Source organism: Phragmites australis, chromosome 5 (genome assembly GCF_958298935.1).
Source record: "Phragmites australis chromosome 5, lpPhrAust1.1, whole genome shotgun sequence".
Taxonomy (NCBI): domain Eukaryota; kingdom Viridiplantae; phylum Streptophyta; class Magnoliopsida; order Poales; family Poaceae; genus Phragmites; species Phragmites australis.
The window spans coordinates 40299268-40370661 of record NC_084925.1 but is presented as its reverse complement, the minus strand read 5'-3'; the positions used below and the strand labels follow the sequence as shown (position 1 = coordinate 40370661).

Here is a 71394-nt window from a genome sequence, read left to right as displayed (position 1 = left end):
TAGCATTGTTAACGTTTAGGTTGACTCGGTAAGGTCTATCAAATAGATATTTCTCCTGTTTAGGGACACTTTTTAACTGGTGTTTAGATGTGATGAATTCAGAATAGTTTTTCGAAACGATTTTTTGTGTGCGCTCTATTCATAATTAGCTCAATTCATACACTGATGCATGAATTTATTCACTGTATGTAAATTAGGGCACTACCGTGAGGGTGGAGTATGGTGATGCTGCAATTGCTGCTGATCCAGCAGGTGCTCACGTGATCAGTCACGCGTTCCCCCACACCTATGGGCAGCCCCTTGCGCATTTCCTCAGGAAGACGGCTGTTGTCCCTGATGCTACCGTAATATCAGAGCACCCTACAGTCAGGTATTACTATATCGTCTTTCATTTTATATTTCTCTGCAATGCAATTTTTTTGCCCTTGCAAAATTATCTTTCTCTCTGTTCTCTCTCCATACGCGCACAAAAATCTAATCCGTTTGTTCCGAATGCAGGGTTGGCATTGTCTTCTGTGGAAGGCAGTCCCCAGGAGGCCACAATGTTGTTTGGGGACTCTATGAGGCTATCAAGGCTCACAACCAAAACAGCAAACTCATTGGTTTTCTTGGTGAGTGATTTGATGTTTTTCAGGAACCACCTGGGAAAATCCAGTCATCTGCCGTTTGTGCTTTAACATACGAGTCCTGCGAGCAACGTAGCGTATTAGGATGTAGCTGAATTTTCCTGGCGACTGTTGATGTTGTGGCTCATATCAATAAACTTGTACTTCCATTACGTTTTCGTTGTTTGCACTAGATTTGCAGATGATCAACTGCACAGCATTATTGCATCATATGCGATTTAGTCATATGTAATGACGAATTGACTATTGAAGGTCTTCAACCAAACTTTAGTGGGTTCATTTCATCTAAATTAGCAACATGCAGGTATTTCTTAGAACAGTACTCTGTAATCCAAAATCAAAGAAATTACTGATATACAACAGATATACAGCAAAAATTTGGGGGACACCCTGTGCCCTGCCCCCTGAGTTCCTCAGGCTCAGTGTCTCTGGTCCATGCCCCCTCTTGGCTGCCGGGGCTGATATTTAGATGTATGCTTAAAACATACTGGAATTCTTCTTTAACATATTTCTTTTTTATGTTGAAACAGGTGGATCTGATGGTCTGCTTGCACAGAAAACCTTGGAGATCACCGATGAAGTTCTTTCTTCATATAAAAACCAAGGTGGCTACGACATGCTTGGTCGGACAAAGGATCAGATTAGAACAACAGAACAGGTCAATGGTGCAATGGCTAGTTGCCAGGCTTTGAAGTTGGATGCTCTGGTAATCATTGGAGGTATGCTATGTTACATAAATCTACTAAGATAACATTACACTGTATATTTGTCTCAATATCATCGAGTTTCAACTTATGAAGGTGTCACATCCAATACTGATGCTGCTCAACTTGCCGAGACTTTTGCTGAGGCGAAGTGTGCAACAAAGGTACATTGACGGTCTTTTAATATATCGGCACCTTTTCTGGATCCCTTCTGCCCATTGCAAGTGATTAAGTTTCCTTGTATGTAGATGATCTGACTCATCTGTTGTTGAATAGGTTGTAGGTGTTCCTGTAACTTTGAATGGGGACCTTAAGAACCAGTTTGTTGAGACTACTGTTGGCTTTGACACCATATGCAAGGTAGGGACCATTGAACATTACTATGCTTGGACATCCCTTACCATGCATGTAGTTTATGCCTTTACAGCGCTTTCATTTTCTCTATTGTCTATACTGCATTATCAAGTGTTTTGGATAGTTAATTTCAGTGAGGTTGCATATCTTTGAGTCTTGATGTATGTTACTGTGTCATAAGTTCCAGTTTATTGTCATGTTTTTGTAAGTATTTAATATTTTGTTTCTACCCTTGTTCGTTGTTCTAACAGGTCAACTCTCAACTTATAAGCAATGTCTGCACTGATGCTCTGTCCGCTGAGAAGGTGATTATAACATATGATAGATAGCATTGCAGACTCCTATCATGCACCTAGTTCATTCTGATATACTTAACTGGCCGAATGCTAAATTTACCTATGGCCCATTCATTTTTTCATCTTGCTAAATGTTTTGAGGCAATCCATACATTTAATTTTTTTTCGCATTAAATTATTTCAAAAAAAAAAGTTTGCATTACTAATTTGTCATGTTCAAACGAAAAGGAAACATATGAAGTTCTGAATTGACAGTGTTAAGTCTAAATACAGAAAGAACTAATAGAAATTGAATAGGATAGGCGCTGCAACATTTTCGCTCAAGTTGCTATATACAATTTTTTTACGAATTCAATTTCTGATCTGCCTTGTGGCTGTATTTATAAATGACAGTATTACTACTTTATTCGCCTGATGGGACGGAAGGCTTCTCATGTGGCGTTGGAGTGTGCTCTTCAATCACATCCGAACATGGTTTGTAATTCTTGCTCTTGGCCTGTTGACCTGTGTCACAACATTTCCTTACATTCTTTTGAACTTGTATCATATGCTCAGGTTATCCTAGGTGAGGAGGTGGCTGCATCCAAACTTACAATCTTTGATATTACAAAGCAGATATGTGACGCAGTTCAGGCAAGGGCTGAGAAAGGTAGGTCTCCTTGTGTTTTTGTCTGTTAGACGGTGAGATGCTCATGTAACATTAGATTATCTTTTAAATGACAATTTATCGATGTTCCCCTCATATTTTTCACAGACAAGAATCATGGTGTTGTGCTTATTCCTGAGGGCCTTGTGGAGAGTATTCCTGAACTATATGCTCTGCTTCAGGTATGTTGCTCATGTCTTATGGCTACCCATTTACAATTTTACTGACTTGGAGCTACTTGTTTATAGGAAATTCATGGCCTCCACAGTAAAGGTGTTTCTGTTGAGAATATCTCTTCTCAACTTTCACCTTGGGCATCTGCACTATTTGAGTTTTTGCCCCCATTTATTAGGAAGCAGGTATGTATTGTTTCATTTGTTAAGTCTAGGATATCCATAGTTCACATCAGATTTCAGTTGCTTCAACATTGTTGTTTCTCTGATACAGCTACTTCTCCATCCTGAATCTGATGACTCAGCTCAACTTTCTCAGGTACAGTAGCACATGAAATATGTCAAACATTGGTAACTTGTCAATCTGTTTGGATTTATTGTTTCTGATGACTTATCTCTACTTGTTTTTCTGTGCAGATTGAGACTGAAAAGCTTCTAGCCCAATTAGTTGAGACTGAAATGAACAGACGTTTAGTATGCTTTCTTTGCACTTTCTTTTAACGTCCAGCTTAATTGAGAGGCATATATGGATGTCTACTCGGGGAGCATTGTGTTCTATCAGTGATGTTCTTGGCCATTTTTGCAGAAGGAAGGCACTTACAAAGGAAAGAAATTCAACGCAATCTGTCACTTTTTTGGCTACCAAGCTAGGGGTGCACTGCCTTCAAAGTTCGACTGCGATTATGCCTATGCAAGTCCCAGCTCAGCTTAACTTTTAATGAAGCATATTGTTTGTTGATTTATCATGTTGGTTGTTGGTTTCAGGTTTTGGGGCATGTATGCTACCACATCTTAGCTGCTGGTTTGAACGGTTACATGGCTACTGTGACAAATCTCAAGAGTCCAGCTAACAAGTGGCGATGCGGTGCAGCTCCTATTTCGGTAAGATCGGGACTACTATACCTATAAATAATTTGTTGTGTTATATGTGAACCAGTCCAGTTTAGGATAAGTATGAAGGTAACATCTAACCCATGTCTGTTTCCCTGCAGTCTATGATGACTATTAAGCGATGGTTGCGTGGCCCTGCAACCACTCAAATTGGGAAGCCTGCTGTTCACATGGCTAGCGTCGACTTGAAAGGAAAAGCATATGAGTAAGTTTGAGAAATTCCTCGTTATATTTTATATCAATGGATAAAAGGCACCATGTTATTAAACTTTTATTCCTTTCTCCTCCGAGCTTTGGGGAACCTGCCTTAGGTGCCTATCTGAAAGTATCTTTCTAATTCTGATGGCCTCTGATCTCATTGGCACTCGCATTTTCCAGGGTGTTGAGGCAGAATTCTTCCAGCTTTTTGTTGGAAGACATCTACAGAAACCCAGGCCCACTCCAATTTGAAGGTTCAGGTGCTGATTCAAAACCTATTTCATTGTGCGTTGAGGATCAAGACTACATGGGCAGGATAAAGAAATTGAAGGAATACCTGGAGAAGGTAGTTTCCATGTCCCCAATATATTTTTGCTCCAAACCCACAAAACGCCTCACTTATAACAAGTTCCGCATTGGTTGTGACTAATTCCTTTTGCTATGTCATGCAGGTGAAAAGCATTGTGAAGCCTGGGTGCTCGCAGGATGTTCTTAAAGCGGCGCTGAGTGCTATGTCTTCTGTGACGGAGACACTGAATATCATGACTTCAGCTTCCACTGGCCAGACAGTCCTCTGAGTCAAACGGAACCACTTTATGGTTTGGATCATAATCCACATGTTACCCTGGTGGCCTTTTCCTGCGACTGTTGGGCTTAGATGCTATCCCACGGGTTCTTTCGTAGTTTTTGGAGAGTTTTATCAGTTTTGACTCCGGTAGTTTATCAGCATTTGTTGTTGATGAGTTGAACTGGAATAATTGTTCAAACAGCCTATTGTGATCTCTTAAATAAACAAATTCTGTGACTACATTCCTATTTCTTTCATGCGAATGAGAAAATACCAACAAAAAAAAAAACTTATAGCGATCCCCATCCATTGATGTTAACTGATTGCTTTGTGTTTGCGACATCAAACAGTTCGATTGTTGGTCTGTAAGAAAGTCAACTGATGATTGGGAAGCCGGCTTCGAAGCCGGTGACGGTAAGGATATCTTTAGCAAATATTTGAAAAATTTATCTCCTATAACACTTATAACATTATTTATTTTTTCATCTCTAAATAGCTATCTCTATTATCCTTCAGACTCATAATCATCTTTTATGAATAGTGATGTGAATAAGTGAGAAAGTCAAAAAATTTGAAGTATCTGCATCACTGTAGTATTAGATTCGCAACACTGTAGCAGTGAATACTGTAACTGTTTCAGATGATGGCTATGGATCTAAAGAGAGGAAAAAATAATAGACCGTGCTGAATAGGGATGTAGCTGGTCATCTCCAGTAGATACTTTAAAATTTTATCTCCTGTAACATTATTACAATATCTTCTAACACTATTACAACATCCTTTATTTTTTCATCTCCAACAGCTATCATATTTCCTACCTTCTACTACTTTTCTCCTCCCTCCGGACCCACAATCAGCCTCTGAGAACAGTGTTGCGGCTGCTACAGTAATTCGGCGAACTGGCAGATTCTCTCTCCTTAATACTGTAGCACTTGGTACAGATCTGTTAGAAAGAAATTTTGAGTGGTACCGTACTTTGCGGGGTTGCGGAGTACTGTAGCACTGAATACAGACTCTGCTGGAGATGCTAAGTCCGTATAACTGTAGTGGTCCTAAGGTAAGTTATGGGTATGTTGGGCATATCTGCCGGCCTATTCTATTTTGGTGTTGTGAAGTTTTCTTCTGGCATGCAATTATTCTCCTTTTCATTTTTCACTGTCCAGTTTCTGCAATCTACAATTCTGCATCCTTCGCTAAGTCACCAGCAAGTGTAGCATGTACTGTCTTCCGTGCCCACATGTCCTGCTCTCAACTCTTCCGGTATTAAACCAAGTTTCCCAGAATGGAAATTACAATTCTACAAACTTTGTGTAATTTCTCTTGAGGAGAGTTCAGGATCGGGGGACACGAGGCAGGTGGTGTCCGCGTTCGCAACGTTCCGGAGATGCGACGGGAAGCGAGAACGGGAAGCGCCACTGACTTCTGCTCCTGGCGGAGATAATCTGATACGGTGCTGGACTCTACGCGCTAGCGTGTTACCTGTCCTCTGAAATTTGTAATTTTAGGACTGTCCATTGTGTCGCTCTGTGTCCGCGATCGCTTTCAATAGTTTGATCATTGACCAGGTTGGGTACATCGTACATGGATCGGATGGCCGTGACCCATGAGCTGTTGCGACTCGGAAGCACAAGGCAATACCTCAAGCCTACTAGGCCCAGGTCCAGGTTGGTCATCAAGGCATCAACCATCGCTCATGTCACTGCTTGCTTTGGGGCTTCAGATTGCTGCCCTGCGATGCCGTGGCACGTCGACAATAGGATATCAGGTGAGGGGAGGTCCACCAGCCGGCAGGTATGGTAGCCGCCATGCCTCACCATACTAGTGAATCCGCCCTTGGGGAATAGATGTACAAGTAGTTTAGTGTATAGTGAACATGGCTGGGGCATGTCGTATGCCGTGGATGATGTAAATTTATAAATTATAGCAACCAGTGAAATTAGATCAAGGGGAGTTGTTGGCAATTGTAGCGATGGTTGGTGTTACCGGATTGAATTATCAGTTCTGACTGATATCGGCGTGTTTTCATTCAGATTGGTTCGTTTTTGATATCCCAATATTCCCGAGTTCGTTCCCGTTTTCGGCTTTCTCGTTTTTGATTCCTTTTTCGAGAGAAAATGTGAATGTGAAAACGGTTAAAGAGTTTTCCTAACCGTTTCATCCATTTTTATCTCTAAACAATGTTAGATTCTTATAGTTAAGTGTTTAAAGAAAGAGAGTGTTAAACACCTAGATAAAAATTGTAATTTTCAATACAAATAAAGATTACATATGCTTAAACATAATTAACTATCTTATTAATACTAATATAAGCAGTGATGCTTAAGTAATCACATTGCTCTCCGCTAAACACCTAGTGTAGATGAGAAAAAAAACCTAATTTTTTTTTCAATAGCACCCCCTCTAAACAGCCATTGTACGTGCTCCAACGGTGCGCCGCCTGCACACTGGCACCGGTTGGACTCCCGCGCCGATCCGACCGATTCGACAGCCCTAACAGGCCGTCAGTGCTGAATTCCACCTTGCCACGGCGCCACCGCGGAAAGAAATCTAGGGGAACACGTCGGAATCGGTAATCACACACGACGTGAGAGAAGCGGACAATTAGAACCTCTACCGCTCTATGCCCACTCTCTCTCTCTGTCACTCCTCGCCTCGGGGCTCCCGCCGACAGGCGGCTCGACCGATCGATGGGGGCGGGGACTAATGGCGTGAGTAATGGCACGGCGGCCGCGGTCGCCGGAGAGCGGCAGAGGACGGGACCACAATGTTCCGGGGCACGGCCTACTCGCCGCTGCGCACCACGGTGGCGCTCGCGGTGTGGCTCGGGGCCATCCACTTCAACGCATTCCTCGTCCTTGCCTCGCTCTTCCTCTTCTCCCGCCGTGTCGCTGCCTTGTATGGTCTCCGCCTTCTCCTCCGTTGTTACTCTGTATCCGTGTCAATTAGCGCTAGTTCTCCATCTTTGTGCTTGCTAATGCTACAGGGTCCTGGCTACGCTGCTCTTCTTCATGTTCGTGCCTGTCAACGACAAGGACAGATTGGGCCGCAAGATCGCCAGGTTCTCCTCCTACTTTAATTTGCTTCATTTCTTTTACAGATTTTAGCCCCCACGGAACGGATTGCTGAATCTTACATGTGGAGGGCATGCGCACCTGCAGGTTCATAAGCAAGTACATGATTGGGTATTTTCCCGTCACTTTGCATGTGGCGGCGAGCTTACGTGATTGGGTACAACGCCTTTGATCCTAACAGAGCTTACAGTGAGCTCATCATAACCATTTTTCTTTTTGAGAAAAAGTTGAAATATTCTCTGATTTACTTGTCACGAGTGATCGATATTGGTATTTATTTGGTTTAATGATCTTTATTTTTGCATAAGTTTTTATGTGATTTGAATTGATTTGGGATTTCATTTGAGGCACATTGATTATGGGTTAACTGGAATTAGAGTTGGAGATATGTGTTTGCTTGTATCATGGTGTGCATGTGATGGTGTGAGGAACCGTTCAAATAATATTCTAATTAATCATCAGGAGGATCATTATTCATAATTACAACCTCGACGATTAACCAGAATACCATTCCGGTAGTCCCGGCACGTGTTTTATGCCTAAGATCGGAACACATGCATTCCAACTCAAATATCACAACACAATTTAATAGAGAGCAAGTAATTAAGCTGTATTACAATACTTAAACATGCAACTACTTCCACAATTTACAACAAAAGAGGAACAACAACAACTACACAGCGGAAGATAAACCTATACAACAAAAGAGTATGGAGCCGTATGCCCTTAGGCTCCATACCAAAAGCGCCGGAGTTCAGAGTAGAAGGTGCTACTCCTGCCCGCCACCCTAATCGGCAGGCACAAAATAGCCGAACACTGCCTCTTCCTCGCCAACCTGCGAACCTGAAACTTAAGGGCAGTACCCTTAGTACGAAGGTACTAGCAAGTCTTACAAAATATGAGTATATATATTCTCGACTTCAAGGATCATGCATTTAAAACTATAGCAAGGATTAAGACATGTTTAAGTTCATTAAGCGGTAAGCAACCTAGACTCTAGGTGTAAGCAACTGACTTAACCAACCACCAACTCAAACCTTGCCAACCAACTGATCAGAACAGATATATAAACAACAAGTGTATAAGAGTAAACCATTAACACCAAACCACCGACCACATACCGACCAAACCACCCAAACCAACCATGCCACAACCCACATCGAAACTCTACGACCAAAACATGGTCGCTCGGTGGAGATAAGCGATAGCAATGCTCATGACCGAGAGCGCGGCAGTTCGAACTGATTATACACCCTGCAGGGGGATACTCCTGGACCCACACGACACAGGGACCATACGGCTTGTGCCACCCGCTAAGATGCACACAAGGGGGTACCCGTGACAACCTTTCCCAACCAGACCCAACCATGTGAATCAACCATAGCTCGGCGCGGTGGTATTAGAACTACGCCACGAGCAAACTAATACCGCTAAAAGCCCAGACTCAAACTGGACTCACACCGTCTATGACGAGGCCCACATGACCACGTCTGCGAAGGTAATCAGCTCGCCTACCATTATATCAGCATGTGGTGAGTAAGGTAAGTGCTAAAGCCGACTACACCGACCGTCGGTGCTTAACCGGTACAAGCGGTCTACGGTGTTCGGGTTCCCTCCCCGAACTGCCTGAGGACTCCTCGTGAGTAGATGACACCCCTAACACCGCCCACACCTCGTCTCAACTCACCACTCACCAAACCGACTCATCATCAACACAACCACAAGTGTGAAAAAGTAATAAACCCTAGGCTCGCGACAACGATGGACGCCGTCGTCGACTTCTACCGGAAAGCCTAAGTACCATTAAGCATAGCGAACTATAATTAGACCTCGACGACACCACTAGGCTCCAAGGAATAACACATGACATGTGACCGAAATGGGAGAATGCATCGGCATAGGTTCTACCCAACTCGGTACCCGACACATGCAATGTATACATAAGCATAGATAACATATTAGATTTTCAAGTAGACACGGTGCAATATGAACGATGCTTGCCTTGCTGCCCTGACTGTTGCCCGACACTACCCGAGTCACGATCACCACTGCGGGAACCTCCGGAGACAGCCTCGTTCGCCTCGTTCGCCGGGTCGAAGTTCCCTAAAAGAATAACGCGTGCAATGTAATGAATATGAATGTTATGAAATGAAGGATGCTCCATAGAATGCGATAACAGTGCAAATCGTCAGGGCGCGAGTTTTAAAGCATCGAAGATTTTTCTTAAATGGGATTACTGTTAAACGTTTGAACACTTCTAGGATTAATTAAGCATAACCCTATATAGAATTGTAACAACATCTAACATGTGGGTGATTATTTTTTCTGAACAGGGGATATTAAAACAAGAATAACAAAATTGGATTCGTCAATTTTGGAAATACCAAACTTTAACTATGAATTATCAAAGCCTAGACATATTTCATTAATTCAATAATTCACAGGACACATTTCATGGCCACTGGTATTTTTAATGGATAGATCATACCATAACAAAACCAACAAAATTGGTTTCATGAATTTTGGAGCTCTACATAATTTCCTATGCATTTTTCAAGATTTCAGCTGATTTATCAACTCAACAGATATTCATTTCGCAATTTCTGTTTTCCTCTAATATTAAAATGGGCCCACGCCTTTTTCTACCGGCGCCCAACTAGCCACAGGCACAGACAGTGGGGCCGGGCCCATTTTGACTGGGGTCAAAATTGAACCCTGCCTAGCACACAGCGCAGCGCGGCCAGCCGGTGGCTCGGGTTGTGCCCGCCGGCGGCGAGCGGCGCAGTCCAGGCGGCCGGGAAGGGCAGCTGCGGCTCTAGCATGCGCGCGTGGACCCAGCTGAGGCATACGTGGTCGCCGGCGACGGCCGGAGAATGGCCAGCGGCGGCGGACGGCGGAAACTACACGGCGACCGCACGGTTTTGACGCGATGACGGCGAACGGCGACGCAACAGACTTGGACGAGGGCGGCTATAGCTTTTATGAGGACGTGCGGACCCAACGGTATGGTCGAACACTGAGGAGCTCGGTGATGGCTCGGCCGACGGCGTGCGCTGTAGGTGGCGGCGCACGGCTGCACGGTGGAAGGCGCGCCGGCGACGGGCTAAGCCCCAACGGACACGTGCACTAGACTCAGTGGGGAACAGTGATGCTTTCGGTGAGTTCGGTCGCCGGGGAAAGGCAACGGTTCGCCGGTTCAAAGGAGAAGGGTGGAGACGGCTGCCGCCGTTGGGGAAGAAGACGCGGCCGGCTCAACCCATGCGGAAAACGGCCGGGGGAGGAGGGGAAACGACGGAGAAGCTTGGGGCGCTCCTCCCTGCGGCTCCACTAGGCTCGGGGTTGACGGAAACCGTCGGCGGAGCGGTGATTCTTGCCGGCGGCTGGTGCTGTGCTTGCTCTGCTCGTGTGCCTCCCGCGTGAGAGAGCGAGCAGAGGGAGAGAGCCAGGCGAGAGGGCAGGGGGGGGGGGAAGGATAAGGCGCCTGGGCTGAGATCTTTTGGCCAGCAATTGTGGCTTGGCCACCAAAGTCAAGGATAGCTGCGGCCACTTGCTTGTTGAGAGAGCGGGAGAAGGGGGAGCAGAGAGCTGTGTGTGCGAAGGGGATGACGGGTGGGGCCGTGAACAGTGCCGGCAATGCAAATATCCCACTCCACAGACCTTAACCAAATGGAAGCCTTCCCATTGCCCAAAATTGGTAAAACAAATTTTGTTTGAAACTAAAATTCATAAGGAACCCATTTGAACTTGTTTGACCCAGAATGCTTGAGCCAATTTTGAATAAAAATTGTTCAAAGATGCTATCTTTTCCAACTTGTGATAATTTTTATGCCTTCTAAATATTTACCAAAAATTTGGGAAAAATTCATTTATATTCTTCTCTTGGCATCTACTAATTTCTAAAATGTGACCAGCCCTATGTTCCATAGAAATTTTGGAAGATGCTTTACAACGCATCAGTTAAACCTGGTTTAACCAAATTCAGTTTAATCCACATTGCATGTCTATACTGCTCAAAACGAAAAAAAATGATGCTAATGATGCTCATTAGCGCTTAATTACGTGTTTAGAAACTCTGGGCCGTGACAGATGGATGCAACTTGACGATCGACGATGGAATGATCAGGGTCAAGCGGAAAGCTTGGTGCCGAATGATCAAGGAGGCCGAATAGAGTCAAGGGTGATCCTAGCTGAACATGTGAAGGTCAAGCAATGTATGAAAGATGGATGCAGTTAACGTGTTAATAAAGTCAAGCGAAAGGGATGCCGGTGCAAGTGACAAGGTGACCTGAGGGACAGGGAGCGGGAGAGACTTGCCAGCGGTCAGGATCGCAAGACGGAGCACACGTGTTGACATTAGAGCACTTGCTTAAGGTGTAAGCAAGTGGGGAGTTACGGTTTGAGAAGTGTGTTAGGGTTTCACGGTTTGACCTTAAAACCGTGTGAGGACTGGAAGAGTACATGGTACCATCACAAAGCTTGTATCGAGGCGAAGCTAAGTCGTGAAGGCGTCATGACTGTATGATGAATCGAGAAGAAAATGGACCAAAATACCTTCGGTGGTAGATAAAAGTGTACTACAAGATAGGAGTATTTTGGGGAAAAGCTAGTAAACTTAGGGATCAAGTTTTCTAAGCTTATAAATAGAAGGGTAGGGCTATAGGAGGAGTTGAACCAGCCATTTTGAGCCCCTTGTGCCATCCATATGAGAGCCTTATGCTAGGGTTTTAGAGGAGAGGAAGAAGAGTGTTTAGCCTATGTATTAGATGAGAGCTTTGTGAGAAAAAATCTATGTAATCTGACTAAAATAGAGCAGACCTCTGCTGCAATAAAGTTTAATTTTCTTCATGTTATTGTGCTCATCTTCTTCTAGTTTTCCTCTATTGGTTCTCTTCCAAGTTCGCAAGTTTTTCAGTCTCCGAATTTGATTTTTGTTTTGATTTTTGGGCTGAAATTTCAGCACCTTGAGATGTTATTCTTCTTGTTGCTAGAGGTATAAAATTCACATACACATGCTTGTGTGATGTGGTCTTGAATTCTCTTGCCTCTAAACAATCAACTTAGAGAATTTCATTGCTTGGTGTTCATCTTTTCTTGTTTCTTTGCAAGTTGTGATCTTTTGAGTGCTAATACACATGAATTGATCTTAAATAGAACATATGGTTCATGTATCATCTGTGCAGTCGTGTTACCTCAATTTTCTCTTGTTAAAACTTATCTCTATTTTTACTTTCGCTTGAGTTTTGAGGTGCGTTGGGTGATCTAAATAGGAGAATGTCATCAATTTCGTAAGAAATTTGTTAAGACGCCTATTCACCCTCCTCTAGTCGTCAATCTCGTTCCTACAATTGGTATCAGAGCCGGTTTAATCACTTGTTGACCTTTACTGTCTTTGTAATCCGTAGGCAACAATGGAGAGAAGTAGAAAGATTCCTCTGTTTGATGGTCAAGATTTTTAGTACTGGAAGGTGCGTATGGAGGCTTATCTTCTAAGCTAAGGAAGTGCAATTTGGAAAATAGTTGATTCCAACTATTTGATATCTACTGCTCACATGACTCTGATTCATATTGAACAGTAGGAGGCCAACAACAAGATCAGAAATATTTTATTCATAAGTCTAAGTCGAAATGAGTTTGATAGGGTCCAACACATTTGTACTGTCTGGAAGATCTGGTTTACTCTCAGTGTTTTTCATGAAGACACTAATCAGATTAAGGCTAGATATCAAAGTACATACAAAAAATAATATCAAATATTTGTGCAAGGTTCTAGAGAGTCTTTAGATGCAGTGTTTGCTCACTTTGATGGGATCATTAGCAATTTTTGATCCACTAGTGCTCTGCCCTATTCTGACTACGAGAGAGCAATCAAGCTTATCTATGCTCTTGACCATAGCATATGGGAAGTGAAGATCTCGAGCATTAAAGAGTTACCGAGTTATGACACATTAACTTGTGATGAACTCTTTAGCAAGCTCAAGTCCACCAAGATAGCCAAGGTGACTCGAATAGGTTTTGGAACCCCTCTATCTCAGAATATGGTGTTGATTTCTGAATCGAATGGTGGCAATCAGGTTGGAGCTAGCTTCTCTTGTGCTAATATTTTATCAAGTGGTTTTGCTTTGTTTTCTTTGGTTTCTTCCACTGAGCCATATTCAAGGTGGTTGACCTACTTCCTCAGGTTGGAATCCTCCGTTTTGGAATACTTTACCTCCAAACAACTATTCAGAGTTCCTAGAGCTCCTTGTATGGCTTGTTGATGACTTGTCACTGTGAAGCTAAAGGGTATCATACCCAGGGGATTACAAAATAACGAAAAAGTAAAAGTGACCGAGATGCGAGGGAAAAACTTTTGTTTAACATTTCCGGAAAGGCCGTTAAGGCTTTTCACATTTCGCTTGGTTGAGTCTGATAACACATTAGAAATTGTAAATTTAGCTCTGCTTCCCTTGTCATGTCAGAAGCAAAACCAGTGAATACCTGGTTCAGTACTCCTACTTCCAGCAAGGGCGATTCTTCTTCCTTTAAAGTTTCATGTTCACATCCGGGAGCAGAGGTTGGTGGAACAACTGGACAAGCCTAAATATCTAGCTTTTCTCACCTTCGGCCACTTTAAGATTACCATCTGAGGAGGTCCGTTTGGTATCCCAATCATAAGAGGAGCAGGTAGACACTTTGGATGATGAAGACCTTGCTCTCATTATGAAGAAGTTTACCCGCTTCTATAACAATCGCCAAAATCGGAGGAGGGACGATTCCCGTGCCTGCTTTGAGTGTGGTGGTACCACCTATTTCAAGGCGGACTGCCCCAAGCTTAAGAAGACGGAAGACCGCGACCACGACCGCAACAAGCACAAGATGAGGAAAAAGAAGCCTTTCTTCAAGAAGAACCACGACAAGATGACCAAGAAGACGGCCAAGATGACGGCTAAGATGGTTTCTAGGGCATTCGTGGCTGCTCTCAGCGACATTGACACCTCTTCCAGCACGAAGGAGGAGGATCTACTGATGAAGGACAAGAAGAAGAAGAACAAAGACTTTACCAACCTCTGCTTCATGGCAGATGACAACAATGATAGCAACCCCGAGTTTGATCCCTCCGAGGTATTACCTTCCTATGACCTTCTTTCTGTCCAGGTTGATACATTGAATGATGCTCTCATTAACCAGCATTGGTTACTAAAGAAAGCTGTGAGTGAGTTGAATGAGCTTAGGCCTAAGTATGAGTCTGTTTCTTCTGAGCTTATATTGTTTAGATCTAGATCTGATGACGAGGAGTATAAGAGTTGTTTGTTGGTTATGACTGAACTTTACAAGCTTCAGAATGTGTATGCTCACGTCGCTAGTTGGCTTGAGAATGCTGAGAAGAAGCTCCTTGAGGAGGAGTCTAGGTCTACTCTTTGAGGTGCTTGTAAGAATTGTCTTTTGCTTGCAAAGTATGTTGAACTGAAAGATAAGCGCCTTAAAGAGCTAGAATCTAGATTGATGAGTGCTGGGTGTTCAAAGAATATGCAGCTAAACTGTTCCACTTGCATAGTTTTTCAGGACAAGCTTAGCTGGGTTAGAGGGCAAGTTCAGAAACTTTTGGATGAGAATGAGTATCTCCTTTCTCTACTGGAGAAGTACTCTGAGGGCAAGAGAAAAATGAATTTGATCTTGATCAAGACCAACATGTGTGCTGATAAGACAGGTTTGGCTATTGGGTTGGGATTTGAGAGGGTTGCTTACAATGAGGATAGTAAGACTGTTTTCATCACTTCTAATACTCTAGAAGCTGAGAAGTCTAAAATCAATATCACACCATAACCCATCAAAAAGAAACCCACACCACAACCTACCAAGAAAAATCCAGCACCACAACCCAAGAAAGCTTCATAACCTAAGGTGAGAGCCCTAATAAGAGAATCTAGAGTGACCAGTAGTCGAGTTTCTGAGAGAGGCTACCACTACACCTACTGCTAGAGAGAGGGTCACCTCGTTGAGTTCTACTTTCGTCGTAGGAGAGATGAGTAGCGTGAGTAGGAGTGGAGTACCCGAGACATGTACTGCCCCTCTGTTGATGTACATAAGCCTTTTCCTCGCTCTCGCCCATGAGTCTTAGACGCTCGTCAGTTTTCTTTCAGAGGCTATGCCCGACGTGGATTTTACCATTACCACGACTCATATGGTTTTGGTCCACGTGTAAGAGGTTTTAAGTCCTAGCGCTTTGGTGGATCACGTTTTCCTCATCATGGTTCTCACCTCTAGCGTGCTAGTGTTGATCTGCATTCATCTGCTTTCACTGCTTCATGGTAGGTGACCTGAATTCCCAAGGGATTTCTGTCTAACTCTAGTACTGAGCCATCCACCTACTATTCTTCTCATATGTAGGTGGAAGGTCGAGGCCTGGAGAACAAGTGGCTCATCGACTCCAGTTGTTCACGCCATATGACCGGAGATGCATCATGATTCTCCAGCCTTACCCCGATGAAGCAGAACGAGTACATCACTTTCAGGGATGATCGGAAAGGAAGAGTGAAGGTATGGTAAGGGTGAATGAGAATATCACTCTCAAAGATGTGGCTTTGGTGGAGCATCTGAGATATAATCTTCTCTCTGTATCTCATTTGCTAGATGATGACTTGGAAGTGCGTTTCAAATACGATACTTCTTGAGTTCTTGATTCTTCTAGCGCTTTGATTTGCCGAATTTCCAGAGTTAGGAGAGTTTTTGGAGCTGATTTTTCTGAGTCTCTTGGTTCTTCTCGTTGTTTGATTGCACAGCCTTCTTTTGAGCTTTAGATGTGGCATTGAAGACTAGGGCACATGAGATTTGATATGCTTACTCGTTTGAGTGCCCTAGGTTTGATCCGAGGACTGCCCAAGCTCAAGTTTGAGAAGAACCTTGTTTGTGCTCTTTATCGACATGGCAAGATGGTTGCCGCTCCTCACCCACCAGTCAATCTGGTGATGACTGAACGACCAGGAGAACTTCTCTATATGGACACTATTGGTCCTTCTCGGGTTTGTTCGACGTGCAGAAAGTGGTATGTTGTTGTCATTGTTGATGACTTTTCTCGTTACTCTTGGATCTTCTTCTTGTGAACAAGGATGGCGTGTTTTTACACTTTTGGAGCTTGGTTTTGAGATTGTTCAAAGAACTCCCTGGTGCATTGAAAGCAATTCGTATTGATAATGACACCGAGTTTAAGAACCATCTCTTTGATGCCTTTTGTCTTGAGCATGACATTGAGCATTAATTTTCTGCCCCACGCGTTCATCAGCAGAATGACGTGGTTGAGAGGAAGAATCACACTTTGGTGGAGATGGCTAGGACGATGCTTGATGGGCATAGGACTCCTAGGAAGTTTTGGGCTGAGTCCATTAGCACGGCGTGCTATATCTCCAATTGAATTTTCTTGCGTTCGATCTTTAATTTGACTTCTTATGAGTTGATTTTTAGGAGGAAGCCGAAGGTTTCGCATTTGAGAGTTGTTGGGTGTCGGTGCTTCATCCTAAAGTATGGGAATCTTGAGAAGTTTGAGTCGTGTTCTTCCGATGACATTTTTGGGGTATTCGCTTCATGGTCATTCTTACAGGGTCTTTAATCTTGATATTAACACCATTCTGGAGTCCTGTGATGTGACCTTTGATGAATCAACCCATTGTGTTAGCCCTGTCTTTGAGTGCGTAGGTGACCAGGAAATGAGAGAAAGCATCTTTGTAGATGGTAACCTTCTAGCTTTCGGGGATGACGAGGATGATGCACTACTTCCTACTACCACACTTGCTCCTGAGCTGGTTCCTGCCTCTTCTACACAGGTAGAGGGTCCTGCAGCCTCTACTTTCACTTCAACTACTTTCAAGCCTGCACCAGCAGTGTTTGAGGGGGAGATCATCTCGTAGCGCGAAGCTCCTCAACACATTTAGCGGCGACACCCTCCACAGATAATTAAGATCATCTTGAAGCGCGAAGCTCCTCAAGACATTTAGCGGCGACACCCTCCACAGATGATTATCGGCGACATCAATGAAAGGGTAATGAGGTCCAAATCTGCTCATTTAACTGATTCTGCATTTGATACTTCCTTTGAGTCATATGATGTTGGACATGCTTTACCAAGTAGTGAAACGCATTCTGAGGTATCTCAAGCACACTCTTGAGTATGGCCTTTGGTTTTCTACATCCTTTTCACTTTCTCTTCGTGGCTTTTCGGATACGGATTTTGCTAGTTGTAGAATTGACAGGAAGAGTACCTCTGGTAGTTATCATTTCTTGAGTACTTGTCTTGTGTGTTGGTCTTCTCGCAAGCAGTCTAGCGCTGTGTAGTCTACTGCTGAAGCTGAATATGTTACTGCTGCTAACTGTTGCTCACAGATTTTGTAGGTAGTTTCTACTTTGAGAGATTTTGGGTTAGATTTCAGGAGTGTGCCGCTTTTGTGTGATAACACCAGTGCCATAAGCTTAGCCAATAACCCAGTTCAACACTCCAGAACCAAACACATAGATGTGAGATTTCACTTCCTGAGAGACCACAATAAGAAGGGAGACATTGAGTTGGGCTACATAGATACCCAACACTAGCTGACCGACATCTTAACCAAGCCTCTAGATGCAATAAGGTGCGCCTTTCTAAGGAGAGAGCTTGTTGTGTGCCATCCCTATGACATTGTGCGAGGGAGAGTTGCCTTTGTACATTCTCAATCTTACTTTTATTGCATTTGTATTGCGTAGCATTTTGTAACATAATCATATTAGCAAACTTCACTTATATATTCTTTGTATTTTCTTGTACTAGTTATGAATTTGTGCTAAGTGTAGTAGATATATAACAATTTAAGCAAGATTAGGCTCTTATTGAAACATGACATAAAATCTATTGAGCAAGCTTGTCTTTTCTAATAATAAACTTAAAATGTAAACATAATCTCTTGTCAACCTTGAGTATTTGCTTTAGCTTGATCAGTGCTTAAATTAGGACTAGTTTTGTGAAAAGCTTGTACTATGCCGCTTTGTCAGTTCAGCGAATTGGTGGTATTTGACCTTTGTCTATGTAAATATTTAGCCCATGATTAACCCTTGGGAGATCATATGCTCTTTTGTGTCGCAAAGGCACAACTTGTTTTGGCTTTGTGAAAAATTACATATCTTGAATCCTATGTTAAGTTAATAAAATGAATAATTAGGTTTTGAGCTAAAATTGAATACAATACGGTGGCTTAAGGCTTCATATAGTTTGCCAAAGAAGTGAACCCATGGTTGCTTAAAACTCACTTGATAATAGTTAAATGATCAAATGAGAAAGTTAACTTATGCTTTTTAATCTGTTAAGAATGTTTTTTTTTCATGTTAAAAAGGAGTAATTATCTACATGTTGATATATGTAGATGGAATCATTATTGTCAGCTCCTCATCAGTGGCAAGAACAAGGCTAATCGAACAACTCAAGAGTACTTTCTGGGTATTGAAGTAAAGCCTGAAGAAGATGGAGTTTTGCTGTCACAGAAAAGATATGCTCACAAGCTACTAAAAAGGGCTAATATGGAGAAGTGTAGGCCTATCTCCACTCCCGTGACTTCTAGTAAAAAATTGACAAGAGATCAAGGAACACCACTACATGGGGGTGAGCAATTTCGAAACAGAAGTATAGTTGGTATGGCCTATTAATTAGTGGATTCCAGTTTTTGTGCATGCCAAATGGAAGAGTGGATGTGTGGGGACAGCTAAGTCTAGAACCATTTGGTTAGTGGTATGAGATGTGTAGTGGAAGGGAAGGGTGAAAACTTGTTGGAAACTGTAAGGCGCAAAAGGGGGCTTCTAGGTGGCATGAATACCACTTTGATGGTGGTAAAACCTAGCGGCCGTGCACATACTTGATGAAACTTTTTAACGGTTTTTTAGTGGTCTCCGGACGACACATCATAGGAGTGTGTTAAGTCCTTGGCCGGTACGACAACAAGGAAGTTCACGACTCGTGGGGAAAGTTGGACAACCTTTGCAGAGTGTAATATCTGATATATTAGTCGTGCTCACGGTCATGAGAGACCTGGATCCTCACATGATTAGTTGGTTTGGTTGGATGGTTCTTGGTTACCTGTGGAGGGTATCAAGTCGGATGGTTTGGAAATCTAGTGGTTTTCGGGTAGTTGAGAAACATATGGAGATGTTTCTCGGAGTTGAAAGTCTAGTGATGAATCACATAGTTAAATAGGATGCTTTTATAACTCTTCATTAGCATAATTAGTATTTATGCCAATTTAACCTATTACAGCTTGTTTCTTTATTTAAGCTTGTATGTCATTTATTTCCCACACTTGTAGAGTATGATATTGTCGGAGGATGAACTCCTGTCGCAGGGATCCCGAGAGACCTCTTTTTAAAGATTTGGCCGGGGGGATGATCCTGAACGAGCTTGTCTGGGAAATAAATGGGAACGAAAATAAATGCAGTGGCTGGTGGTGGGAGATGATCGACCTAGTGCAAGAAAGATGGATGCACCGGGGTTTAGACAGGTTCGGGCCGCACGGGGGCGTAACACCCTACTCCTGTGCGAGTGTTATATCTCTCCTTGAAGGGAATATTCAAGGATGTATCTGGTTACAGGGGTGAGCTGTCTACAGAGAGCTTGAGGCTCTCGTGTTCTAGCTTGGCTTGAGCTTGTTTATGATGTTCTTCGCCTTTTGATCTGGGCTTCAGGTGCTTCTTGAGGGTTGTTGGGGCTTTCTTGCCTTGTTTTCCTTGTTTTCGGTCTCTCTTTATGTGTTCTCCATCCTTTCCTTTTATAGGCGCGCCGACCTCGACTTATCCAGAATGGGAAAGAGGGGGCGCGAATGCCAAGGCGCCACGGAGAAAGGCGTCATCATTCCGTCTTGGCGAAGTGACAGGAGCGGTGGAAAATTACGGCGTGCATCCGACCACCCGCCACTGTGGATGTCCTCCGGCGCCATTAAGAGGGCCCACCGGGCAGCCACAGAGGTGTCCGGTGCGCCCACCCTGTCTTGTTCTTCTGCCAGGGCAGGGTGGCAGGCGGAGCGCTTTGATTTTGGCAACGTTATCCTGAGGCACCCGGGTGAAAAGGGACGGGACCCGTGCATTTAATGGACCCACGCCCCCCTGCCAGAGCATGGCAGGGTCTGACACCAGGGCGTGGGCAGCTGAGAATGTCAGGATGTCAGGCCGCGCGTGCCTATTAAATGTGGCATTGGGCCTTTGACTGGCTGACACCCAGACGATGGGACCCTTCGGGTCGTCGGACGATCTTGCGCGAACCTTCGGGGAACCGAGTCCTCGGGGGCTACCACGTGCAGCCCCGAGCACTCCGGTGAGACCTTCGGGGAACCGAGTCCTCGCGGGCTACCACGTGCAGCCCTGAGCACTCTCTCCCGAGCACTTGGGTGAGACCTTCGGGGAACCGAGTCCTCGGGGGCTGCCACGTGCAGCCCCGAGCACTCTCTCCCGAGCACTTGGGGGAGACCTTCGGGGAACCGAGTCCTCGGGGGCTGCCACGTGCAGCCCCGAGCACTCTCTCCCGAGCACTTGGCTGTTTGGATCATCGGGGGACTACAGTACTCGGGGGTAGGCGGGAACCCTTCCGAGCACTTCCTTCCCGGTACTTGGACTCTGCGGATCATCGGGGAACTGGGGTGCTCGGGAACCAGAGGTGGCGGCCCCGAGCACCTTTTCCCGGGACTTAGCTTCTTCTTATCTTGCAGGGTGGACCTCGCGGGATGGTGACGCGTGGCGGATGGCCGGCCCGGTCTCGGGACTCAGGGACCCCTGGTTCCTGATACACCGACAGATATGTACTCACACTTGCTATTTACATCCAAATATACATCAAACGTTGATCAGACAATGAAGAAGAATTAGACTACTTCACCGATGAAGATGAAGATTGCTAGACTGGTGGACCCCCGATCAATTGCCTGTGAAACACGGGAGCTTCACTGTGTTTTGCTAGTGTGTTTGAGTTAAAGACTTTAAGTTCTTTCTATTTTGTTTAAGTTAAGCATTGTAATACTAACACTGTGTGTGATACACTGATGAAGTCGCTGAATGTATAAAACTTGATCCTGGTATACATGTAGTTTACATATGATTTTGTTCCTTTATAAAACTGGGTGTGACAGTACCCATAATGCTCCACATTTCGACAGCATTAATTTTCCCCATTGAAAATTTTTAATGACTTGTTATTTGCAAGCTAATAGTTTAGATATTTAGAGATTCACTGAAGAAGGGATGATACCACGTGTCACCAACAAGGAGAGACAATTAGATACATTAGCAAAGAGTATCCTTTTATTATCTTTATACATTGATGCGTTTAATCGTGTTTATTCTCTTACAAATGCACATGATATTTGGCTAACCTCATTGAAATACATTAAGGCACAAATGATGCGCGTAATGAAAAATATCGTGTGCTAGTAACTAAGCTAAATAGCATCAAACAACTATCCCATGAAAATACTAATGACATGCACTCATGCTTGAATATTCATGTCAATGAGATCAATAGGCTAGGTTTGACATCAATTTACTATGATCAAGTGGTGAGAAGAATACTTCAAACTTCTTTTTCAAAGTACAAATTAATAGTCTCTATCATATACGGCAATAATGAAATTAAGAAAATAACTCCAAGTCAAGTGCTCGGTAAGATCACCGCCCATGAGATGACCATGAACATAGGGGTGGATTCTTTTTCCTTATCCGACACCAAGAGTCTTGCTCTCATAAGCAAACAAGCTCAATGTTAATACATGAAGGCAAGGATGAGGAGGCAAGAGCAAGAGTCAAGCCCTAGTGAAGATGGTGATCAATATGAAGAGAGCTATGAAGAGGATGATCAAAGCATATCAAGCGATGAAGATCCCAAGATGGCTAAGCTCATGTCACAAGTAGAAAAGAACATCAGGAGGATCAATGTCAAGATTGATCATCCAATCTCAATTGAAAACTTGTTTAACACAATTGATCATATCAAGAGGAATAAGAAGACCAAGAACAAGAGAGAGACAAGGGGTAGAACCAAAGCATCCGTAAGCATAGGAAGATGGGTGAACGATGATAAATAGTCAAGTTTAAGTGATGAAAGCCTCACCATCATCCCTTCCAAGAAAACCTCTTCCTCAAGGACATCATCACACAAGTCATCTCACAAGTGTCTTATGGTCAAATGTATGGATAACAATGTAAGTGATGATGAATTCAATGAGAATTCCCCCTCTCAAAAAGAACTCCTTCATTTGATCAATGAGCAACAAAGAGCTCTTAAGAAACAATCTAAAGAACTTAAGAAATTCAATGCCCTCAATGACATTTATGCTACATTTGTTTCTAATTATGAATAATTATTGAGCAAATTCAATTTGCTAAACAAGAAGCATGAAGAGCTTCAGCCTAAATTTGAGTGCATTGAATCTCAAACTAAGGTTCTTTTGAAGCAATCTACCTCGCTCTTTAATTTTAATCCTAAAGTAGATGCTTCCACTTCTTGTGATGATTTGAATGATTTATCTAGCTCACCCCTTTGCAATGAGATATGTATTGAGAATGTTTTTGTAGAATTATCTAATGAACTCATTGCATAAAAGAATGATGAGCTTAAGTAAGAAGTGGAGAAGCTCAAGAAGGACTTGGCAAGATTAAAAGTTAAGAGCCATGTCCAACCTCCTCAAGATAACCATACTACTATAGTGAAGAAACTTGCGGAGGGGTCCATCATGAAATGCTTCAAGTGACATTAGGAAGGCCACAAGTCCTTTCAATGCAAGCAAGTCAAGAAGGAGATAAAGGAGAATAAGAAGATGATGAATCTCTCCAACAAGATCTCTAACATCTACACCAAGCCCAACTACAAGAACAAGACCAAAAGTAACCACTACAAGCTCAAGAAAAAGGAAAATGGTAAGGTGGTTGAACATATGATTAGGAGAAATGATCGAGGGGTGGAACCAATCTATTTGGGTGCCCAAGAAAGTCATCACCAATATGAATGGGTCTCAATCGGTTTAGGTTCTAAAGAAGACTTGAAGCCCGAGACGACTATAGGGATTTGGAGACTTAGCTTAGAAGATGAAGTAAAGATTCAAGCAAAGAAGCCAAGTGTACAAGTTTAGACGCATTAATGAATATCATAATCATCATATACCCAAATTCCCATCCAAAGATGAACAAGGAAAAGATACTAGATGCTAAATCCTCTAAATTGATGAATTCACTTGCCTTGTCTAGGATTGCATGCTCTCAATTCAATTTACTGCAATGCCTAGTGTAGGCTCTTTTCATATGGTAGGTTGTTTGTGTTTCCCTTTTTCTTATGAGCAATCTGCATGGTTTATTAGTTGTAGGTTCCTTACATGGCAATAGTTTTACAATTGTTATTCTTTATATACCATGAACTAATCTATAGGGTACCCTCCCCATAGTTATCAATAACAAGTGTATATATGTCACAAGTATGAAACACCTGTATGCACACATTTAGGTTGTGATTTTGAGACTAACATGTATTTTAAGTAATATTTTTTGTAGTCTCATGGAATGATCAACAAGTTCTCGGCGGTATGCAATGCTTAAATGCTTCAATTGGTATCATTATCAATTCATTTGTTCATTTAAGCTACCTCCATACATAATATAGCTTAAACTTCCATCTTGACATATTGTCTAATTGTGCATATGACTCTCTCTTATCATATGTATACACACATATAGGGGGAGTTTAAATCATATTATGTGAGTTTCATAAATTGTGATTTGTGTGTTTTCATTTCAATTGGTACTGTATTCTTGAAATTGTATCCTCACAAGTGGTATCCCTTTAATTGGTATCATTTCATTGGATCATGATTTATAAAGCTCTCTCCCATGCGTTTTAATGCTATTCCTCGAGTTTAACATATGTTTGTAGCCCTTTTTTAGATTGTTGACAAGGGGGGAGAAGTTTGATGACTAAAGCAAGAGGCACGCATAATGGAGAACAAGCAGGATGCCAAGGTTGACAAAGAGGGACTCGTCTACAATTGATATCAAAAGAATGCAATGAAGAAGCTCTTGCATAAGTTAATCAAGGGAGATAGTGGCAATGAAGAAAGAAGGTATCCACAACAAAAGGGGGACTAAATAGTAAGAATATGTATCCAACCAATGTGGTAAGGCTTTATGTTCTCTATAATTGGTATCATTTATTATTTACCATTTGCTTTGGATGTGTTGTCTTCAATTACCAAAAGGGGAAGATTATAGCGAAAATATTCCTATTATGCCATGATTGTGATTTTGGTGATTAATAACAACATAGTTATTGAGACTAATATGTATGTCAAGTATATACTTTAGTCGGTCTTATGAATGTAATATATGAAGAAGTCATCATAGCCAGGATAAAGTTTGGTTGAATTGGAGAAGTCCTAAGAGATTTGTTCTCACCGGATTGTCCAGTGTTAGGCCTGAGTGCACACCAGAGTATTTCTGTTCGTAGAGTTCAAGGAAATTACACTCACCAGAAGGTCCGGTGATAAACCGGTGAACACGTCGGAGCATTTCTGATAGAGGGTGAGGGTAGCCTCACCGGATGATCCGGTGCTCAATGAAACAGTACACACCATAGCATTGTTAAAAGAAGACAGTTGAAGATCAATACACCGGATGGTCCGGTGATTGGAGATGTACTCACCGGAGTATTGTGCCGGAGCATTTCCTGAAGAAAAGGATTCAAATATTGAAGACTAAAGATCAACTCACCGAATGGTCCGGTGATATATGTGTGTACACTGGAGGATCACATCAGAGTATTTTGTGCAAAAAAGAATGAAGTGGATCAGTTGGCTCAAAATAACTCACCGGATAGTCCAGTGATGGTTTTATGGTTACGCCAGATGGTCCGGTGTTTATAGAGGTTTTGAGTGGGGTTCTAATAACTAATTTCTAAAGTTGTACTCACCGGATGATCCGATGTTGGTACTAGCCATTGAAACATTGCTTGGATACATATTCTTACCATTTAGTCCCCCTTTCTCCATCGCCACTATCTCCCTTGATTGACTCATGCAAGAGCTTCTTCATTGCATGCTTTTGATACCAAATGTAGATGAGTCCCCCTTTGCTAACCTTGGCATTTTGCTTGTTCTCTACTAGGCATGCCTCTTACTTACACTTGGCATGCACTATCTTGCATGTTCTGAGGTTGTACTCACCTAATCATCAAGTGTTAGTACTACTGTTGTCATCGGATAATTTGATGCTTGTTTAGTTGAGTTATTGGGGCAACGACTAGTTGGCGTGTTTGAGGCTATAAATACCCACCCACTCGGCCATTTGAAGGTGTTGGAGTCCAAATAAACACAGAGACACTTGAGAAGACATCCAAGCCACCATAATGCTTAATGTGATCATCCAAGGTAATTAAGCACACAATTAGTGAGTGATTAGTGCTTATAGGCCTAGAAAAAAGTGTCGCTAGGTGATTATTGCCTAAAGAGTATATCAATGAGTGATCCTTACTTGTATCAGGTGGTACGCTAATGCCTTGGAGTCTTGGTGACTCCCCAACACCTTGAGATGGAGTTTCTCGAGCTTGTTGACCCCCTGACTTGGTGTAGAGCGGCGGTAAGACGCTTGTACGGGGACGCAAAGACCTTTGCCTTGGTGGCTCAAGCTCTAAAGTGAAGACAACGACAAGTGACCGGGAGATAGACTAGTGGTAAGACTTTGCCTTTGTAGCTTAGTGGCTCATCCGGGTTGAGGCGTCTTGTCTTTGTGACTTGGTGGCTCAAGCGCCGTGACCGAAAGAGTCTTGATGACCGGGAGGATATCTTTGGTAGAGCTCCAACATGGACTAGAGGTGACATTCATACCATCGATACCACGGGATAAACATCCTTGTGCCAAGTTTTCTCTCTCTACCTTATTTACGTTTTCGCATTTACAAACTTGCAATTTAACTTCCTAGACAGGTTGCAAAATCTTTTGATTGGTAGTGTAGACACACTAGATAAACCTAGAACATATTTAGATAGAATTTGATATAGATTTATCTTGTGTAGGTTTTTGAGCCGAATAGATTCTAAGTGTCCTAATTCACCCCCTCTTAGAACGTCACAGATCCTCACACTGGCCCAATTGGCTCAGGATGCTTCCGGCCACCGTGGCCATGGCGGCGCCCCGATGCTCTCTGCTACCACCACCGATCCTTTCCCTCGCCTCCCGAGTCAATCCAGCCTGCTCAATCTCCTTCCCTTCCTCTCCTCTCACTCCTTGTCGAATCCCGGTGCCCAATATGCCCTATATTCGTCAAACAAAGTCGAGCTCCGGCCATTCGATTGGCCCTGTTCTTCTTCTTCCCTGGGCTGTTCGACATGGCAAACAGATCGATGTGCTTTGCAAAGTGCTCGCTAGCGTGGACGCCAACGAGGCAAAAAACTGCCTCAGAAACCAGGCTAGGGGTTAAGTAAACGGTTTTGTAAAGTTTAAAATCCATAATACCTGGTTTTATAGTTTGGGGTTTTAAGTATATACCAGTCGATAGTTTAGGGGGTTATGTAGACTTTTTTCGCTTGCAAATAACATGTCATTAGATTTTTTCAATGGGGGAAATGAATGCCATCAAAATATGGAGCACTACCGGTATCCATCCCAACCCCGAACATCACAACTCATTAGACGGTGAAGCCTAACCGATCAAAATGAAAACACAACTCAAATATCACTTGAATTGGTGTATCCTTATGAAAGGTTTGAGCTCCAGCTCTAATACCAATTGAAAGGATCAGCGACGTCCTAAGAGGGGGATGAATTATGACACTTAAAACTAATCAGCTCCAAAAACTTCACAAGATAAAATTATATGAATTTCTATCTAAATGTACTCTTAGTTTATCTAGTGTTTCTACTCTACCGTTTAAAAGATTTACAACCTATAGCTAATCCTAGCAAACTACTATATGAAGGTTAACATGTAAGGATAGATTGCAAGAAGTAAATACAAAAATGTAAAGATGGTAGAGAGAGCAAACTGGCACAAGAGATTTTTATCCTCTGATATCGATGGTACAAACGCCACCCCTAGTCCATGTTGGAGCAACCACTTAGGCTATAGCTTCCGGATGGCACCCGGTCACGGCCCTTGAGTCACCTAGGACTCAAGTAGGTTGAGCCGCCAAGCCACCAAGACAAGATCTCACCACAAGCCTCTCTTCCGGTCACTTACCGCCGTCTTCACTTTGGAGCTTAAGCCACCAAGGCAAGGGTCTCTGTGTCCCCGTACAAGCATCTTGCCACCGTTTCACACCAAGTCGAAGGGTCTACAAGCTTGAGCAACCAACCCAAGGTACCGACGAGTCACCAAGACTTCAAGGTGTTGGTGTACTACTTGGTATAAGTTAGGATCACTCTTTGATCCAAACACTCTATCTAGGCAGCAACACCTAGTAACAACTCTCTCTAGGCAGTAACACCTAGCAACAACTTTCTTTAGGCCTATTAGCACGAATTACTCCCTACTATTGTGTTTAATTGCCTTAGATGATCACTTTTAATACTTTCGTGGCTTAGATATCTTTTCAAGTGTCTATGAGCTTCTCTGGACTCTAACACACGCAAATGGCTGAGTAGGAGGTATTTATAGCCTCAAATTCATACACTAACCATTGCTCCAATGGTCACAAAAGGTTGTGAATACCGAATGATCCAGCATTAACAACAGTACAAACACCGGACCATCGGATGTGTACAATAGTAGAAAACTAGCCGTTGGAACCACACTCAAACACACCGTGAACACGGGATATTCTAGTGTAACCTTGAACTCCATCACCGAACTATCCAGTGTGTATACTTCAGCCAACCGAACCACTTCTTCTATACTGTTCATTGTCCAGTGTGTAGATCTTCAGGACACTGGACCGTACAACCACGCCAAATAGCTGTTGAGATCTTTTCCTGGAAAATGCTCCAGTGCAATCGTCCGACGTGTATACCTCCCAGCACCGGACCATCCGACGTGTAGATCTTCAGTCTTCAACAATTCTCTAGAGAAATGCTCTGTTGTGTATATCATCTCTGAGCATCAGATAATCCGGTGTGTACAACTCTTCTGGACCAAAATATTCCTCCTGGAAGATACTTCGGCGTGCATATCTTTCTGCGCACTGGACCATCTGGTATATTCAGCTCTATTTTCTGATAATACTCTGGTGTGCACTCGGTACTAACACCTTCTCTCTTAGCCAAAAATACTCCGCTGTATATTACTCTCAGAGCATCAGATTATCCGGTATTAACAACTTTTTCTGAACTCGTCCAATTCAAACTTTCTTGAGTTTAGCTTCGGTGACTTTTTCATGTATTGTATCCATAAGATCTACTAAAATATATACTTGACAAATATATTAGTTTTATTAACTATATTATTATTAATCATCAAAATCAAATACATACCTAAAATGACCATATTCGCTACTCTAACTATAATCAGACCTGACTTGACGTTTGCTATTAATAGTGTATGTGAATTCTATTCACCGATTGATCTCCACTGATCAGCAGTGAAACGAGTACTTCGATACATCAAGAGAACACTTAGTCAAGGACTCAATTCGAAGATCTCCTTCACTCACCGTCCTTGTCTTCTCTAATGTTGATTCGACTTAGTGTCCCGATGGCAGACGTTCAACCAGTGGGATTGCCGTGTTCCTAGGCTGCGACACTGACAAAGGACCATTATTAGAATTTAAGTGTTGATTATGTTCACTGTAACGTTAGCTTAATGTCTTAGTCCAGCAACGGATAGATCGTGTTGATTAGGATGTGCGATCCAGTTCTGAAGGTCGTCCGAAATTGCTGCCGACGGTGAACAGTCAAGGGCGTTGAGTGGTTCCTGTTCTTGTGGATCTGCAGCGGCATGTACTCAAGCACTTACTACATATATTGAATACGATCCCAATTGGATCGTGTGTTCTGTTCTGGCAAACACTAGCTTCTCTATTATTCTTTCAACCATCACCTTGACAACGACTACAACCAGCCAGGTAAACAAGCTGAGGAAGCTCTCAGGGAGGTACCACAGCTAGGTTCCCCACGATTAACTCCAAAGGCTGGTGAAAAGTGCATCACAAGCAGACAACATGAAGATGACTACAGAGCGCAGACTGATACAGGACAGCCTACTTTGGGACATAATACACCACACACTAACTTCATGATGTTTCAGATGGGCAATCATCTGAATGCCATCATCATGATTGATCCTCCTTGGACCAATCAACCTTATAGATGCTGGACTCCATTCCAGCATCCAGTATATCTCCATGAGCCGTCAGATACAGGATCAACAAGGCTGCATCTATCGCTTCATGCTCCATCAATGATAACGATCACGGACACATTGGGACATAGTATTTGAACCAAGCGAAACTGCAAGAGCAACCATTGCTCTTGGGTCACTTGCCCCATCCATCGGGACAACATGATTTCCAGGTACATCTGTTGACCATGATAAGGACAACCTGCTCACAAAGATTATCCATTAGTGATACGTCAAATTGCAGAAATAGAACCAAAGTTTGGAAACAGGATAACAAAAGGAAGACAAAGAACATCATGATACTATATATACAGTTCTGACACAATTCTTCCATTTTAGTGGCAACAGATTCACATAAACAAACTGATTTCTTAAGCTTCAGTTAGATGCATCGAATCATCAAAGGAGGGGAACCTCATCCCACTTTCCATTGAAAAAGGGAAAAAATAGATCTTAAGCAAGACTTAGTGCAACATTTTAGCAGATATTCATAAAGTCATCAAGATGATCAACGAGCATACAAGGAAAACACATGCAAAATAACATCTAAGTGTGGCGCCTGCTATAAAGAACAACTAATAGGGAACTCCGAGATCTGTTTCGAAATTATGTACAGCTGAAGGGCAGTAAACCAGATAGATAAGGTCAGTACCTTATGAATGCAAGGATGATTTCTTGCCAGGCAAGAACGAGTGCTGCAGATAAAGCAACACTGCTCTTTTTAGTCCTGCTGCAATCTAAGGGTACCTGCGAATAACCAAAAACACTAATGTCAGTTGCTGCCAAACACTCAAAAAGCAGAGAAGACAACAATGCATAGAAAGCAAACCTCAAGGTACAAATGTTTGGGTCCACAGTTCAGCTTGCTCTTTGGTCTGAACCACTAGCTTGTGCAAACTGAGGTGAGTGGATTGGAATGACTAGATTTGGATGTGTGGGAACAGGTGCTGCTGCAAAAGCCAATTAATGCGGAATTATTCACAAATGGGGAAAATAAACCATAAAAAATTAGGGAAGACAAATATACAGTTATGTTCATGTAGCATGATAATTCCAGTGTAAAAGAGTATATTCATATATTGATTAGTGGATTATATATAGGGTCTGTTTGGCACAGCTCCAGCTCTAAGATCCATGCTGGATATGAAGTTTGTATGATAAAATGAAGTGGTTTAAACTTTTATTTTAGTCCAAAATAAAAATCAGATAGCTCAACTAAATACCCTCAATCCACCCACAGCTCCAGATCCAAGATTTCTTAGAGCTGGTTTGACCAGCTCCAAGAAATCTCGGATCTGGAGCTGTGCCAATCGGGGCCATAGTTACAAGAATAGAAAAGAAATATTATATGTAGTTACAGAGTCATATAAATATTTCAATTAAGTTAATAAGCGCCACCAACAGATATAGCTAGTCTTAAGTGAAAGAGTTTAAAGAGGTTGACATTTTATGCTGGAGAACCAAATTTATCAAAATAGAGATGCAAAAACAACAAAGATCTTCCCATGCCAAACATTCTTCTATGCTTTCAACTTTTCTGGATGTCATAAATTTAGTTTTAAAACTGCAAAAGAACTGCCAATAACCTCCACATACCACAGAAATACTTGCTGATCATATTTTAATGTAATTAGCCAAACAATAAATTTGTAAACAACCATTAAAAAAAGATTTCTGGAACAAATATCTGACCATAAAATGACACAATGTAGATAAGCATTGCTACCGTATTGGTTTGAACAGAACAGTTATCAAGCTAACTTATGATGCACTGACTGAACAGTGAACATGAGCCTTAAGCAATTTCCAACTTACTGAAAGGCAACAAGTATATTGTGTTTCTTTAGAAGACATAAAGGGTTGCACTAAATAATGGAGCAAGCGAGATGGAGAAGACCACATTACCTACTATAAAGGGAGTCTGAATGGAAGTTCGAAGCGTTGGTGATGCATTGCTAAAGTTTGATCCGGTGAGCTGCACATACTGGTTTCCTGGCACGTTGTAACCATGAACCGACAAATAACCATTGCCTCCACCAGAAATGGATGGATTCAACTGGCCAAATGGTTGGTTAGCGGTATTTGCTGCAGTTGAGACTCCATAAATTGGAAGATATTGCTGACCAACATATGGGTTTAATGGACCCTACAAAGAATACATTTATCAGAATTGGCTGATGGTTTGTAGAACTCTCTTATGCCACACGAGAACATTAAAAGGTAATAATTTTTCACACTTCAACCTGTGGATAGATGTATTCGGTCCCATATGTAGTGCAACTGCAAAAGGAAGAAAATGAACAACTGAATGCACTTCTATACGCTTTCAAACAGTTATATCATGTTCTATGAACACAGATGAATCTGATTATTTTATCATTTTAAAGGGGACACATGATGTGCACATGCTATGCTAAGTAGATGGCATAGTATATACTGTTTACGAAAGTAAGGGCAACCCATGTGAATACATAATGGAAAGACAAAACCTTGGCATGGCAATGTGCGAAAGGCAGAATATATTGCAGTAAACAAATACTGTAATGGAGTTTCCCACATTAATCAGGGAATAAAATAAAAAGTCCATCAGAATTTATGAACAAGTGACCTAAGACAAAACCTCGGCATGGAAACATGCGAATATACCAAAAGAAAGACTATTTTGCACTAAACAAATACTCTACTGGAATTTCCCACATTAATCATAAAAATAAAAAGTTCCACTCAGAAGTTATGAACAAGTGGTCTAAGAACAATTTCGAAGATAACTCATCTAAGAAAAAGTTGGAAGTTCTAATGTGGTGCCTTACATTCCAGTAGTATCAGTGATACATTATCATCCCCTTAGTTGAGCATTTCGTTATGAAGAATTTTACATTGGAAAAGATAACAGAGTAACAAGTGATGAGCCATATGGCATAAATTATCTTACCTGTACTGGGGAGCTGGAAATCCTTGGTAGTACCCTAGTGGAAGTTGTCGGTGCTGGCCATAAGCACCTACGTAAAAGCCCCTTGGACCTGGGACACCAAAGTAGGACCCAGCTGATCTTGGCCGCCCTATATAGAATGCATACTTTCAGAACAAACGTTGAAACACATATAAACATGACTATCACCATATGAGTGACTTTGTGAACTAGTCAAGAGTGCAACCGGAAGCAAATATTTGTACTCACCCATATGCCTCTAAGAATAAGCATGATGTAACTACTAAGTAAAAACATGAAAATCACAGTACACAGGCATCGATCACTTTTTAAAAAAAACAGCGGTAGGAGCTCTGCCATTCCATTAAGCTAGAGAGGAAAGAACATCAATTACAATTCACATATAAGTACTTCTGTTAACCTGAATGTCACTCATTATCGTGTTTATGCTTGATGTTTGATGTGATGGTGGTAACCTAGGTGAGAAGGCTTAGTTCTTTCCCTTCCGCAATAACTTCCTTAATAGATGATTGAATTCCAGAGTAAGCATCATGGTACAACTGATTAGTTCAGTTTGCAAATAATAACAGTATCACACCACGAATACAGTGTACTAACTTGTTGGCATGCAATACTTTCGAATTTTTACACAGTGATTTCAAATGTGCTTACAAGCAGGTGCAAAGCAGTACTAGAGTAGAATACCAAGGGGCACGGGATGCTGAGCACGACCGAGAGACGCCAGATTACAATTGGCTCGCCTGCCGTCGATCACCGGCGTGGGGTCCTCGCATGCCTTCCTTGCCGACTCGGGGTCGCGAAACGTCACCTGGGGAGGAGGAAGAGCAAGTAACTCGTAAACCAATACAACTCCTCACAACCCATCCAGCAAAAACCAACATCCAGAAGCAAAATCAACAGCAAAATCGAGGCACTGACAAATCCGTATCCCTTGGACCGGCCGGAGTGCCGGTCGGTGATGACGACGGCCTCGAGGATGTCCCCGAAACGCTCGTAGAAGCGGCGGAGCCTGTCACTGGTGGTCTCCCAGGCGAGCCCGCCCACGAAGACCTTGGTGTGGGTGGTGTCCCCGAATGGTGAGGGCGAGGTGAGCAGGTGCAGCCCCGAGCTCGAGCTCGACGCCGACGCCGACCCGGACGCCGACCCCGCGAGCTGCTGCTGCGGGAGAGCCATCCGGAGCGGGAGCGGATCGGCGGGCCCTGGGGCGGGAGGATCGGAGGTGATCTTCGCTCGCCGCGACCCCGCCTCCTCCTCCGCCTGGGGCGAGCGGGATTGGGGATTGCGGGGAGAAGCGCGAGCGGAGTGAATCGGGGTGGGAGGGGTACAAGAAAAAGGTCGGGGACGAGGCGGCGACGAGGGGAAAGGGAGTTGTGATTGGGGACCGGGTTTTCGCGTTCCGCTGGCGCGCGCTGCTATGCTACGGGAACCCAGCGCATTTTGGCTGCCGGGACCAGGGATGACTTTTTTTTTTTTTTTTTTTTGCCAGAACTAAGACGTGATCTTTCAAGCGGAAGTCGCGGTAGTTGCAAAATGGAGTCCAGTGGTGGTTTCAACAGGTTAAACTTGAATTTGAATTTAAATCAATGTGCATACATAAAATGTGTGCGGGTTCAGTGTAGTGATTCAAGCAATTATTATGTAGTTATATTTGTATCTCCGAATAATAGTGCCAGTTGCTTTGCTAAATCATGTCTAAAAGTCAATTCAAAAGACCATTGCTCCGACACACTATTCATAACACACTCTTCGAAACATTTTTTTTACCAGCCATTCTCAGAGTGAGAGAGAAGGGGAAAATATGGGCCTAATATAGTTAGGTGCGTTATAGATGAACTGTAAGCACGTTAAGAAAGTGATAAACTCTTGTATAAAAGGTAATCAAGAGGTGAAGAATCACATTTATATCCCTAGAAAACTATAGAAAAAGATAGCTGCTCAAAGAAAAACTTGCTAACGCAGGAGAGCTAATTAGCCCTCTTGTCTGGCCAAGAAAAATACTTGACAAGCGGAGCTAGTTTGCTAATGGAAGCTAGTTTTTCTGTCTCCTACCATTTATTGAAAAACCTCTGTAACCAGTGTAGTTTAAGGATCTCTTAATAAAACGATCACATAAAAGAGATATAATATAGAGGAAATTTTTTCTCTTTATTCATCTGTGTTTACAATGAGGGATTCTATCCCATATATATAATATCAAAAACCTCTAAGAGATATAATCGAATCTTTCAAGAAATCAAAACTGGTTCACATTGAGTTGTAAAACTCTAGGTTTTCTAACACTCCTCTTTGAGCACTTCTCGTAAAATATATATATCTCATCAAAACTCCCCAAAAGCCCAATGAGAAAAATTGGGAGAAATAGTATATAGTTTACGATATGATCACACGAATTGCCCCATTAAAAAACCTTATTATGAGAAATTTTAGGAAAACATATTTAAAGGAAAAAGAGTACAATTCATCCAAATACTTCACATAATCTTCATGATTAACTTTAGGTACTTAATTTTTTTAATTAAGGTTTAATTCTTCGTATCAGTACTATATAAAAATTCTCCCCCTGAAATGTACAACTCTTTAAACCTTATCATCCTATTACCAAGGACACATCTTTCAAAACTAAATGCAAGGGGCAAACTTAGTGAATAAATTTACAGGAGAATTTACATGATTTGGTATGAATTACCTTTATTTTATTCATTTTATGCAATACATTAGCATAAAATAACTGGGGTTAAAATATTTCGTTAAGTTGCTTTTTACATATCCCAATTGCACTTGTGCAACATATACAACATTATCTTCCTAGAGAATGGTGGAGGTGTTAGTAGTGTTCAAACTACATGACTACTGGATATGATTGATCACTCTTCTAAGCTATGCGTATTTCCGTACGACATCATATAAAACTATTATTTTCGAGTAGTTTATCGAAATAGATACAAGACTTTGATTTTATGATTTCCAGGATATTACAGTTACACCACATAGGAAAACATAGCCAATATGTGATTTTGTTGTATACGAGTCTGACAGGTACCCATCATTTGCGTAAGGTCCTGATTCTTTCGGTAGCATAGACCTTGATCATTGTTACCTTACAAGTAATGCAGAATATACTTCAATCCCTTCTAATACCTTTTAGTGGGCTTTGCACTGCATCATACAAGTAGATTTTTTGCAAATGCTATATCTGGCCTAATGCAATTAGCCAGATACATAAATGCACCTATTGCACTTAAGTATAGGAATTTTGGTCCCAATACTTCATCCCCCTCTTCTTTAGGTCTATAGAGATCTTAATCTGCTTGCAATGACCTTCCGACCATGATGAACCAAACCGCTCTAACACCTTTTAAGTGTAGTGTGACTGATGTACAAAAATTTCATCTGCGATATGTTGTAGCTACATGCCTAAGCAAAAATTGGTTTTGCCCAAATCTTTAATTTCAAATTTAGACTTCAAGTACAAGCTTGCTTCCTCAATTTTTTTTTGTACCGATGATATTCAGATCATCTTCATATGCAAAAATCCATTCTAGGACCTGACTGTTTCAACCTATATAGTGATTTCTTCAATTATACATTATAAATATGTCTATTTCTTCTATCCTGATTCAATAATAGTATTCCTTCAAGTACCTTCATATAAATGTTTGAATCAAAGCTCCCATAAAGATATGCTGTCACAACATCCATCAATTTCATTTTCATCCCTATATTGACTGCCATTGAGATTAAATATCTAAAGGCAATACCACCCATCACCGAGAAATAGGTTTCTTCATAATCAACACATGGTCGTTGAGTAAAACCATATGCCACTAATCGTGCTTTGTACACCACAATTGCATTCCTTTCGTTCCTCTTACGAACAAAAACCCACTTATATCATACTGGTTTGATGTGGGGAGGTGTGCGGTATACTGGTCCAAAAACCTCTCTTTTGTTCAGGAACAACAGTTCAACTGTTATTGCCTTATGTCAGTCTTCTCAATCTAACCTCATTCTACATTCAGTGAGCGATGCAGGCTCAAGGTCATAATCTATAGTTGTGGCAATTTTATTTAAGAAGTTGTCGGAGGATGAACTCCTGTCGCAGGGATCCCGAGAGACCCCTTTTTAGAGATTCGGCCGGGGGGATGATCTTGAATGAGTTCGTCGAAAAAATAAATGGAACTGGAAATAAATGCAACGGCCGGTGGTGGGGGATGATCGACCTAGTGCAAAAAGAAATAAATGCACCGGAGTTTAGACAGGTTCGGGCCGCACGGGGGCGTAATACCCTACTCCTGTGTGGATGCAATATCCTTCCCCGAAGGGGATCCCTCAGGGATATGTCTGGTTACAAGAATATATTGTCTAACTGAGAGCTTGAGGCTCCCTTGTTCTAGCTCTGCTCAAGCTTGCTTGTGGTGTTCTTCGGATGATGTCTTGATCTTCTCGATCTGTCTTCGGATGTTTTCTCGTGTGTTCAGGTCTACCTTCGATGATGTTTTTTCGATCGTCTTCTTCTTTCTGTATGCCCATCCTTTTATGCACTCGCTGGCCACGACATACCCCGAACGGGAAAGAGGAGGCACAAGTTCCGAGACGCCACGACTGAGAAAGGCGTCATCATTCCCTCTGGGCGAAGTGACAGGGGCGGTGGAAAAACGCGGCGCGTCGCCCGATCGCCCGCCGCTGTGGACGCCCCAGCGGCGGGCGCCGTTGAGAGGGCTCACCGAGCAGCCACAGAGGCATCCGGCGCGCCCACCCTGTCTTGTTCTTCTGCCACGGCAGGGTGGCAGGCGGAACGCCTTGATCCCGGTAATGTTATCCCGAGACACACCGGATGATACGGGACGGGACCCGTGCAATTAATAGCCCCACGCCGCCCTGCCAAAGCATGGCAGGGACTGACACTTCGGCGGGAGCAGTTGGATGTGTCAGACCACGCACGCTCATTAAATGTGGCTTCGGCCTCTGACAGACGGACACCTCATCGGTGGGCCCCTCGGGAGCCTTACTGGGTCATCGAGGCACCGAGTGCTCGGGGGTACTGTTTACCTCCCCGAGCACTTTCGCACGATCCTTCGGGGAACCGAGTGCTCGGGGCTGCCACGTGCAACCCCGAGCACTCTCGCCCGAGCACTCTCGCACGAACCTTCGGGGAACCGAGTGCTCGGGGGCTGCCACGTGCAACCCCGAGCACTCTCTCCCGAACACTTTAGCTCTTCTGGTCATCGGGGAACTAGGGTGCTCGGGAATGACCTGGCACCGGCCCGAGCACTTTTCATCCCGGTACTTAAACTCCGTGGATCATCGGGGAACTGGGGTGCTCGGGGACCAGAGGTTGTGGCCCCGAGCACCTCGCAGGATGGTGACACGTGGTGGACGGCGGGCCTGGCCTCGGGTACTCAGGGACCCCCGATTCCTGATACACCGATAGTAGCCCCCAGGCCCATTGGCAGGTGATGGCACGGAGACTGCGGATGGGCCCTTCGTCGCGGACGAGGCCGAGGCTGGCGTGGACGCCACATGGCAGGCTTGCAAGAGGTGGCCCTTTAGACCCGGGCCTCTGGTACGGCCCAACGGGGAGACGAGCGGACGCGTGCCCACACTACTTCCGAAGGGCATGACAATGGTACGGGCGGCACGCGCGGCTGCCGCGCAGATCAAGGAAAATACGCCTGGCAGCCGCTGACGCCGCACGATCGGCGGGAGATTCGCCTGGCAGTTGCGTTGACCGAGGAGGCCGTCCCGCCGAGCGAACCGTTGGCCGGCAATGTTTGAACTCTGAAATATAAAAGGGGGAGGGGATCGATCCGCCCCCCCCCCCCTTTACACCTTCTTGCAATCTTGCCCTTGTTTCCTTCGTGCTCCGAAGCCCTTAGAAACCTTTCAGGCGATCGGAGCGCTTCTCCTCCTTTCTCTCCACCACCAGAACACCTCCGCTCCCATCGAGATGCCGAGAGTCGGAGGAGGCCATCGTGACAGAACTCCGGACGGCATGCTGCCGGAGTCTCGCCTGAAGAATGAGGAGGCGGCGGATAAAATCAGGAAGCTTCTGGTCCCCGAGGGGCAGGAATGAGCCTCGGTGGTGACTCCGCTGAACTTTCCGCCGGCGACGACTGTTCCTGGGCGCACCGTCTTGTTTACGTCCTTCGTGGCGGCAGGGCTGGTGCCGCCGTTCTCGACGTTCTTCCTCCAGGTCCTCGACACCTACGACATCCAGCTGCTGCACCTGAGCCCTAACTCCGTCGTGGTGCTAGCGGTGTTCGCACACCTGTGTGAGATGTTCGTGGGAGTGGTGCCTTCGGTGATGCTGCTCCGACATTTCTTCATCCTGCGGTCGGTCGGGAAGAAGAGGGGGTACAACACGGCGGATGTCGCGGGGTGCTGCAATCTTCGGTTACGAGATGGCTTGGGGGAGCAGTACATCCCCCAGGTGCTGCGCAGTAAATGGGAGGAGTGGCGACGGGACTGGTTCTTCGTCGACGTCGACCCCCATGAAGTGGCGGCGGAGCCACAGAAGTCGACGTGGGAGGCGTCGCCGCCGGAGGACGCGAGGTTGGAGCCGGTGCTCGAGCGCATAAGATTCCTGCGTGACTCCGGGCTGACCTCGGTAATGGTGGTGGCGGACTTCTTGCGCCGCAGCCTGGCGCCCCTGCAGGAACGGCCCCGGCCGTGCTGGTTCTACACCGGGCCTGAAGACATCGCCCGAACTCAAATCGGCGCAAGCTAGGACCTGGGCCCAACGGAGCTGAAGGGCATGACCCGGGTGATAACCGGAGTGGAAGACATGAACCGGGCGGAGCTCCTGTGGCCGAAGATGGCGCTCTGCGCCAACCCCGAGCGCGCGGCGATCCTGGCGAAGCTGCCGGAGTTTGATGCCCAGGGGCTCATGGACCTGCCGAGGAGCCGGAGCCCCGAGGCCCCCGAACTCCCTGGGTTGGATGAGTTGGCCAACGAGGAGGCCATGTCCAGCCCGGCGTGGGCTTGTGGCAGGGCCGCTGTGGGCAGCAGCCACCGCACCAGAGAAGAGGGCACCGCCGACATTGTAGTGGTGGTGGCGTCGGGGGATTGGGGGAAGCGCCCCCGAGTCTACATCCCGGTGCCGGATTCCCCACCGTCGCCATCGGCAGCGGCGACGTTCCCGGTCCTGGAGCCACGACTTATGAGGATGGGGCCTGGCCCGGCGCCTGAGAGCCGCGCGGCGTCCCCGCCGAGCCCCCAGCGGAAGAGGAGACGGGAGGATTCCGGGCCGGCGCCGTCGGACCCGGACTTCAGGCTCCCGGCGGCCAAATGGCAGTACCGGGGGATGACAACCGAGTAAGTTTCATTCTTCGCTCTTTCTTGGGCGCTCTTTGCCCGAACTGAGCTTTGATTGTAATCTTCGCCTATCTCCTGCAGGCCGCCCGCAGGCGCCATCGCAATTGAAGGAGCGCGGGCGCCGGGGCCAGAGCCAAGCCCGCCGGCCGCGTCAAGGCAGGCAGATGCAGCGACGGCGGGGGCACCAGCAGACGCGGCGGCCAAGGGGAGGACAGCGGAAGCGGCGGCCGAGGGGAGGACGGAGCAGTCGCCCGAGCCCTCGGCGCCGGTGGAACCTACCCCGGGCATGCAGAGCCCAGGGCGGATGGTGGCGGAAACAGCGGCCTTGCCGGGGCCGGCGGTCGCGGCGGCCGAGGCGGGAATGGGGTCGTCGCCCGAGCCTTCGGCGCCGGTGGAACCTACCCCGGGCAGGCAGAGCCCGGGGCGGATGGTCGTGTGGTGTCCCTTGGGGACCTCGGACCCCCCGGAGACGGATCGCGGGGAGGCCGGGGCCCGGCCGGCCTGCCGACCACTTCCTGGCCACGATCGAGGGGTCCAGGTGGCGGTCGGACGGCTGGGCGCGGCAGTGAACGCGAAGGAGGAGCAGCTCGAAGCGGAGCACGCCCGGCTGATTTTGGAGAGGGCACAGCTTGCGAGCGCCCAGGAAGAGGCCCGCGCGGCGGCTGCGCGGGAGCAGAAACTCCTGGAAGATACCCGCGCGGAGGTCGCGCGGGAACGGGAGATTTTGAAGGCCACCCGCGCCGAAACTGCGCGGGAGCGAGAAGACGCCGCCCGCCTGGTTGAGGCGTCGCGGCAGCAGGCTGCCGAAGCCCTTGCCAAGGCGGGGCAGGCGCAGGAGAGGGAGGCAGCGGCCTTGGCCCGCGAGAAGGCGGCGGAGGTGCTCCTGGCCGAGCTGACCCGCCGAGAGGGCGAGGCCGATCAGACGCGCGCCGACCTCCAGCATTGGGAAGATGACCTCCGGAAGATCAGAGAAGATATCCGCCGGTGGGAGGAGGACATCTCCCTTCGGGAGGTGGACAATGAGATCACGGCGGCAGATCTAGGCGCCCGGGAGGACTCGCTGGCCCACCAAGAGGACATGCTGGCCCGTCGGGAGGGGGAGCTAACCCGCCGAGAGGGGGAGGCTGCCGCGGCGGTAGCGGCCATCGCCACCAGGGAGGAGGAGAACGCAAAACACGAGGCAGAGCTAACCGCCCGTGAGCGCGCCTTGTCCGAACTGGTGGCGCAGACAAAGCAAGCCGCTGGCTCCGCAACCGACGGCGGTTCTTCTGGCCCGGCCGAGGGCCAGGGACTCGAGGCACAGCTGCGGGCTGCAAAGGAGAAGCTCGAGACTGCCTTCGTCTCGCGGGTCAACCTGCAGCACATGTTGGAGGACATACTTCGGCGGATGCGGCGGGCCGTGGAGAAGGCCGGTCTCGGGCGACTCGTGGAGGACAAGAAGAGTGATAGCCCCGCACGACAAAGTCCTAGGGCTTCAGCAGGTCTAGGAGCGCCTCGAGGCGCTGCCCTGGGCCGTCCAGGAACTCGCCGCCCGGGAAGGACGCGGCTTGGCCCACGCGGTGGCCGAGCACATCCTGGCCTGCTACCGAAGCAGAGACCCGAACTTCCCGCTGGAGCCGGCGCGGGAAGGAGTGGTTGAAGCCGAGGGAGAGGCCGCCCGGGAGGCGGTTCGAAGTACCGCTGCAGAAGTGGCGGCCGGCTTTAGGCGGGAAGCGCCGCCGCCGCCAGCCCCGGGGATGACCCAGACGACTCGGACGCCGACTCTGCCGCCGACTAGGCTTTTTGTAGTAGTTTCCTTTTCTTTTGTTGTTTTCTTGCATGGATGTAAATATGGGAGTGATCCCTAAGAAATGCTTGTATTTTCCTTGTGAATATAATGGCAGGTTTTCTTTGGGTTCGCAACTCCAGTGTTCTTGAGTACTTAGTGTTCCTTCCGATGTTTTGCCTTGAAGCCCCGGGGAGTACTCAGTCGGACCGTTCCTGACCTTTCCGTCCCCGAGAACGAAGTTGTCCCGATCGTCGTTCTTGGCGCGTTCAGCCCCCGAGCCCTCGCGAGTCCGCATCGTCTAAGTCAAAAGACAAAGACACAAACTTCCTTGCTCGGGAGATGGATCGATCCAGCACGAAACACGCCATGACCGGTGAATACTTTTTCACCTCGCGACCACTCAGTCAGTAGACCGGAGACGCGCGCAGGCGGAAATGTGACCAAGAGTCCCCGTGGTTCGGTGGTGCCCGGGCTTAAGATGGACCGAACCGAGCACTGACAGCCCGCCCCTAAGGCCTAGGCTCCGGACTACTCGAGGGGCTCGAGTGATAGGATTACCCAGGGCACCCAGGGACTCGGTAGTGCTCGGGGTCCTTAAAAGCGGACCGAACACCACGACCACCACGAAGGGCTTCGGACGGACATTACCGTACGCGTGGTACACCTTTCTACGAACCGCTCTGTCGTTCCAGGAAAAAGTAGATGCACGGTAGGGTTTTGTGCGCGAGGAGATCATCTCGTCGAGCAGATTAAAATGCGAGGGCCCCCGAGGACGACTCAGGAACATAATATTATTGAACGCAAATTTGTTTGAATTTAACCACTCACCGGACAGCTGTCGGCCTTCCGGCCAACTGATCCAGGAGGAGCATGCGCTTCCGAGCTCGGGGTGCCCGGGGACTTGGTTCCTTCAGCTGGAGTGTCCGAGCGTCAAGGGGTACATGAGGATCCCGGGGTCGGGTGATCTCGACCACTTATGCCTAAGCGGTAGGACCACCCGAGGACCCTTGGGGCCGATCAGCGACCTGGGCATCGAGGCCCTCGTGGTCGAGCTACTCTTGATTGTCGGCCTGTGACTAGTGCGCTCTGTCAGTGCGGTACTTGTTATAGACTGCTCTTGTTTCCGACCCGAGACCTCTTGAATGCCCAAACCGGCGGACGAGAGCAGAGAGAGGCATAACCCAGAGGTCCTATGGTCCGGTGGCGCTCGGGTATGACAGACCAGACCGAGCACCGACAGCACGTCCCGGGGGCCTGGGCTTCGGACTACTCGAGCAGCTCGAGCGATAGGATTACCCAGAGCACCCCGGAACTCGGTAGTGCCCGGGAGTCTGCCACGACACCGAACACCACAGCCTACCATGTCGGACGTAAGTCAGCGGCAACTGCCCGCGTACATACCGATTGGGATTCTTTTATCAGCGGGGAAAATGAGAGAGCGAACTTTTTTCTCGCACAATCGAGCATCTCACCAGACAGATTAAACATACGGAATCCAGGAAAAAGAAATTGACATACGACTGAATATTGAGATATTGAATTTACAAATTTTACAAGTTTGGGTGACTTACCCAATGTGTGGTAGCCCCCGGTCAACTTGGGCGGGGGGTAGCCCCCGGCCTGGTTGACCTGCGGCGCGAGCACGACCGTCTACGGGTAGAACCTGCGCAGGTGCTCGATGTTCCACGGGTTCGGGAGCGACTGCCCATCCTCTGCCGCCAACCTGAAAGAACTTTCTCGCGGGACCCCGATCACGATGAAGGGACCTTCCCACATGGGGGACAGCTTATTCTTTCCTTCGCGCGACTGGACGCGTCGGAGAACTAGGTCCCCCACCTCGAGAGACCGGGCCTGGACATGGTGCAGATGGTATCGCCGCAGACTCTGCTGGTACCGAGCCGCCCGGACGGCGGCACGCCACCGGCGCTCTTCCAGGTAGTCAACGTCGTCGCGCCTTTGCTGCTCCTGCTCGCCCTCAGAATATGCATGCACCCGAGGGGAGCCTAAAGTGAGCTCGGAGGGGAGGACCGCCTCAGCACCGTAGACGAGGAAGAAAGGAGTCTCCCCGGTGGCGCGGCTTGGCGTGGTCCGATTAGCCCATAGCACGGCGGGCAGCTCGTCCACCCATCCCTTCCCGTGCTTGGCGAGCACGTTATAGGTCCGGGTTTTGAGGCCCTTCAGTATCTCCGCGTTGGCGCGCTCGACTTGCCCGTTACTTCGAGGATGAGTGACGGAGGCGAAGCAAAGCTTGATGCCGAGGTCTTCGCAGTAGTCCCCGAACAGGGCACTTGTGAACTGGGTGCCGTTGTCGGTGATGATCCGGTTCGGGACGCCAAAGCGACTGGTGATGCCGCGGATAAATTGGAGCGCTGTATTTTTGGTCACCTTGAGGACTGGGACCGCCTCCGGCCACTTGGTGAACTTGTCGATGGCGACGTAGAGGTACGCATAGCCCCCGATTGCTCGGGGGATTGGACCCAGAATGTCCAACCCCCAGACCGCGAAAGGCCATGACAGGGGGATGGTGTGAAGAGCCTGAGCTAGCTGGTGAATCTGCTTTGCGTGGAACTGGCACGCCCTGCAGCGCCGAACCAGCTCGGAAGCATCCTGGAGAGCTGTAGGCCAGTAGAAACCTTGCCGGAAGGCCTTCCCTACCAGCGTGCGGAACGATGAATGGCCACCGCACTCGCCCTCGTGGATCTCAGCGAGAAGATCGCCACCTTCTGCCCGGGAGATGCATTTCAGGAGGACACCTCCTGCGCTACGCCGGTAGAGATCCCCATCTACTATGGCATAGCGTCTGGACTGCCGAACAACTCTTTCGGCAGGCATCTCATCCCCGGGAAGGAACTTTTCCTTCAAGTACCCTCGGATGTCAGACATCCACGAGGCATCTTGAGAATATTCAGTGAGTGCAGCGGATCTTCTCTGGATTCGCCTCGATTCCTCGGCCAGAAACCAAGAAACCGAGGAGCTTGCCCGCCGGCACCCCGAAGACGCACTTCTCGGGGTTGAGCTTGAGGCGGGTGGTGCGGAGACTGTTGAAAGTCTCGGCAAGGTCCTCGAGCAGGGTGGCGCGATCTCGGGTTTTGACCACGAGATCGTCGATGTAAGCCTCGACGTTACGGCCAACCTGTGAATCAAGGGTAATGCGAATGGCGCGCTGGAAAGAGGATCCAGCGTTGCGCAAACCAAAAGGCATTGACATATAACAGTAAGTCCCCACCGGAGTGGTAAAAGCAGTTTTTTCCTCGTCCCCTACGGCCATGCGGATCTGGTGGTACCCAGAGTTTGCATCTAAAAAGCATAAAAGATCACATCCCGCAGTTGCATCTACAATTTGATCAATGCGAGGTAAGGGAAAGGGATCTTTAGGGCAAGCCTTGTTTAGGTCGGTGTAGTCCACACACATGCGGAGCTTGCCGTTGGCCTTCGGGACGATGACTGGATTTGCCAGCCAGTCGGGATGGAGGACCTCTTGGATAAATCCGGCGTCAAGGAGCTTGCTGACCTGCTCTCGGATAAACTCCTGGCGCCCAGGCGCCTGCCGCCGGACCTTCTGCTTCACCGGGCGGGCGTCCGGGCGCACCGCCAAGTGATGCTCGATCACCTCCCTAGGGATCCCGAGCATGTCAGATGGTTGCCAGGCAAACACGTCTGCGTTAGCCCGGAGGAAGGTGACGAGCGCGCTTTCCTATTTGCTGCCCAGGTCACCGCCGATCCGGACGACCTGGGTAGCGCCTTAGCCCACCACGACCTCCTTCGTTGGAATAGAGGCGTCGGCGGCGAGTCGGGGTTTGGATGAAGAGGTTCCCGGGCCCCCTGTGCAGCCTTCGACCTCGGCCCGCGCTGAAACTAGAGCCATGTACGACTGCTCGGCGCAGGAGACGACGTCGCCGGAGTCGGCGATCACGGAGATGGGGCCCGCTGGGCCCGGCATCTTAACCGTGAGATACGCATAATGGACGGCCATCATGAACTTAGCGAGCGCCGGACGCCCGAGGATGGCGTTGTAGGGGAGGGGGAGCTCCGCGACGTCGAAGAGGACGCTCTTCGTGCGGAAGTTGTCCCGACTCCCAAAGGTCACGGGTAGCTCGACCTGCCCGAGGGGCAGGGAGTGCCCGGGGGTCACTCCGCAGAAGGGGAGCGATGGCCTTAGGCGCCTGGAGGACACCTGTAGCTTCTCAAAAGCCTCCTTGGAGAGAAGGTTGAGGCCTGCACCACCGTCGATCAGCACTCTGCCGACCTTGACATTGCAGACAGTGGGGGACACCACCAGGGGTAGTCGCCCCACGGCTGCAGTACTCGCGGGGTGATCGGCCATGCTGAACGTGATCGGGGCGTCCGACCACCTCAAGGGCCTGGCGACCTCCTCGTTCGGGGCTGCCGAGCACACCTCGCGCCGCATGACCTTGATGCCACTATGCGAGGAAGGTGTGTAGGCGCCTCTGTCGATGAAGGCGACGGCATGCTCGGGCTCCTGAAAGCCGAGCTCGGCGTTGTCGGGGGCGGCCTCAGCGTCGCCTCCCCCGCGGGACTCGTCGCGCTCCCTCTAGCGCTGCTCGACGAGGCCTTTGACCGTACGACACTCCATGAGATCGTGCCATCTGGTCTGGTGTATGGGGCACCATTTGCCTGGCTCGGGCCCCGCGGGAGCGGAAACCCTCTCTGGAGCAGGAGCCCGGTCGGGGGCCGGGGCTCTTGCGGGAGCCGGTGCCCTAGCTGGTGCTGGGGCCCTTGCGGGCGCCGGGGCCCGAGGAGGGGCCCTGGCAGAGGCCCTTGCGGGGGCGGGCCGTCTGTCGGCGGCCGCCCGACGCTCTTGCCGGTGGTCAGGCTCTTGGGCCGGCCTATGGGCGGGGCCCTGGGCCGGCTCGACAGGAGCGGCCTCGCGCTTCCTTCTCTTCTTCTTTTCCCGCTTGTCGAAACGGGAAGAACTTGGCTGGTCGGCGGTGGGGCGGGGAGCATGCCACGCCCTGGCCTCCGCAGCCTTGGCGCACTTATCGGCCAGTGCGAAGAGCTCCGAAGTGGTTTCGATCTCGTGCGTACCTAGCTTTTCGAGCATCCGCTCGTCGCGGACGCCCTGCCGGAAAGAGACGATAACAGCGTGGGGGGCCACCCACGGGATGGTGTTGCGGACCTGGCTGAAGCGCTGGATAAAGCACCGCAGCGTCTCCCCCTCCTGTTGCTTGACGGCATGGAGGTCGCACTCCAAGCCAGGGCGCGTGAATGTGCCCTGAAAGTTGGCCACAAACTGGTGGCAGAGGTCATCCTAGGAGCTAATAGACCGTGGGGGTAAGTTCATGAGCCAAGAACGGGCAGAGCCCCTCAAGGAAACATGAAAATAATTTGCCATCACCTTTTCGCTGCCTCCGACCGCTTGAACGGCCGTAGTGTAGATCTGGAGGAACTCGACGGGGTCGATGGACCCGTCGTACTTCTCCGGCAGCTCGGGGCGGAACTTGGAGGGCCACTTGACCCGACGGAGCTCAGTGGTAAAGGCACGGCAGCTGGTACCGTACCCCGCGGCGCGGGCGGGAGTCCTTGGTGGTGAATGCCGGCGAGCCGGGGATTCCCGGTGACCGTGGGCCGGGAAAGAGGAATTCTGATCCTCTGCCTCGGCCTCCTGCCGGGTTTCCCGCTGGCGCTCGAGAGTGACGCGGGCATCCTCGTGGCCCCTCCGCTCGTTGAGACGCAAGCGGAGGTCCCGGGCTTCGGACACGACCAGGGGGGCGGCGCTCTGCCTGGAGGCCCCCGGGCCCATGCGGATGTTCCCCGTTGATGAGCCAGTTCTGGCAGCGCCACACTGGGTGGTGGTGCGAGAACTCCCGGCCAGCACCTGGCGACAAGCAGTGCCGACCAGGGCGACGACATCTTGGATCCACCGGCCTTCCGGAGTATTCGGCGTTGCCTGGACCAGCGGGTGTCTGAGGAGAGCATGCGCCGCAAGCAGCGCGATTCCCGGGCTGGCCTCGCTAAAGGCGAGTCTACGCCGAAGTGGCACTCGGCGCTGTCCAGAGGCGGACCTGGCGGCCGGGGTTTTGACCACCTGCTGGGGGTTGGAGGGTGCATCGGCGGCAGCGGCGGTGGCGGCCTTGCTGGGCCCAGTGCCTTGGTCCCCCTGGGAGGGAAAAACCGTGCACGCAGACAGTGGCTGCTGCTAGAACGCAACAGCGACTGGGGCCTCCTGGACGTCGGGCAGCACTCCGTCACTGGAAGTGGAGCCGGAACGCTGGAGACGGTGCCCACCGGCCATTTTTTCCTGTGAAGAAAACAAAGAACAGATTCAGGGATGTTCCCCCCTACCTGGCGCGCCAGCTGTCGGAGGATGAACTCCTGTCGCAGGGATCCCGAGAGACCCCTTTTTAGAGATTCGGCTAGGGGGATGATCCTGAATGAGTTCGTCGGAAAAATAAATGGAACTGGAAATAAATGCAACGGCCGGTGGTGGGGGATGATCGACCTAGTGCAAAAAGAAATAAATGCACCGGAGTTTAGACAGGTTCGGGCCGCACGGGGGCGTAATACCCTACTCCTGTGTGGATGCAATATCCTTCCCCGAAGGGGATCCCTCAGGGATATGTCTGGTTACAAGAATATATTGTCTAACTGAGAGCTTGAGGCTCCCTTGTTCTAGCTCTGCTCAAGCTTGCTTGTGGTGTTCTTCGGATGATGTCTTGATCGTCTCGATCTGTCTTCGGATGTTTTCTCGTGTGTTCAGGTCTACCTTTGATGATGTTTTTTCGATCGTCTTCTTCTTTCTGTATGCCCATCCTTTTATGCACTCGCCGGCCACAACATACCCCGAACGGGAAAGAGGAGGCACAAGTTCCGAGACGCCACGACTGAGAAAGGCGTCATCATTCCCTCTGGGCGAAGTGACAGGGGCGGTGGAAAAACGCGATGCGTCGCCCGATCACCCGCCGCTGTGGACACCCCAGCGGCGGGCGCCGTTGAGAGGGCCCACCGAGCAGCCACAGAGGCATCCGGCGCGCCCACCCTGTCTTGTTCTTCTGCCACGGCAGGGTGGCAGGTGGAACGTCTTGATCCCGGCAACGTTATTCCGAGACATACCGGATGATACGGGACGGGACCCGTGCAATTAATAGCCCCACGCCCCCTGCCAAAGCATGGCAGGGACTGACACTTCGGCGGGAGCAGTTGGATGTGTCAGACCATGCACGCTCATTAAATGCGGCTTCGGCCTCTGAGAGACGGACACCTCATCGGTGGGCCCCTCGGGAGCCTTACTGGGTCGTCGGGGCACCGAGTGCTCGGGGGTACTGTTTACCTCCCCGAGCACTCTCTCCTGAGCACTTTCGCACGATCCTTCGGGGAACCGAGTGCTCGGGGGCTACCACGTGCAACCCCGAGCACTCTCTCCCGAGCACTCTCGCACGAACCTTCGGGGAACCGAGTGCTCGGGGGCTGCCACGTGCAACCCCGAGCACTCTCTCCCGAGCACTTTAGCTCTTTTGGTCATCGGGGAACTAGGGTGCTCGGGAATGACCTGGCACCGACCCGAGCACTTTTCATCCCGGTACTTAGACTCCGTGGATCATCGGGGAACTGGGGTGCTCGGGGACCAGAGGTTGTGGCCCTGAGCACCTTCTCCCGGAACTTAGATTTTCCTCATCCCGGGGGAGGACCTCGCAGGATGGTGACACATGGCGGACGGCGGGCCTGGCCTCGGGTACTCAGGGACCCCCGATTCCTGATACACCGACAGAAGTATTGCCGACTATTGTGGTTGCTATATTCCAGGATTCCCATTAATTCACATATTTCATTGCTATTTCATCATGGGTTGCAGTTTCATGTGCTTCTTTATCTTGCTCTTCATTATTTCTTTCAGGTGCACTTTTCAGGTGTTTCTTTATTATTTCTTACTATAGGAGCAAGGTCCTTTAGTTTACTAGAGGCTCGGGCCTTCTGGAGGCCTAAGAGGATGGATCCATATTCATCTATGTTGTTGGTCGTCTTGAAATCTAGGTGGGCAGCAAATTGGACCCACTAGTCTATGAGGGAGATGAGAACCGCACCATCTCTAGCGCCCATGGAGCCATATGCATTGTTGGTGTAGATAGTCTAGATATCTTGGGGAGGGGCAGTAGTGGGTTCGGCGGGTGTCGGAGTCCATTTAGCGATGAAGTCTGCCAAGATTTGGGATTTGACGATGGTGCGGGTCACAAACTTTACCACGAAGCGGCTAGCTCTACTGCTCATTTGCCGATGCATCCCGTCGCCTCCTGATTGCGAAACATGTCGCCAAGCGGGTAAGAGGTTGGGATAGTGATGTCGTAGGCAAGGAAGTAGTGCTAGAGCTTGCATGGGGCCATCAGAAGGGCATATGCCATCTTTTCGAGCTCGATGTAGCGCATCTTGGCCCCGGCTAAGGCCTCTGATACATAGTATACGGCTCTTTGGGCAGAGTGGCTATCACTTTTCTCCTCCCGTACCAGAGCAACGCTGACAGCAGAGGTAGAGACGGACAAGTATAGGAGCAACCCTTCACCGGGGAGGGGTATCATGAGTGTCCTGAGGCTGAAAAGGTGGGCTTTGAGGGCCTTGAATGCCGCCTGGCACTCTGGAGTCCAGCTAAATGGTTTAGATCCCCTCAGCATTTTGAAGAAGGGAAGGTTATGCTCAGTCGATTTGGTGAGGAAGGAGCTAAGGGCTACGAGGCGGCCGGCCAAGCGATGTACTTTCTTTGGATTGGTGGGAGGTGACATATCTGTAATGGCACAAATATTACCAGGGTTAGCCTCAATGACTCTTCGAGAGACAAGATATCCAAGCATCTTTCTGGCCTTAGCGTCAAATACGCATTTCTCAGGGTTGAGCTGTACGCCTGCAGCCCGGAGACTATCAAATGTTTTTTTGTAGGTTGGCGACATGGTTGGTTTCAAGCTGGCTTTTTACCACGATATCGTCCATGTAGGCTTCAACGTTGCGACCCAGTTGCTGCTCTAATACCTTGTGTACCAGGCAGGAGAAGGTGGCCCAAGCGTTCCAAAGCCAGAAGGGCATCCAAACTTAGCAGTATACTCCGAAGGGTATAATGAAGCTGGTCTTGCTCTCATCCTCTATTGCCATCCACACTTGGTGATACCTGGAGTAGGCGTCCAGGAAGCTTAGCAACTCGCAGCTAGCGGTGGAGTCCATTAGCTGGTCGATGCGAGGAAGGGGGTACGGATTCTGAGGGCATACTTTATTTAGTGATGTGAAATTTATGCACATACGCCACTTCCCACTGTGTTTCTTGACCAGGATGATGTTGGAGAGCTAATCGGAGTGAATGACCTCTCAGATAACACCAGCCTTTACTAGCTTCTAGATCTCCTTCTTTGCAGCCTCTGCCCGCTTTGGGGAGAGCTTGCGAAGCCCCTAGCGTACAGGCTTGGCCTTCGGATCGACTTGAAGAGAGTGTTCGATGATGCAGCGGTCGACTCCTGGGAGGTCCTGCGGGGACCATGCAAAGGTGTCGAGGTTACCTTGCAGGATGCCAGAAGCTGGGCGTCCTGCTTAGAGGTAAGGTCTGCCCCTATTTGGAAGGTCCGGTCGGGTTGGTCTGGATGTATGGGGACACGCTTTATGCCCCTTTCGGTTGTGGCCTTGGAGGGCCACAGTGCTCGGGATGTGCCTAAGGAGGGTCCTTGGAACCCTCTCAGCATGGATGTGGCAGCCAAGGAGTGGAGAAGAGTGCCCGTACTCGATGCGCCTAGCCAGGTCTTGGTCGTCGTGGATGGTTATCAGCTCTTGGGGTCCGGGCATCTTCAAGCAGAGGTAATTGTGATGGGGTATAGCTCCAAATCTATTCAGAGTTTCCAGTCCCAGAATAACATTGTAGGCGTAAGGTATGTCCACAACGTCGAAGGTGATTACTTTAGTCCGTGTTGCGGGGCCCTCGCCGAAGATGATTGGGAATTCTATCTAGCCTAGGGTGTCAAGGGGGGCCCATTGAACCCCTGGAGGGGTCTATGGCCAGGTGAGAGTTGGCTCCACGGGATGCAGAGCTGGTCTAAGGCATGTACGAAATAGGATGTCCGCCGAGCTGCCTCTGTCGACCATTACTCTCTAGACCTCAATTTCGGTGATGTTGGCTGAGATGACCAGGGCATCAAAGTGGGGAAACTTCACCCCTTCGGAGTCATCGAAGGTGAATGCCACGAGAGTGTCAGCCCATTCGGGGACCTGTCGATGGATGCTAGTTGCTCCGATGTGGTTTACCCCATGTGTGTAGTCTCACTGCTGTCGCTTTGAAGCACAATCAGAGCTCCCTTCGTTGGTTATAATGAGGATGACATGTTTGCCTCGGGCCCTTTCGTCGTAGTATCACTCCGCAGATGATCAAGGCAGAGGAGGTAAGGCCAGCTGCGGAGGGTTCTGTAAGGCCAGATGATCAACCTGCCGGCTTGTTGATGGCCTGCGATCTTCGGACCGCTCGTCGATGGCCCCCTCGGCCTTGGCGAAGGCTGCCTGCCTCCCAAGGTACTCCTCTCGAAAGGTTGTGAGGGTCCGACAGTTGTCGGTGTTATGTCCTCATCCCGCTCCGTGTAGAGTGCACCAGGATTCCTCCTCAGGACATCGCCTCGGGGCGCGGTTTTGCTCTGGGAAGGCTCCGAAGCGTCCTCGGCCACACCCTCTGGGACAGTTTTGGTTCGGAGCCCTGCATCCTTGGTTGATGTTGTTGACGTTTCAGCGTTGACGCTGTCGCTACGCCCCCTTTGGGACCCGGGGGTATGAGCCTCCTCGAAGCCCCTCTTCATTAGGGGAGGGGGCGTGTGATGATCCTGCCTGCGAATGTGACTTCTCGAGGTCGATACGGGAAATCTTGGTAGCTCGCGAGAGCCTCCGGCGAAGTTTTTCCTCCTCTGCACGTGCATATTTCTCGAATTTGCTCATGAGGACTTCCACCGTGAGTATGGGACGCCAATTCAGCCGATCATACAGGGGTCCTTTGGCCAGACCCTAGGTTGCGACATCAATGACTGAAGAATGTGATATGCCCCTAATCCGGGCCTTAATTTGGGAAAACCTTCGGAAGTAATCTCAGAGGGTTTCATCCGTCTCCTGCCTGATAGTGAACATGCTTCCGGAAGTCACCGACTCGACAAAGGTGCCATGAAAGTTGCTGCGGAAGAGGTCTCTAAGTTGAGACCATGCGTGAATGGCACTAGGGTCTAGTGCCCAGAACTAGCATATGGCTACCCCTTTCAGGGCGAGAGGGAAGCATTTAGCCATAGTGGCTGGTCCGCCTCCGCTGGCCTCTATGGCAAGGCTGTAGGAACAGATGAACTCATCAGGGTCCGAATCGCCCTTGAACTTAGGTAGCTTTGGGGTCCGAAAGCCCTCCGGAAAGGACTAGTTTGTAGGTCGGTCTGTAGGGGAGAATCGTAGTCTTGTAGAGGATCCTTGCGACACCGACTCCGAGGCTCTGGAAGCTGAACGTGATGGGTCCTAGGGTCAAAGAGATCATCGGCCCTTAGGGCCTGGGTCGAAACAGCGTCGTCACGGGGGCTACGATGGTCGTGCGGGTAGCTTGCTGCTTGACCCACAGTGCCGTGCTTCCAAGCATGATTGACGCTCAAGTGGAATGGTGTTTTCAGCAGGGCCACCGGTCGCAGCCCCTAGGGCCACAGGTGGGGTCTCTCTATGCTACTGCTGTTGCTGCTGGGCCTCCGAGGAAGGGAGCCCTTCAGCTCCGGCCATAGCTATGGTTATGGCCGGGTCGGTGGTTGTCGGAAGGCCCTTGTTCCTCCCGATTGGGGGGGGGGCGTCATCAGCACGGCCTGTTCTTAGTCGCTCGGACTTTCGCACAAGCGTGACTGGGGGGTCGGTCGCCATCGTTGTGGCCGTGGTGGTCTTCTTCTTGGGTGGCATCCTATTTCTCTTAGCACTTCTGTGTCTGAGTCCCTGCGGACGGCGCGCTATTGGGGCAAGAGATCATCTTGTGCTAACAAGTACGGTGAGAGTTTCTTCTAAGGAGGAGACTCAAGATTGGAGATGAAGTTTGAGAGAAAGAAGCAGCGAAAATGTATTGATAGTAGGAAAGATTGGTCCTTGGCCTGATGACCATGGCCCTGTATTTATAGGGCTACCCCTGGCGTAGCGTACAAGTTATCGCTACGAACAAAGATTTAGGACCGACCGAATTACATGGTGCAGGTCCAGGTAAAACTACTTTTTACCTTACTCAGGAGATAATATCTACCATGGAAAATACAGGGACTGCACCAACCTCGGGGTTGGTGCAAGGCTGGTCGCCAAATGCGGCCCAGCACCATGTTGTCCCGTGTGTCAAGCGTCCTCCACTTGCATCATCGTGTCAGGATGACGTCCACTAGCCTTGGTATGAAATGCCGGTCACATGCTAGCAGGGGAAGGATGACCAGCGTCCCCCCTCTACCAGATCTTTCTTGAGGCCTAATGACTCACCCCATAGCCTTCGGGAAGCCAGCCTCAGCCTCCGGAGGCTGGGACTGCGGGAGGCATGGCTCTGAGATGTTGAGGCTTCCTCGATGCCCAGAGGTCCGAAAGCTGCCTTCGAGGGTTTAGGTCTATAGGCATAGGCTAGCTAAGCTAAGGGGTCATCGGGGGTCTTTAACAACGACCCCCAACACAGGGGTTATACAAGTTCAAGCCTTCCAAAAGATAACATCCCTATGTTCTGTATATTTTGTTATCAGTGTTTGTGAACTGGTAACAGATGAGTCCCCTTTTGCTACACCCATTCTCCTCTTTATACAATAAGAGAACTTACAAGTGAGCCATTTTCCGCTAACCCATACCTAGCTAGATGTACTTTTCTCAGGCCATCATCACCTGGAGCGTGCGCCACACCTTACACCGATGGTACTGCGGGCCCGTCCCATCCTTTGGGACACCTCCACTCTTACCTTACCTTGGTAGCCCTGCATGTCCCCTCGTTGTGCACTGCAAGCTTATCTAGCAAGTCGTTCCATCCCAGCCTTCCATGAGTCCGCCTACAAACTCATCCACTTGTCTGGTCATTCTACAGACCCTATCCCATCTGTAGCGTGGTGCTAAGTCGGTCTGCAACACTGCACTACATAGCAATTAATGCTACAGGACGGAGCACTGCCCATATGCGCCAGCCACGACTTCGTTCTCTGGAGGAGGAGCCTCGAAAAGAAAAACACTTGAGTAGATATCAATAAATGCAACTAGACAGGTTAGGTATGGATGTCCCACGACTAGCAAGGGTTGGTAGCGGGATCACATTAAATCGCAAGTAGGCTAGTCGCGCAAGCCTCACACTGGTCGTGTGAGCCAATGGCTGGTCGCAAGATGGGTTAGAGTTCAGGAAATATCCCCTGTCGGACGCCATATCACACGTGAGGCCCATTAACCAGGATGCCCCCCTACTCAATACTCCGATACTAGGGTTTTAGAGTTGTTTGCATTGAGTTGTGTATGCCTCCCCTTTCTTCTTATGGGGGTCAGGGTTCATGCCTTATAAAAGGGGTCCTAGAGTCGTCTTAGTCCTGGTTGTAGTTGATAGAGAGTCCTTCATCTTGTCGGCCAAGCCAAAACAACTAAATTCAGCCTAGATACTAGTCGTATTTAAGTCGGATAACCCAATTGAGACCTTCCTAGTGTATATCTTCGTGATCTCCGAGAGTATCGAGTCCGCAATATCCGGAATTGTTAAGCAAGCGTACAATATATCTTATCCGTATACGGTGCACTCATTATATATATATATATATATATATATATATATATATATACACACACACACACACACCCTGTAGTTAGATATTCGACACCCTTAAGTGTATCTTCCTTGTATTCTGGATTCTCCGAATATTTAGGAGAGTCCTACCGATCATAGAGATATCTTTCTTGTCGAGTATGATTCACTACATGTTGTTTATCTCAACGCTTTAGATATTTCATAGCGGTTACGAACCATGCCTAAACGAGTAAACAACATGTGCAAAATGGATATACCTTATAGATATAATGTTTTTATAAAATATATCATAAATAATTATATATCCTCGTTAGTAGAAACCGTAGAGGAGTGAGGACAGGCGCACATGAGCGCTCAGAGGGGTGTGATGGGCTCGCTTGTTGGGGATTAGGAGAGGTGAGTGATAATGATGGGCAATTTTCACAATCTTTAAAGGGCAAGTTGTCATTCTAAAGCCGCATAATCGACCGCGGCCATGAGAAACTCGGTTTCGACCGCTTCTGCATTATGTAGGTGTAGGGGGGGGGCCTCCCATAATTGATTCCATGAGAAGCAAGAGAGAAGCGCGTTGTTTGTCCTACATGTCCTAATTTGAACCAACAACCGACTTACGCTGAAAACAAGTCATGCGTCTAGCGCTTCGTTGCCCACCAACAAGTTTTGTATACTCTGGCCACGGGACCCACTGCACCCACAGACGACGACTCATGTAACCCATGATGGCAAGATTGAAACGACACCTCTGACCAAACCTCCCCGCTCCCTGCTTGCAAGGTCCCCGTGCCCGCCCTCTGTCCGCTCGTTGCTTGTCACGCCAAACATCTGAGCCCTGAGCCGAAACAACCCCGACCCCCTCCCTCATTGCACGTTTCGTGCACACCAAGAAGAAGAACTCCGCGTTTGTCCGATCTCCGCCCCGCACCTCCTCGTCCGCTTATCAATTATGCTGATCCAGAAGTAAATTTTATAGGATCTTTCTATAAAAGATCTCCATAAGATTCTGATCTAGTCACACATCTTCTGATTTAGCGACTGGATTGAAGAGAAGAGAAGAGAGAAGGGACACATGCAATTAAAAAAAAGTCTTTCGTAGAACCCGATCCTATAAAACTTATTTTCCACCGACCTCAAAAGTAAATTCTATAAGATCTTTTTATAAAAGATCTATATAAAATCTTAATCTAATAACACATCTTCTAATGTAACTACTGAGTAAAAAGAAATGAGAAAAAAAGACACATATCATCCCATAAAATCAGACCAATTTGCTACCACCGACCACCCCGCGCCGGCCCCGCCCGGCATGCGATTCGCCCTCCCGAACCAACAGCAGCACACGCAGAACACACGGTCACACGAGACCCCGGCTCGCTCGCGCTCGTAACCCGCCTCCTTCCTCCGACCCCCGCGGCGCCGGTGGTCGGTTCGGCCCGAGCGGGGGATGGACGTGCGCCGGGTCGGAGGGCGTATCGCGGCGGCACGGAGGGCGCTCGCTGCGGCGGGCTTGCTGCCGCTCCCGTTGCGGATCATCAACGGACTGGCGATGATCTCGCTGGTGCTCTCCTCCTGCGACCTGCTCCGTCTCTGCAGCGACAGGGACCGCCCGCTCCAGTTCCCGCTCGGCGGCCGCGAGTTCGCCACCGTGCTGTGCCAGCTGGCCTCCGTCGTGTACCTCCTCAGCCTGTTCGGCATCCCCTTCGCGCACCCCGAGCCCACCGCCAGCGACGACGAGGGTGGCTCCCCCAGCTGCGCGCCCACGCCCGCGCCAATGCATGACGGGGTGGAGAGCGGGGACGCGGAGATCGTCGCCGCGGTGGTGTCAGGGGCGCTGCCGTCGCACCATCTGGAAGGCTGGAATCGCGCCTCGGGGACTGCCGCCGCGCGGCCAGGCTACGGCGGGAGACGCTCCGGCGGATGACGGGTCGGGGCGTCGAGGGGCTCCCGTTTGAGGGGATGGACTACCAGACCATCCTGGGGCAATGCTGCGAGATGCCCGTCGGGTACGTGCAGCTGCCTGTTGGGGTCGCCGGTCCGCTCCTCCTGGATGGGAGCCAGTACTACGTCCCCATGGCTACCACCGAAGGATGTCTCGTGGCCAGCGTCAACCGCGGGTGCAGGGCCATCGCGGCGTCTGGGGGAGCCGCGAGCGTGCTGCTCCGGGACGCCATGTCTCGCGCGCCCGCCGTCAAGTTGCCATCCGCCAAGAGGGCAGCGGAGCTCAACGCTTTTGTTGAGGCGCCTGCCAATTTTGAGACTCTGGCTGCTGTCTTCAATAGGTAGGCCGACCTCTCCATTAGTTTACATGTAGACTTGCATGCTTGCTTAAAATGGGATAAGCAATTGCTTTGCTATGAATATATAGTGTGTGAAATTGTGAATGATAGTTTCTCTTTTAGTGCGTCTTTAAGTTATTATTGATGTTGATGGCTAGACCCGCATAGTATTTTATTTTAAGGTCAGGTGATTGCCCACAAAAGCAAGTCCTTTTCTTATTTGGTTGATGATAGGGTACAGTCCACTGCTTATTAGCTTATTCCAGTTTCAACATGCACTGGGTAAGGCGACATCAATTGGCTTTGGCATCCTATTGTAGATCGACAGCATTTTGTTTCCTTATTTGTCGGATTTGTTATTAGTTACTTGCGAACGATGCCAGTTTATACTTTCTGAGGTGTTGTCCTTGAATTGTCGTGTTGCGTTTATCCAAACTGCAGGCTATTTGCGAATGATGTCAATCTATACTTTCTCAAGTGTTGACCTTGAATTGTCATGTTGCGTTTGTCAAAACAGCAGGGAATGTCAACGGTTTGTCGGTTGCGCTTTTTGAACTCATAGCATGTGGACTCAGCACCATATAGCGCACTTTCAGCCTTTAGTAAGTGTAAATGATCAGTAGATGTAAACTCATATGTACTGTCATTTAGGTTTGTTGAACTTGAAGGCTGATCACATATTCACATTTGGATTTTTTTCCTGTTACTTCCTAGTAACTATCGACATTTGTTCTTAGAAGGGTTAGATTACTGTCGGTTTCTGCAGTTTATAAAGAATCATTATATATTTGTCGTATTGCGTTGTTCGAAAGCTTCGGATAATTGTTGGTTCATGTCACTAGAAGCTTTTGATTCTGTTTTTTTTTTTTACGCCTTGATTCTGTTGTTGTGTACACATGAGAAGCTTCGGGTTATTTTTGGTCTACGCTATTCTATAATTTTGGGCACGGTTTACAATGTTGTTATCTGTTCTTTGAAATATTAAGAAAATGTGGAGGCTGTTTCCTTGGTTTTCTCTTTCAAAATCATGGTCATGTGAGCATGCTATCGACGGACTTCGTTAGTATTTGTTGCATGGATAAGCATTCATGAGCACTCTGGTGGTTCTATAACATTTAGTGATTAGCTTCTTAGGAATGCTGTGTTTAGTATTTAAATTGTTGCATCTTTAATTAAGAATGTATTGCGTTGTTGATTAATGTTCTTGATTACATTGCTTTATACCAAATACATCATTTTTTAAAGTGAAATACGTCATTTCACTTCCATGAAACATTTATTTATCCATTCCATTTTCTGCCACTTCTCTATATAGACCTTTTTCCTTCATTTTCAAAGTTAGTCAAATGGGTGTATTGTTCCTCTTGTCCAAAGCATAGCTAATGTGTGTTTATTCACCTTATCTGATTATTTAATTAAAATTCTAGTGTGTTCAATGATTGTCCTAAACAGCTAGAACTATCTGCACATCCAAAATTGTGCGCGTCTGTAATCTGTATGTGCAATGGTTTCATGGGTTGCACATTTTTGCACTCTTTTAAAGTAGATATTGAAATGATTCATTGTAGATTGCACTTTTCGAGGATCAAAATATGAATTTTTCTTAGGCATTTTTATGATTCAAGCTTTGCATTTGAGACTCCATGTTATAATATTATGGGTGGGCGTAGCAGTCTAGCAGATGACAGGCAACCTGTTCAAATTGCACTGTTGTTCCTATATGATATTTGCTGATCTGGTACTTCCTTTAGAAGACTGGTTTTACTTTGAAACCTAGCTGCTGTTATTTTAACCGTTATTAGTTTTCCATATGTTATCATACTAATGTTTCATATCAGACATTTAGTTCTGCATGAATCATATGCATGCTTTGTATGAGGGATACATTCCTTGGATGTTTTTTCAAAAAAAAAAAACTTGGAGATAATTAATCTTCTTCTTTATCTTACATACTTGTTTGCATCTTCGCGGTATTTATATGTCTTGGTGATTTTCTTTGTTAAGGAAATCAATGGATTTCGTATAAAGTGTAATCTTCTTTATCAGTTAGAAGTTTAGAACTGACATCCAAATTGTTTGAGGTCCACAGGTCCAGCAGATTTGGCAGGCTTCAGGGTATTCAGTGTGCACTAGCTGGTAGGAACCTTTACATGAGGTTCACTTGTAGTACTGGAGATGCTATGGGAATGAATATGGTGTCAAAAGGTGTTGAGAATGTCTTGGGCTACCTGAGGAAAGATTTCCCCGACATGGATCTCATCAGCCTATCTGGTTTCAACCCTTCCCTTTTGTTATGGCAAAGAAAAGCTAGTATTGCATTCTTTCACTAAAGCTAGCACATCCTTTTATCAGACAATGAAAACGTTTTCATTCTAAACTCCTTACTAGTAATGTTACGCATGAATTGTTTAAGGAAACGTTTGATCAACGTGTGCAAAATACATCATTTTTCTTGGTTCTTTGCCACTGTAACCTAAGGAACATGTGTTTGTGTACCAGATTGTTAGATGAATTTTCATTTTTCTATCTTCATTTTTCTGTTCACTCTCTAGAGCTCGAGTGTAAAATACAAACTGCTCTGCTTACGAAACAGTAGTGAATTTACTAGGTTGCATCTGACTCGGAGCAAACTTGTTCTAAACATCTCTAGCTATTATCACTATTTTTTCCTCAGCAACTTTAACCTGAGGAAACTACATTTCTGTACCAGGTTGTAGGCTGAATTTTTTAATTTTGCTATCTACATTTTTCTGTTCACTCTATAAAGCTCAATTGTAAAATACAAACTGCTGTGCTTACAATACAGTAGTGAATTTACTAGTTTCCATCTGACATGGAGCAAACTTGTTGTAACCATCTTTAGCTATCATCATAATTTTTTCTCCTGTCACATAGTATGCACATTGACAAGTTGTTTTTTCCCGTACCAGGTAACTATTGTTCAGACAAGAAGCCTACAGCTGTAAACTGGATAGAAGGTCGTGGAAAATCTGTTGTTTGTGAGGCTACAATTAAAGGACGGGTTGTGAAGAGTGTTCTTAAGACCACTGTACAAAAACTTGTCGAGCTTAACATTATCAAAAATCTCGCTGGGTCAGCCGTAGCTGGAACACTTGGAGGTTTCAATGCTCATGCAAGCAATATCGTAACTGCACTATTCATTGCTACAGGGCAGGATCCTGCACAAAATGTTGAAAGCTCACAATGCAGCACCATGTTGGAGGCAGTGAATGAGGGAGACGATCTTCACATCTCTGTCACCATGCCTTCCATTGAGGTGATTGTTTTTCTTTTCAAACTCTCATTGCTACTATGATTAAGTATCTGCTCTGCATAGATTATAACATAGTCTATCACCTATAGTCTCGTTGGAATTATAAATTCCCTAACCTAATGATTTTTCCAGATCATTTGACTATCCGTTGTCCTTTTAAATTTCATGATTCAATTATGAGGCGATAAGATATTTTGTGTTTAATAGTTTGTCTTGGTAATCTGTCCAAGTTAAGTCGGTTTGTATTTCTCTCAGGTAGGCACTATTGGGGGTGGTACTTGTCTTGCCTCACAGGCCGCTTGTCTGAACCTGCTTGGTGTGAGGGGTCCGAATCATGACTGTCCCGAGGCAAATGCTAAGCTTTTGGCTACCATTATAGCTGGCAGTGTGCTCGCTGGCGAGCTCTCTCTCCTTGCGGCCCTTGCTGCTGGCCAACTTGTCAAGAGCCACATGAAGTACAACCGATCAAGTAAAGATGTTGCAAGTGCTGCTTCTTGAGCATAGCAGTTCACTGGGTCCTTCGAGTGACATATTTAGACAGCAACTGCCCAAATGGGGTTGTCGACAAGCAAATGAGATAAGTGGAGACGGACGGGTTGTACAGATTGCTGATAAGAGAGCAAGCCCCAACAGAAAGAGCAACCTATTCGACTGTTCTGTTTGCGTTATGTTGAAGAAAACACCTAACAGATTATGCAGCTTCTGACTGTAACTTTTGTTTATATACCTTCATATATATTTATGTTTTTTCTCTTTTTTCCTTTTTCTTTGGACAGCAGAGATCATATTAACTTTGTATTATATATTCTCTTCTTTTTTGTGCAGTATATCAATTTGTTTATTTTGTTTACAGCGTGAAGAGTTTTGTGTTTTGATGTGCATTTTGCAGCTCAATATATGCATCTTTCCTTCCATCCCCGACTCTCAAGCTTCCAGCTGCTGGTTTCCGGAAGCGGGGGTTTACCATGCTAACAGAGTAGCCGAAAGAAAGAACCGAATAATTTACGACTTGGTTAACATCTTGTTACAAAGTTATGGTATAGCTAACTCATGGTGAGGTGAGACTGTTCTCACAGTTAACTATATCCTAAACATGGTCGCTCCTCAGAACTACGAGGTAACCCCTTATGAATGATGGAAGGAGAGAAAATTAAATCTGTCATTTATTCGCATTTGGGGTTGTTTAGTCAAAGTACATGTTCCATTGCCGAAGAAGAGGAAATTAGGATCAAAGATTGTCGATTGTGTTTTACTAGGGTATGCACACCAGAGTACCACCTATAGATTCTTAGTGGTCCATTTTGAGGTCTCAAACATTACCGTCAACTCGATAATGAAGTCTTGAGATGCGACCTTCTTTGAGCACATCTTTCCTATGCGAGTGAAGGAGGCTGACATTCATGATCTTTTAGTTGATGATTCTGCTCCTCAGAGTATCAGTGACACGGTTCCTGAATTGGAACTTAGGAGGAGTAACAGGTAAAGAACTAAAAAATTACTGGGAAATAACTTTGTCACCTTTTGTCGTGGATGATAAACCATGAAACCTTTCAGATGCATACACTTCTCCAGAAGCGGAGTACTGGAAGGAAGCAGTTCATAGTGATATGGATTCTATCATCACTAACGGAACCTAGGAGTTAGTAGACCTCCTAGTTGGCTGCAAATGGATCTTCAAGAGAAAGCGCAAACCCGATAGTACTATAGAAAAGTACAAGGCTCGATTAGTGGCTAAAGATTTTACGTAAAAAAGAAGGTGAGGACTACTTTGATACGTATTCTCCTGTTGCCAGATTGTCCACTATTCACGTGCTCTTAGCACTAACAGCTTCGCATGATCTCCTTGTGCATCAGATAGATATTAAGACCGCTTTCCTTAATGGAGAGTTAGATGAGGATATTTATATGCAGTAGCCAGATGGATTCGTGGTAACAAGACAGGAAAATAAAGTATGCAGGTTAATCAAATCTCTGTATGGTCTCAAACAGACACCTAAGCAGTGGCATCAAAAGTTTGATAGTACAATGACCTCAGTTTTTGAGTAAATGAAGCCTATAAGTGCGTGTATTATCGCTATGGTGGGGGACGATGTGTCATGCTATGTTTATATGTGGATGACATATTATTGTTTGGGACGAACTCAAAAATGATTAACCATACCAAGTCTTTTCTATCTCAAAACTTTGATACGAATGATCTGGAAGAGACTGATATAATTCTAAATGTCAAGCTGTTAAAGGGCGAGAATGGGATAACTTTAAGTCAATCACATTATGTGGACAAGGTGCTTACACGTTTTGGGATGATAGACTATGAGCCTGCAGCCACGCCCTATGATCCAAATACTAAGCTGAAGAAAAATATAGGCTATGGGAAAGACCAGTTAAAATATTCACAGGTGATAGGTTCTCTCATGTACTTGGCAGTGCAACTAGGCCTGACATCTCGTATGTTGTATGCAGATTGAGTCATTATATGTCCAACCTAGAAGATGATCATTGGATAGCACCAGAGAGGGTACTTAAGTATATGAAGAGGACAAAAAACCTAGAGATTCATTATTCTGGTCATCCTGCAGTCATAGAGGGATTTAGTGATACCAACTGGATCAGTGACTCGGATGATATTTTCACTCTAGAGGGTGGAGTTGTGTCGTAGAGGTAATCTAAACAGACCATCCTCATTCGCTCCACAATGGAGGCTGAGCTAGTGGCACTAGATTCATCAACCGTAGAGGCAGAATGGATCCGAGAACTCCTTTCTAACCTGCTGATATTGGATAAGCCAATTTCAGCTGTTCTCACCTACTGCAATAATCAAACAGTTCTGGTTAAGGTAAAGAGTAGGAAAGACAACATGGAGACTTCGAAGCATATAAAACGATGACTCAAGTCGCTGAAGCATACAGTAGAGACGGATATAATCACTGTGAATTATATTCAGTCTGTAAGGAATCTTGCAGATCCTTTCACAAAAGGAATGGCTGAAAAAGTCATTCAGACAGCATCAAGAGTAATGGGATTGCTGCCCACTAATAAGGGTCACACCGGCAGTAACCTATCCTAGGAGATCAGAGATCTCGTAAAGTAGGCTCTAGGAAAACAAGATGTGTGGATATAAGAGTAAATCGATCCCATTTGCTGCTTTGCTTTCCTGTGGGAGAGGGTGAGCTGTTAGCTCTTAATGAATTCAGTATCGTATAGCAATAGATGTCGTCCTATAGGACATCTAGGAGAATTCACCTATATGAGTGTGATTGTGTGGTCACAATCATAGAGAAGCAGGATACTTCTCTAGGTGGCACTCAGGAATTAAGGTACATGGACATGACCGTAACGTTCAACTCCAGAGCTAAGGCAAAAGCAACATAATACAGGGTGTTGTATATAAGGAGGCTCTCACACCAAGGTTGATGATCAAGGTTTTGTCCTCCTCATCCTCTGTGAGCTAATGTATGTGCAACTAGATAATTTGTTCAAACCCGAAAGGTACTTTTTACTCAAATCATGTATATCAAACCAATAACTCCAACATTAATTTTTGGTGGGAATTGTTGAGAAAAACATGAAATTTTAATGTTTTTATGCCTTTTCTTTTTCCTTGGTGGACCGGCTGGTCCTTTTGACTTGTTGGAGCTCATGCCCATGCGGTGTTGTATATGGGACCTGGGACTCGGTTCAGTTGAGATTCACGATGAAAAAAAGGAAAGAGAGTAGAGGAGAGAGAGGCGGCGATGGCCATTTGGCGGCAACAGTGGCATAACCGCATCCTCGATCCCTTCGGGGGTCGTTGGATGCCGAAGGGCATCGCTGCGCATATTTGTAGGCCGGCTCTTCCTTCTCTGTGTGCATATTTTGGGAAATCCTCTGCATTCTCCTAGTTTTCTCACTGGTTTTCTCTTTCGGTGTTGGAAATCGCCTCTTGAGCTGGAGCCGAGTGGAGCTCGGTCTTTGGCTTAGTGATTTGGAGCTGTGAGGGATTGGGTGAAGAAGACCTCGTATTGGTGCTTGTCGGTGCTATGTGTGCCGAGGCTCGCCCGCACACGTCGATGTGGTGCTATGAAGCTTTGTATCTCTGTCTTCCTTTTCGCCGACGACAACTGGCAGGTGATTGGATTTCTGGGACAACGACTGTAGAGCCGGTGAAAACTGGTGGGTGATTGGATTTCTGGGACAACGGCTGTAGAGTTGTCCCTTGCCTCGGTCATCTGTTCATTTTAGCAAGTCACTTTATGAGTTTTTCCCTCCTTTTGTTCTAGACAATACTATTACATATTCTAGTTGCTTGATGATGAATTGATATTCTGAGGCTGAACAAGTTACTAAGTACAATAGTTAAACTTGTGATTCTCTAGTTCTGTGATATGCGTGATAGCCCCTGGCGATTTACTTTAGTGGCTTTCACTGATCTAAATTTGTGTTTTGAGACACATTTCTTGTGTTAATTATCCAGTGGGCTATCTGCTATGGTTCTAATGATTAGTTTATGTGTTGTTATTAGTTCAGAGATAGCTTACCAAAATTGATTCTAGATAAGGAAGCTGATTCATCTTGTTTGCTATAGTCAGTAGTTGCTTTGAATCTTGTTGTCCTTTTGTTTATCTCTGACTCGGCAACATTCAAATAGTTCTGTTCAATTTATGAACTCTCTCTGATTTGGTATAGTAGACCGCTCCTGATGATATTGCTTAATTTGTGAGAACTTTGTCTAGGCTTTAATAACTAGTTGATAACTTAGTAAATTGTGTACAAAATGATGTTTTTAATAGGATAATTAGGGGACAGAATCTTATTAGTCCTAAGGCTAATTGTCTTTCATTTACTGAGAGTACTATTATGCAAGATATGTATCTGTTATCTGAAATATGCTATATACATGATTTCGGAAAATGAAATTTATACTTTGATATCAAATCTTTCAAAGGTCATATATATTCGGTACATTCTATTATGTCTTTATATATATGTTTATGTGGAGTGAGATCTATGTTCATTTTATCGTAATTCATACAACAGCGCACGGGTTTCGAAAAGGGAAAATGTGCTCTAGTTCTTTCGGCTCGTAGAATTCAAGAGAAATTCTTATCTAGCTCAATTGTTGCCCACTTCCTGTCGCTGTCAACGAATATACTCCCCACTTCTCAGTGTCCAAGTTCCTCCTCAAGCAGCACAACGAACAAGTTGAGCGATTCAGCACAACGAACAAGTTGAGCGATTCTTCTTCTTTTCCTTTAAAAAGAAAGATAAAGACCAGGAGTGCACGTAACTTTCAGAAGACACCGAGAGACAGAACATCGAGTCATGCTCAATCAAATCTCTGTATGAGCAGCTCTCGAAAAAATAAAATAAGAAAACTCTGTATGAGGCATGAGCCAGAATTTCCGTGTAGTTCCAGTAGTAAATGCTCATTCTACAGATCACAAAGGGCCCATGTGGATTCCTTGGGCTTTGTTCCTCTCACACCAAAGCTTGAAGCGAAGTAGCACCACAGTGCAGCCCAATAAAGCCCTACCTCTATTCCATTCACACTTTGTTCGACACCAATGACCAATCTCACAAAGCCGTCGCAAGCTGCAAAAACGAAAGGGAGAGTAGAAATGTTTCGTCTCCGGCTGCTACTCCTCCTCCCGCATCTCGTCATCGTGCTAGCAGTAGTCAGGGCCTACTGCAGCTCGACGCTGCGTGTGATGACGCATCGACGACGCCGACGGCGGTACCAGCCAGCACGGCTCGTCGTCCTAACGCGACAGCCGAGAACGCTTAGCGCCTGACCAAGAAAGCATCGAATTCGACGGAGAGCTCCGCGCCGCGAGAGCCAGGAAACAGCCGCAACCAGTTGACGCGACGGGGTGCGAGCGACCGTCACGTGGCCGCGCGGCCCGGCTTGCCGACCTGGCCCACGGGCCGCCGCAGCACGATCAAAGATTCGACGCGACACCTCTTTCCTCCCACCACCAGTCGCATCGCGGCGCCTCTGTTGCTAGTCACGGGGGCCGGCTCCCACGTGTAGGTGGTCCCTCCGCACCGGCCGCTCCTTTTCCCACGTGGCCGGGCCCCCCACCCTGCATGCAGCATCGCTGCCTCGCTGGTGCAACAGAATGCGCCTCTCCAGTCGACACGTGTCTCCATGCCTTCGCCTTGACAGCGTAGTGTATCATTGCATGTTCATTATACAAGTACCTCCTCCGGTCTTAAAAACTTGATATTTTAGATATGATCTTATACATGCAACTGGCACGCTTTTTTATATGCAGAGTTTGTTTTCTTTTGCATGGTGCCATGGACGGTGTTGCCGTGCTTCTTAGTCGCTGCCATGGAATCCGGCGTGACATCAGTGAGTTTCCTTCTCCACTAAGACCTCCTTATATTCTGGCCACCGTGCTCCTCATCGTCCTCAGAGTCAGAGACGATGATGAGGATTTTCTTGTCCTCGTTGGTGTCACATAGCTTTTTCATGAAGCTGTCCATGGTGTTGTTGAGCTTTCGTAGTGTGACAGACTAAGCAAATAAGGAGAGATGATACGGTAGGCGAAGCGAAGGATGGCGTGTTGTAAGTTATTGGATGGAGTAGAACTCGAACAACCACCGTTGCGCATATGTGTGCACTCCTTAATTGTATGTATGAATTGGAAAGAAAAGAGGCGTGTTGTTGTAGTAATGGAAGGGGCAATATAGTCTAAAATATGTTCAAAAGTCTAAAATATCAGTTTTTTTTGCATCCATTGAAGGGAAGCCTAAAACGTCAAGTTTTTAAGATCAGAGGGAGTATGTAAGATTCTGTTTATTTCAGCTATAGATTGCGAAAAATAGATTATAGAATATGAATTGTAAGATTCTGTTTATTTCAGCTATAGATTGCGAAAAATAGCCATATCCTTCATCACCTTCCTCTCCTTCACCTCCGTCACCTACGTCTTCACAGGAACACAACAAGAAAAATCGTCCATAATAGTAAGGTCAAACATTAGCTCAAGTAGTTCAAGATACTTTGGTGGAACATTCTTGAGCTTCCTCTATTCGGATGTTTCTGAAAAACATAGACGATAATATTAGTCAACAAGTACCCTAGAAGAACATGAAATATAATAATATACACGACGGATAAGTACCTTTGTATGTTCCTTCCAATAGGTCCCATTTGCTACCATCGTTTCTTTAGCACTATCCCATGCAAGACCAGTAGCTTTGTTAAGATACAACTAAAAGCTACATGGACCCTTAAGTGCATCATATCGGTTCTTCAGCTATATTGTAGTGTGACATAACCCTGTCCTTAACAAGTACTTCTCAGCTATGTTCTTATACCCTCTTAATTCCAATAGACCTATTCCCAGCTTTGATTTCCTCAACACAAATTTCACAGAACGCTACATTGTTTGAGGTATTCCAATCAGCTTTGTCTGGAACAAAGTCCTCCACCTATTGCAAACATGTCTTAAGAAAAAAGGAAGCAAAATATCTAACAAATTAGAAAAATGCGAAGCACAAAAACAATACCATAACTGATTAATGGAAGCTATATTCTAATAATTACAATGAAATAACTGATCAAGGATCAAGTATGCATGAAAATACAAATAAGATAGTAGAGGGAGCACTCTGGGCACATACAAGTATATACACGAGATACTCTCTGCATATACAACATGGGAGTAGGAAATTCATTATATGACATTTGCGACAAGGTACAAGTATCAGGAATGTTAAACCACGTGTAAAGGTACCTCAAGATGTCTACTAGAGCTAAACCCATTTTCACTTAGAAGCCAAAGGTTTGGCGCAAATCTCAAAGGAAAATCAGCGGCATAAACAGCAATTTAGTTTGGAGCAATCCAAAGTAGACCTATAGAATCTGGAGTTGGAGTTTGCGCAGGCACAATCCCATACAAATCCCAAAGATGAACTTACTACACAGCACACATGTTACCCTGCAACAACTACAAATGGAAACATAAAAAACAAACAAGCTCAAAACTACAAGATTATTATTGTGAATCGCTCAACTGTAATCTCAGTTTGTTAACAAAATAACCCCTAGTACGCCTCCACAGCCACAACACAACACCTCCACTGGCACAACACCTCCACGACCATGGTACCAAGCCGGCCAGAGCAAAATAGCAACACCACAACACCTTCACGGTGAAAAGGCTAGAGCAATCTGCTTCAACATTCACTGCACAAAGACTGGCCAGAGCACAACAGCCACATCACAAATAACAACAAACTCGACGGTGGAGACTACAGATCATTTCTTACTGAAGATGGCGTAAATGGGGGGCGATGAGCCAGAAGATGCTCCGATGGTGGCATGGGCATACCGAGCCACGCCAGGCTGCCGTGCCAAGGTGGGCCGCCATGACCAGACGGAGAGCGGCGCTGTGACCGGAGGCCCAGCCTGGAAGACAACCAACGCTGGGAATGGTCTCCGCGCCGGGGAACAAGCCATCCATGCCAACCGCTGAAGCTCGCAATGTGTCCCAGAATGTAATGGCGGTGGTGACCTCGGGTGCCTCCGTGTTAAGCTACAGCAGATCCATCCGTGCCAGATCCGCGCACTCGATGGTGACGGCTCGGTTTTCTGAAGGTGATGGCACCTAGGGTTCCGTAGGAGCAGGGCTGAGGGAGACGTTGGGTGCGGTCAGGCGAGTCAGGGGTGGGGTGAAACCCGACGGTAGTGGCTGGTAAAATCAATGAAAGTGCATGAATATTTTAGTCTTTGGTACTTCATAATCTGAAATAATATGTTGAGAATTGGATTGTTGAATTGCGATAATCTGAAGACCAGATTGTTACAATCTGATTCTATAAGTTGTCTTAAAGATGTTCAATGGCCTCGTGTCGTGCCTAGGCCGAGCGCGCGGCACGGCATACCGGCACGAACACAGCCCAGCTAGACATGATCCGACCTGGTACGCATGGGTCTGGCTATTTTCTATATTTTTTTAATTTTGTAGCTATTTTTTTAATCTATTTTCTATATATTTTTTAATTTTGTAGCTATTTTTTTATTTTATCAGTTCGGCTGGGCCGACCATGTGCTGTTAGGCCGCCCGTGTCTGTCGTGCTCACTGTGCCTGTCGTGCATGTTGAGCCACAATCGTGCCCGACCCGGCCAAACACGGCACAGTGACCGACAGACCATACTGTCGGCCGAGAGGGAGGCACGCGGGCCGGTACGGTACGACCCGTTAGAGTAGCCGGACCGTTTGGGCCGTGCCGAGCCGGACTCGTGCCGGGCCGATCCGAGTGGCTCATTTGGCCATCTATGAGCTGTCTGTTTGTTTCGGCTTTAGATTGTAAAAGCTGGAATCGTAATCGAAACTGAAACAAACAAGATATAAATATGGTGCTACTGCTAAACTACTCTTAACATTGACATCTGAGACATGGAAGCATAGTTTTATGAAACGACTCTGAAAGTTGCAAATGGGCTACGTAGCTCTTGCAAGTTGCAAGTTAATGGGACTTCAGCTGCCTGTAAGTTGCATGTATCTAGCCCCGATTTGGTCACCGCAGATTAAGACCGGCCGCCGGTGACAACTGGGCGCATCATTTCATTTCGAGTCCCATCCGATAAAGCAACGGACGAAACAATGCTTAAGGGTGGGTCATTAATAATTAATCTCCAAAGTCAGACGCGCCAAAGGAGAAAAAAAAAGATTATCATCAATGTCGACAAGCAGGGCAGGCGCCGGCAACCAGTCTCTGCTGCATGGTTAGCGTACATGGTTGTATTTCTTACCTAATAGGGGATTAAATCTTAGATTTGTTATGTCTCATTAATATTAATTTTTCATAGTAGACGACTACTTCTCGATAACGAGAAGACTCCTATAATTTTATTAATCTTTGAACTCTACATTTCTATAATGATGATGTGATTGTTTCAAAAAAGCTAGCACAGCACCACGGACGGAGCTGATGAGTCGGTCGATGGAGATCGCAACCCGACAACCGCGGGGGTGAGCACATGTCCGGAGACGAGACAGCGCGCCGCTCGGGATTATCTTAATCCCGATCCTAATCTAATCGCTACTACCCACTTGCATGCACGCTACTTTAATCCGTCTTTAGGCCGCCCCGGCCCCTCGATTAATTTTAAATTAGCTGGCCGGCCATCGGATGCTGGCTTCACTATAATCAATCAAGGGATAATTAATTAGTACTGCAACTATTATATTATAATCGCTTGCATTATCTAAAAAATTAATCGCTTGCAGGCCTGTCCCTTCGAGCTCTAATCTGTGCACGCGATGCACCTCGCTGAATTCAGATTCGTTTGG

The 71394-nt window shown here is 46.9% G+C and overlaps 2 protein-coding genes and 1 pseudogene across 5 annotated transcripts in view; 2 read left to right on the top strand and 1 right to left on the bottom strand.

The window, feature by feature from the left end:
* Nucleotides 1-4713, top strand: part of LOC133919661 (pyrophosphate--fructose 6-phosphate 1-phosphotransferase subunit alpha-like) — a 5527-nt gene extending 814 nt beyond the window's left edge. The window contains exons 2-18 of the mRNA XM_062364120.1: nt 198-370; nt 499-611; nt 1157-1345; nt 1427-1494; nt 1607-1690; nt 1936-1989; nt 2374-2454; nt 2536-2629; nt 2735-2808; nt 2875-2985; nt 3074-3118; nt 3217-3273; nt 3386-3490; nt 3565-3681; nt 3792-3895; nt 4069-4234; nt 4341-4713. Of these exons, the coding sequence (XP_062220104.1) occupies nt 198-370; nt 499-611; nt 1157-1345; nt 1427-1494; nt 1607-1690; nt 1936-1989; nt 2374-2454; nt 2536-2629; nt 2735-2808; nt 2875-2985; nt 3074-3118; nt 3217-3273; nt 3386-3490; nt 3565-3681; nt 3792-3895; nt 4069-4234; nt 4341-4466 (1761 nt within the window). The 3' untranslated portion in view covers nt 4467-4713. The remainder of the gene's footprint in view (nt 1-197; nt 371-498; nt 612-1156; nt 1346-1426; nt 1495-1606; nt 1691-1935; nt 1990-2373; nt 2455-2535; nt 2630-2734; nt 2809-2874; nt 2986-3073; nt 3119-3216; nt 3274-3385; nt 3491-3564; nt 3682-3791; nt 3896-4068; nt 4235-4340) is intronic.
* A 24700-nt stretch (nt 4714-29413) lies between these two features.
* Nucleotides 29414-34205, bottom strand: LOC133919659 (uncharacterized). 4 transcript variants are annotated; one of them, XM_062364118.1, is made up of 8 exons: nt 33681-34205; nt 33447-33570; nt 32745-32871; nt 32056-32092; nt 31718-31958; nt 30642-30759; nt 30465-30559; nt 29414-30014 (listed from the first exon to the last, which is right to left on the bottom strand). In XM_062364118.1, the coding sequence occupies exons 1-6, from the start codon at nt 33933-33935 to the stop codon at nt 30671-30673; spliced, it is 873 nt and encodes a 290-aa protein (XP_062220102.1). In that variant the 5' UTR covers nt 33936-34205; the 3' UTR covers nt 29414-30014; nt 30465-30559; nt 30642-30670. The 4 variants fall into 4 exon arrangements, with proteins under 4 accessions (XP_062220102.1, XP_062220103.1, XP_062220101.1 ...); XM_062364119.1 differs by having other exon boundaries at nt 30652-30759; XM_062364117.1 differs by having other exon boundaries at nt 30652-30762; nt 33681-34202.
* A 22797-nt stretch (nt 34206-57002) lies between these two features.
* Nucleotides 57003-61606, top strand: LOC133917683 (3-hydroxy-3-methylglutaryl-coenzyme A reductase 1-like; annotated as a pseudogene).
* The last annotated feature ends 9788 nt before the right edge of the window (nt 61607-71394 follow it).

Bases quoted from the DNA above. Each gene is read 5' to 3' on its own strand.
- LOC133919659 (XM_062364117.1), bottom strand. From the start codon at position 33,935: ATGGCTCTCCCGCAGCAGCAGCTCGCGGGGTCGGCGTCCGGGTCGGCG. The intron at 32,093-32,744 runs GTAAGATAATTT...TTCCTTTTGCAG, and splicing joins TTTCCAGCTCCCCAGTACAG to TTGCACTACATATGGGACCG. The intron at 31,959-32,055 runs GTTGAAGTGTGA...TATTCTTTGTAG, and splicing joins CCGAATACATCTATCCACAG to GGTCCATTAAACCCATATGT.